Source organism: Sceloporus occidentalis, unplaced genomic scaffold (assembly GCF_023333645.1).
Source record: "Sceloporus occidentalis isolate IW3139 unplaced genomic scaffold, rSceOcc1.0.p SCAF_46, whole genome shotgun sequence".
NCBI lineage: Eukaryota > Metazoa > Chordata > Lepidosauria > Squamata > Phrynosomatidae > Sceloporus > Sceloporus occidentalis.
The window spans coordinates 6,030,001-6,091,086 of record NW_028317026.1 but is presented as its reverse complement, the minus strand read 5'-3'; the positions used below and the strand labels follow the sequence as shown (position 1 = coordinate 6,091,086).

Below are 61,086 nucleotides of genomic sequence, written 5' to 3'. Positions count from 1 at the left end.
CTTAATATTTCATACTTTTATTTTTAAATTATATTTAATTTTACTGCTTACTTAGTCATTAGTAAGCTGGGCTCCACTGACGTGCATGGTGGGTTACAGTACCCTGTAGTCAACCTGCAGGGGGAGTTCAGAGTTCTCAGGAGGTTCCGAACAGTCTTTTTTCCGCTAAGCTCTTTTTAAGCAGCTGGCTGTCGCCATATTGAATATGGGTAATGACTGCTTCTGAGAGCGACGATCACACGGGGCCTCTGCAACTTATTTTGATGTTGCTGAATGCCTCAATATCAAGGCATTGCAGCAACACCGTTGGGATTGGTGATTGCTTTCTAACCTCATTTAAGTCCATGACATGCTTGACACCTCATTGGTCGTTAAGGGGTTAAGATACTTTCAAATGTAACGCCTTAAGGACAAAAGCTATCTTTGTCTCTTTGTAAGCTTAAAGATGCAATCATTGTTCAGCCCTTTTGCTATGTCTTCGTTCAGCTGTAACATTTTTAACACATTTAGGTTACGTAAACAAACAATCCAGGACAAGGCGGTCCTTATACTTTTAATTAACTTATTTTCAGTTTGGAAGAATGTCATATGCCTGGGATTTTCTTCTGTCCTAGGCAGTTGTAGGCAAGTTATTATTATTTATTGATATATTTATATGGCACCATCTTAGTCCACAGTGCTGTACTATGGAATTTAGAAAACAAAAGTGTGCTTCACTTTTATGTTTCAGATTTGCTCATTATTGTAACCTTAACATCTCTAACAGATTTCAAAAGCATGTGTTTCAGAGAAGCAGGTAACCTAAGGTATTTGCACTGCTCTTTATTAGAGAGATGTCGTGTATGACTAGATGACTTGTTGAGGGTAGACCCCAGGGATTGCTCTTGTATCTAGAGGGAACCTTGATGATGTCTCAGGGATCCCTTTAAATTCTATTTTCTAATTATTTTCTTTTTTTAAGAAGGAGAATCTCTTGGCTTGATTTGATGACCTGTCTAAAATCTGCAATTTTTCAGAAGCTCTTGTGAGGAAATCATATACAAAACTAAGCAATTTAAATCCAAGGGCACAAATTCCAAAAAAGTGACCGATAATCACTCAATTATATATACACGTGTAGCAATCATATCTAGTAATCTAAACACTCTTTACACTGATCCCATGTCTAAAGCTCTGTGTTCATATGTGTGCTGTGGCCAGTAGTATGATTATTTCATGTTTGCTGATGTTTCATCGTATGTCTCTTTACTCTTTGTTAAATGAATAATGCTTGATTTCAATGAGAGAGCTGGCTATGAAACATCAGGCCAGGTATTAGGTATTGGGCTTCACCTGTGGAGCTGTAGCTCATTCTAAAGGTAATTATTTATGCTCCCAAATTGAAACCTGACATCATGGGCAGGGGAGGGCTGGCAGCCTAAGGCCTGGGGGGCAAGTCAAGTGAAGTGGCTCCGCCCCCTCGCACTCACCTTTCACCCCTCACGCTGCTCCCATCACTATGCGGCCATCAGACTGCTGGAAAACTTATCTAAACGGCCGCTGGGTGCTGATGCCACCGGCCGGAGATACTTTAATCCTTTTTTTTTATTTATTTAATATGCCGGATCGGCTTGCCATATTAAAAATAAATAAATAAAGTATTAAAGTAGCGCCGGCCGGCAGCATCAGCACCCAGCGGCCGTTTAGATTCGATTTCCAACAATCTGATGGCCGCATAGTGATGGGAGCAGCGTGAGGGGTGAAAGGTGAGTGCGAGGGGGCGGAGCTTTCCCCCCTCACGCTGCTCCCATCACTTGGCGGGCCATCCCGTACGGCCGCTGGGTGCTGATGCCGGCGGCCGGCGCTGCTTTAATACTATTTTTTTTTTCATTTAATAGCCGATCCGGCTTGCCATATTAAATTTTTTAAAAAAAGTATTAAAGTAGCGCCGGCCGGCGGCATCAGCACCCAGCGGCCGTTTAGATTCGATTTCGGGTGGCAATTGCCCCCCGGCCCAGCCCGCCCCTGATCATGGGCATGTGCAGATTTGGCACAGGGTATCCTAGTCCTATAGTTGTCTAACAAAAGGTTGTTACATCTCCTTTCAGCAGAAATAATTTACTCAATGCAACTCTATTTCAAATCTTCTAAAAGGACATCTCACTTCCAAGAGTCTCTGCAAATTCAGCCTAATTTTATAAAGAAACTCATCCATCCCAAGTGTCACTCTTTAGAAGGGACAGTCCCTTTTTGGTATCCGAATCCCTCTGTCCCTCAGTCCATCCAGTAGGTCCTTTTCTTGGAGCAGAGAATGGTGTCAGTAAGTCGGTGCAGTTAGTGTTCTGAAGGTACTGGCACTTTGTGATGTACATATATAGCATCAGAAATGTGTTTCCAAATTAAATTGTGTAATGCATTATTTATATTCTATATCCCTTACTCAGCTCTCAATAGGTCACAGTCACATAAAAGTAAAAGCCCAGCCCTCTAGCTATGCCTCAAACCACATTCAACACTTTCTAGATACACTACTAGTGCATTGCCATAGAAACTGAAACAGCGTCTTCAATGCTTTATGTGAGTATTTAGAGGAAAGCATACCATGACAGGTTTCCTAAAATTAATTTGCTGGAGCGCTTAAAACCAGAAACCTACAAAATTTAAACAAATGTGAGATCTTGCTATGTCAAATTGCGTTCACGTTTTTATATTACATTGTTTTTTTCAAATTGAAGTGTAAGCCATAGTATTTTGTGATGTACCTGCCACAGTATTTAATGCATATTTATCTATGTTATAATAATGTTCATTGCAAAACTGTTCTGAAAAGTAACATTCTGTTTGTCGTTCAAAATAGTACAAAGTTTATTTAACCCCTTCGCGACCTTTGCCGGTTCAGGACCGTCATAACAAGAAGGTCACTAAATGACCTTTGACGGTCCTGAACCGTCAAAAAATTAAATAAGCTTAGAAAGTGATCAAGGATCACTTTCTTCGCTTAAACGGCCTTGCTGCAATGCCTCGATGTCGAGGCATTCAGCAAGGCCGAGATCGGCATCGGGGGCCATGTCTGGCCCCTCCCCTGGGCGTCAACAGCCGCCATACATTGTATGGCGGCGGACGCCCGTTTTAAAAGCGTTTAGGAGGCGATCAACGATCGCCTCCTAAACTTAAATGGTGTCGCTGGAATGCCTCGATCAGGAGGCATCCAGCGACACCAAACACTTACCTCTGGGTGGGCTGTGACCGCTCCGGAGAGCGGTCACAGCCGCCGCTGCCGGTGATCTTCGCCATCAAGCAAGATGGCGGCGGCCCGGGAAATAAAACAATAAAGACGAAAAAGTTCGCTAGAGGGTCTCCAGACCCTCTAGAGAACTGGCTCCACTTGCTGGTTGAATACAGGTACTGCATTCAACCATGCAAGTCAATGGAGCCCAGCTTTCTAATCACTATGTGATTAGTAAAATATTCAAAAAAAAATTAAAATTAAAAAAAAAATGGAAAAAAAAATAAAAAAAAAATGTGCTAACATTTAAAAATAATTATGCAGTGATGTCACTAGATGAACCATCCAGTACCAGCAAAATGTGTAAAAAAAATATAAAAAAAGTATTAAAAAAATTAAATTAAATTAAAAAATAAAGTTTATTATTTTGAGCAAGTGCTAAAATTTCTCAAAAATCTCAACAAAGAGTTAAAATAAAAGCACTTCAAATACCCAAGGGGTGTCTAATACCGTATTTGCTCGATTATAAGACGAGGTTTTTTTCAGAGCAAATGCTCTGAAAAATACCCCTCGTCTTCTAATCGGGGTCGTCTTCTAATCAGACCTCAAATAGAGTCTGATTAGGAGACTAAGATCCAGATCCCCCGCACCGCTGCAGGGGACCTGGATCCTCCTGTCTCACCCCCCCCCCCCATCATACACACTTACCGGTGCTTCCTGCTGTATTGCCGGGGCAGCGGGTTGACGTCTACGCGATCCGCGTAGACAACGTCCGCTGCAGCCGGAAGGAGGTGTGGCTAGCAGCGGGGGTTGTCTGCGTCCGTCGCGTAGACCTTCCCCGACTGTCAGAGATCTCTGATCTCTGACAGCCGGGGAAAGTATACGCGACGGACGCATACAAACCCCCACTGCCAACTCCACCTCCTTCCGGCTGCAGCAGAAGGCGACGTCAACCCGCTGCCCCGGCTGGAAGCACCGGTAAGAGAGGGCTGAGAGGGGAGAGAGGAGAGAGGAGAGGGGAGGGGAGGGGGGGGAGAGAGTGTGTGTGTGTGTTAGTTAAATGGGGGCATAGGGCATTTCTGGAGTGGCGTTAAGGGGGCATTTAATAGAGCACTCTGCCTCCTGAAATGCCTTATACCTCCCTATATGCCACTCTGCCCCATAATATGCCTTTTAACCCCCTAAATGCCAGAGTGGCATATAGGGGTATAAGGCATTTCTGGAGGCAGAGTGCTCTATACAATGCCTTTTAACTCCCTTAATGCCACTCTGCCTCCTGAAATGCCTTATACCTCCCTATATGCCACTCTGCCCCATAATATGCATTTTAACCCCCTAAAGGGGTATAAGGCATTTCTGGAGGCAGAGTGGCATATAGGGGGTCAAAAGGCATACCATGGGGCACAGTGGCATATAGAGGGTTAAAAGGCATATCATGGGCCACAGTGCCATATTGGTGTGGCAAGCCTGGGGGCAGATGTGCGTAACTGGGGGACAGGCTGGAAAATACAAGAAATAAAAACAAAAAAAATATTTTTCTCAATCATAGCTTTTATTAAAAAAAATAGTTTACATGAATTAACATTTACTGGTAAAACTTTTTTCCTTTAGGGTCGTCTTATATTCAGGCTTTTTCTTTTTTCCTAAGTTAATATTCAGATTTTGGGGGGTCGTCTTATAATCAGGGTCGTCTTATAATCGAGCAAATACGGTATATAAAAAAAATGGCTGATGGGGTAAATTGGAGTGGCCTAGCTCAAAGATAGGGCATAGGTACAGACTGACCAAAATGGAGAAAAAAAGCGCACTTCCCAAATGTGGCATTTTAAATCTGAAACAACCCGACAAACCCATGCATGTCGGGTATCACTGCTCTCAGGAGATGTTCCTGAACACACATTGGCGTGTTGTTTGACAGTGGCATATACCAGGACCTGTATATCTATAACTAAAGTACAATTTGTGTGAAAAAAAAATAAAAAAAATTACTATTACAAAGTTTGACAAAGTGTAGTTGTATAATTGGTGCATGGAAAGGGTTAAAATAACAGCATTTGGAATACCCTGGGGTGTCTAGTTTTCAAAAATATATGGTTTGAATGGGTTAAATTGAGTTAACCGGCTTCAAAGATATTCCAAAGAGGAGAGGGAGGCACAATGACCAAATGACCACCTGAATTACGCATGCCCCAAAAGTAGCCTTTTACCAGCCAAACAATCTGACAAACCCATGCATGTGGGGTATCGCTGTACTCAGGAGATGTTGCTGAACACATATTGGGGTGTTGTTTGACAGTGACATATACCAGCACCTGTATATCTATAACTAAAGTACAATTTGTGTGGAAAAAAAAATTACTATTACAAAGTTTGACAAAGTGTAGTTGTATAATTGGTGCATGGAAAGGGTTAAAATAACAGCATTTGGAATACCCTGGGGTGTCTAATTTTCAAAAATATATGGTTTGAATGGGTTAAATTGAGTTAACCGGCTTCAAAGATGTTCCAAAGAGGAGATGGAGGCAGACTGACCAGATTTGTTAAAAAAGATTTGGAAATCATAAAACGCTGCTTGTACTTATTGCTTTTTTAGGTGAGTAAAATATTTTTCAAATAAAAGTCATAAAATGTGTTTTTTTTTCAATTTTTCACCATGTTATTTTTATTTTTTTTATAGTAAATAAGATGATACGATCAAAATAATGTATCTGAAGAAAGCCCATCTTGTCCTGAAAAAAACAATATATAACTTATGTGGGTACACTAAATGGGTGAGGAGAAAATTACAGCTGAACACGAGCACCACAAAAGTGTTAAAACAGCCTCGGTCCCACAGGGTACAAAACGAAAAATGAGCCCGGTCCTTAAGGGGTTAATGTCAATATATATATTTATATACATTATAAAGAAATTAGTATACTTAAAGTTAACCTTAAGGCATCAACCTTATTTGTTATCAATATATCCAGCTCGCAAACAAGCACCAGATCTGCCACTGAAGCTGCAGTAAAGCTAAGCACCAGATCTGCCACTGAAGCTGCAGTAAAGCTAAGCGGCTTGTGCCATCGGGCATTGACCCATTAGGCATTTTTATAGTCGCTACATTGCTCCTGATCAAAGTAAATCTAATATTAGGATTTTATTGTCCATTTAAAAGCGTAATGCCTTTAAAAAATGTAATTATCATTGCATTTTTGCAGTAGATACTTAGTTACTATATCTACTATACTATATCTAACTCAGCAACCCAGTCATTCACAAGATGGAAATATAATTTCATGACAAGGGATGTTTTTTTGTTTTAATTTAAAAAAGAAAAGTCATTTATTAGTATTCTAGTATTCTATTATTACATCATCATGTTAAGTTAGCAAGTGGAAAATATGTCACACTAGCAGAATACAATAGGCACTTCGCACTGTATGAACTATTAAAAATTACCTATAACACCATCATCTTAATTACCGTATTTGCTCGATTATAAGACGAGGTTTTTTTCAGAGCAAATGCTCTGAAAAATACCTCTCGTCTTATAATCGGGGTCGTCTTATAATCAGACCTCAAATAGGTCTGACTATGATACGACTAAGATCCAGATCCCCTGCAGCTGCAGGGGACCTGGATCCTCCTGTCCCCCCCGCCCCACTTACCGGTACTTCTGAGTCCCCTGTGTGTAGCTGGGGCAGCGTGTAGATGTCTACGTGATTGGCGTAGACAACTTACGCTGCAGCCGGAAGGAGGTGTGGCTAGCAGCGGGGGTTGTCTGCGTCCATCGCGCAGACCTTCCCCGGCTGTCAGAGATCAGAGTTCCCGGCACCGGTGCGGCACTGGCACGGCAACGGCGCGGGGAACTCTAATCTCTGACAGCCGGGGAAGGTCTGCGCGATGGACGCAGACAACCCCCGCTGCTAGCCACGCCTCCTTCCGGCTGCAGCGTAAGTTCTACACGCTGCCCCGGGCTACATGACAGGGGAGTCAGAAGCACCGGTAAGTTGGGAGGGGGCGCAGGAGTGTTAAATGGGGGGCGTAAGGCATTTCTGGAGGCAGAGTTCTCTAGGAAATGCCTTTTAACCCCCTTAATGCCACTTTGCCTCCAGAAATGCCTATTTAACTCTCTATATGCCACTCTGCCTCCTGAAATGCCTTAAACCTCCCTATATGCCACTCTGCCCCATAATATGCCCTTTAACCCCCCTAATGCCAGAGTGGCATATAGGGAGGTTTAAGGCATTTCAGGAGGCAGAGTGGCGTATAGAGAGTTAAAAAGGCATTTCTGGAGGCAGAGTGGCACATAGGGGGTCAAAAGGCATATCATGGAGCACAGTGGCATATAGGGTTAAAAGGCATATCATGGGGCACAGTGGCATTTAGAGGGTTAAAAGGCATATCATGGGGCACAGTGGCATATAGGGGGTATAAGGCATTTCTGGGGCAGATGTGCATAACTGGGGCGGCAGGTTGGAAAATAGAAGGAAATAAAACCAAAATATTTTTCTCAATCATAGCTTTTATTAAAAAAATAGTTTACATGAATTAACATTTACTGGTAAAACTTTTTTCCTATAGGGTCTTCTTATATTCAGGCTTTTTCTTTTTTTTCCTAAATTAATATTCAGATTTGGGGGGTTGTCTTATAATCAGGGTAGTCTTATAATCGAGCAAATACGGTATCTTTATTCCATTTTATAATTCCTATATATTATAATGTTGTTTCAATAAATCTTAAAATGAAAACATGTTCCATTATTTCAGTTATTTGTAGCAGCTTCACATTTCTAGAATACTAAAGACATCATTAAGTCTAATAGCTCTGCTCACAGCATGGTCACGCAGGCAGTTCATGTTTGTCTGAAATGTGGTTCAAGTCATGCAAGGATAACAGTTGCAGCAAATTATATCATGAAGTAGTACAGCAATCACGGGTTTAACTGTTTGTAGTAACATATTCTTTGCAATTACAAACTTACAGGTACACATTGTTTGATATATATGTGTTATTGTACTTTTTTGATGGTGCTGTCATAGTTTATCAACTTTACATTTCTGAGTAAACTATAATGAAGGAGAAAAAAGTAGCAGATAAAGTTCAATTTATATACCATATGTGCTCCATTATAAGATTACCCTGATTATAAGATGATCCTCCAAACTGTGGATCTCAATGAAAGAAAGAAAAAAAGGCCTGAATATAAGATGTCCCTATTGGAAAAAATCTAAACCACTGTTTTTGCTGCTCTTTCACTTACTCTCTCACACTGCATTCTCACATTTTTCTCATTCTTACTCTCACATACTTATTCACTCTCTTTCACACTCACTGTCAATGTCTCCCTACCTTCTCCGCCGACCACTTCCGTGTCCCTGTCTTTAAGTGAGAGCGTGAGGGTGAGTGGTAAGCCCCTAGGCTAAGTTGGCTGTGCCACAGATCTGAGGTCTGAATAAAAGACGACCTTGATTATAAAATGAGGTCGTTTTTTCTGATTTTTTTTTCTGGAGAAAAAACTTATAATCAAGAAATATGGTAATGTAGTGTATTTTAATGTGGCCATGTGTTGTTTACATCTACTTATACCTGTAAACAATATAAAAGTCTATACACCCCTGTTAACCCCTTAAGGACCGGGCATAATTTTTATATTTGTACTCTTTGGGACCTTTGCTCGTGTTCAGCTGTAATTTTCTCCTCACCCATTTAGTGTACCCACACACGTTATATATTGTTTTTTTTAGGGCTTTCTTCAGATACCATTATTTTGATCATATCATCTTATTTAGTATAAAAAAAATAATAAAACATGGTAAAAATTTGGAAAAAAACACCTTTTATGACTTTTCTTTGAACAAAAAAGTAGCGTTTTATGATTTCCAAACCTTTTTTTTTTCCAAATCTGGTCATTCTGCCTCCATCACCTCTTTGGAGCATCTTTGAAGCCGGCTCATTCAATGTATCCCCATCAAACCATATATTTTTGAAAACTAGACACCCCAGGGTATTTCAAATGCTGGTATTTTAACCCTTTCCATGCACTAATTATACAACCACACTTTGTCAAACTTTGTAATAGTATTTAAAAAAAAAATATCTCACAAATTGTAGTTATAAATATAAAGGTCCTGGTATATGTCACTGATAAACATCACCCCAATATGGGCTCAGCAACATCTCCTGAGTATGGTGATACCCGCCATGCATGGGTTTATCAGATTGTTTGGCTGGTAATGGACATGCGTAATTCAGGTGGTCATTTGGTCATTCTGCCTCTATCTCCTCTTTGGAACATCTTTGAAGCCGGCTACTTCAATTTACCCCATCAAACCATATATTTTTGAAAACTAGACACCCCAAAGTATTTCAAATACTGGTATTTTAACCATTTTATGCATGAGATTCTACCACCTGCCGTTGCCAAAGTTTGTGATATTATTATTATTTTTTTTCTTTCACAAAAATTGTGAATTCATAGCTCCTGGTATGTATCACTATCAAACAACACCCCAATATGTGTTCAGCAACATCTCCCGAGTGCAGTAAACCCCCACATTCATGGGTTTGTCGGGTTGTTTGGGAAGTTCGCTTTTTTTTCTCAATTTTGGTCAGTTTGTGCCTATGCCCTATCTTTGAGCCGGCCACTCCAATTTACCCCATCAAACCATTCATTTTTTATTAAATTAGACACCCCTTGGGGTGCTTTTATATTGCTCAAAATAGTAAACTTTATTTTTATTTTATTCTTTTTTGGACTTTTTTTTTTACATTTTGCTGGTACTGGATGGTTCCTCTGGTGACATCACTGCATAATTATTTTTAAATGTTAGCACTTTTTTTTCTTTTTTTAGCTTTTTTTTCCCATATTTTCTTTTATTATTTTTGGAATATTTTACTAATCACATTGTGATTAGAAAGCTGGGCTCCATTGACTTGCATGGTTGAATGCAGTACCTGTATTCAAACTGCAAGTGGAGCCAGATTCAGCCACATTTCAGCGACACCAAACACCCACCCCAGGATGCGTTGTGACTGCTCCGGAGAGCGGTCACAACCGCCACTACGAGTGATTTTGCCACTAGCAAGATGGCGGTGCCCTTGAAAAAAAACAATGAAGTTGAAAAGAATCCTCAGGAGAGTCTCTCCAGGCCCTGCTCAGCAGCAGCAAGGATACAAACATTGTTAACTCCTACAGTACTTTAAAATATTGCACTGGAATGCAGTGAAAATAATTTTTTTCAAGGACCTTGAAAGAGTCTGGCACAAAATATTATCTCAGTGTTTCAGTTCCTAGATAGAGACGTCCATTCTCTGAGTACCGATGACTGGGAAATTAATGAATAATATTAGGGGACACATTCTGTGATCAAAATGCTCAGAGTCTGTGGCTATGTGAGTGGCAGCAGCTGCTGCTGACAGATGTCTCATCATTCCATATAATAAGAAACGGCAAAGTGTCCTTGCAGAATCCTGCCTGTGGGTATTTTATAGTGTCTGCCAATGCATATCCTAATGAAAAATACAAATAAATAATTAAAACATATAGTACATCCAGCACTTTAATGTGTATAAGATTTTGATCTACAGCTTGTGACCCAACACTACCAATATGGAATGTGAGTGAAGCCGACATTATGAGCAGTACGGAATATCTGACCGACCACGTTTCTTATGAGATGAAGAAGATATTTATGTTTTAAAAACTTGCTCTTGTCTACTAGCTAATTAACCTCTGCAGTACCACCAAGGACAATCAGCCTTTAATGAGATATGGTAACCCCAGCCTGGGATATGAATCTTTTGCTCTACGTGGGCCTCTTTTTTCTCTTGCTCTTCCTCTTACTCTTGCTGGTATTTGCCTTGATCCGCCAGTTGAAGGGCTCATTGTTCAATGTGATGCTTCAACCTACACGTTCCACATGCCTCAAATACAACAGGACATCTGAGCTTGTTATTATACCCAGGCCAAGAGTACCAACCTAGCCTGTAAAATACACTAGGATTGCTTTGCAATTTCTTATTCATGCATGGATTGATTGGGAAACTTACATGTAATGACAGTCTGCAAATGTATACAATTACTGGATTGTTTAAAATTATTGGAATGGCATTTACTTAGTTAACAAATACAACTTATTTTTATGGGCCCATAATGAAAAGGTCCAAAAGGACTACAAAAATCTCATGGTGAATGAACAGTGTGATAGCAGTCCAGTATACCGTAAAGGTAAGCTTGTCCTGTTTAATAAACTTGTAGTGAATCTGTTATTGTAAAAATTTCATATTTTTTTAACCCCTTAAGGACAATGTGCGGTCCCTAAACCCATTGAAAACAATGCATTTTGAGCCCATATATGTACGGGTTTTGTCATTAAGGGTTTAAGGATCACATTGTGTTAAAAGGATACATTTGACAGCAAATCATGCTTACTGCTATTTCTGTTGGATTAATCTTTTTCTTCTTTTATCCACTGACTTCTAGAGTATCACCTCTATTTAAGCTCTGAATCTCTGACTCCCTACATGTTTTACTGTTCAATATAAACTTCTGGTTCGTTTGATCTTCATAACTATACCCCATTTCATACCTAATTACCAAATATATCCCAAGTTTGCATTTCTACTCCCCACTGCCTATCCCCACTCACATTATCACCTCATTCTACCTAATCAGCATGGTTCTTCGGGAATTAATAAGACTTTGTGAACTGCTTTGCCCTATAAAGTGCCACCCTAGCCTCCTGACCTTTCACACTATCTTCACGCTATTTGTTAAGCAGAGACAAGACTTAAAAGCTCACTTATCTAAATTGCTGTTCAGGGGTGTGCTGAAGTGGATGTGGCTGGTTCTCCCAGCCACCCCTGTAATTGAAGTACTCAGTAGGGTCACATAAAGGGACATTATGTTACCCTGTAGTTGTGTGAAGCACCTTGAAGTGTAAAGTAATAGCCTAAGAAAGTTGGTGGTGTTTGAGTGAGTGTGTGTCAATGTATAGTGTTAGAATGTATGTGTTAAAGTATGGTTTCAGAGTGGATGTGTTTGTGTGTGGGGGAGGGCAGGCCTGATGGACCAGTGGCCTTCATTGTGGGGCCACTGCCTGGATACACACTGCAAGAATACAAGAGTATAGTGTATTGGTATTCTGCAGGGGACAGAAGGTGCCAGCCCTATACTACCATGCTCAATATATAGCCTTGCCCAACTATGAGAAGCAGTAAAGGCAGTATTCTCGATTCTTTAATGCCTTGCCTTGGCTATCTAGCACCAACTACCTTCCATTGTACACTATATATTTATTTAAAAAAAGTGAGCCAAATATTATATATGTAAATATGTATAGCTAGTACTTAACACTGCCACTGCTCTTATGCATACTGTGGAACTTTCCTCCCACTTTGGATGGAGTGGCTTAATGGGGGTTAATCAAATATGTGAAGCTAGCCATGGAGATGGAGGGCCTTACCACCTATAAGAATGGGGCTAAACTATAATAACTTAAATTTGTATGGGAGCGGGAGGGGAATAGCATAAGGAGTGCACATTCCTAAACACTGCTCCTGCGCCCCAGAAACAGAAAACCATGACCTAGAGAACGGGAGAAGTGGCGCTTCACCATTACACTAGCATGTCATAGCTGCCGAGTGTCACTGTTTAGAACTCTTTTTTCTAGGGGCTCAGAATCCTTAGTAGCTGTGAGTGTAACATAATGATGTAGATGTAAACAGCAAGACATGTGTTTAGAAAATAAACTGGCAAACTAGATGGGCCGAATTGTTCTTATCTACCTTCAAATTCTATGTTTCTTAAATTGTGAAAATAATAATCCATTATTCTTCACATAGAAGGTGTTAGTAAACAGATAAATAGATGATATTTATAACAATTATCCACACTGCTCTGTGAGACATGGTGAAAAGAATGTGCAGTAAATAAGGTGTCTACTGGAAGAGATAAAAACAATCATAAAAAGTTAAACATAAAGATCATAAAAAATGGAGAGTGCGGGTACATAAATCTGCCCTCAGTAATAAAGTGAAAAAGTGTTGGTGCATACAAGTGTAAAATCAACACCTATCATTCAATCTTCTTGATTACCACATGGTACTTTAAATATAGAAAAAAAAAATATAGAAAAAAATCATCATAGTTTAGTATATAAAATATCTTGAAAATGGTAGACTATATAGCATCGCAAAAGTAGAGCTGATCACATCTAGGAGTGAGGGCGTTCCAACTACATATTTGTATCTTAGTAGGTACACACTGAATCACAGAAATCTGTCTTGCATGCTCTTCTCCGAAGGGCGCTTACTAACTAGCTCCAGTTGTACCAAAAATACTACAAATATTATATATATATAACATGCAAGCTGCTGTTTAGTATTTTACTTTAGTTAATGCTCTAACCATAATCCTAGTGACAAAAGCTTGTCATACTTTACATAAAGAGGAGCCTTTACAGAGTTTTTCTCAGTAACTCTACTTTTTTAGGTATGAGTAAACATGTTTTTTTTCCTCATACGATGGTTCACTAAACATTCTTTACATTTTTCTCATATATGAGATGACCCACCCAAGTAGTAGATCCTTTCATCCTCTTATCTGCATTCTTCCTGTAGTTCTGCTCACTTTACCATTATACCACAAATCTTTCGTAACAGGCGAGCACAACTGACGGAAAATAAAAACACTGTTTATTTTCCAGGCAACACAATTCAGAGATGACTTTGCTTTACTGCCTACTTACCTCTATCTACCCTTTTCCCATCTATCTGTGCCCTTTCCCTTTCATACTCCCACAGCTAACATGGTGGTGGGGTAGAATTTACATGGATACATGCATAGTAAAAAGACACTTCAGTTATACTTTTTTTTAATCTCTTTGTTTTTGCCCTACAATGCACCTGTGACAATCAATTTGTGTATTGTGTCTTTGGGGTGCAGAATATGCACTACAAAGCCACAGTAGCTGTGTCCAAGACTGGTGCTAGTACATGCATCCAGCGCACATGTCTGGGTTGCTTGAATCAGGGATGTACCAGGCAATGGTGTATTCCTCCAAGGAATGTTGGTCCAAAGTGGTGGCAACCATTGGCTTCTTAACTAGGGGCTGATCACCCAATTCAAAACTAAAACCCTATGCTCCTTTTGTCCTTCTCTGACACCTCTCCTTTCAAAGAGTTTTCAATCTTTGCTAGTTATGAGTGTATCTACATTGTCAACAGCCCTAAAATGTACAATAATGTTTGACTAAAACATAGAAAACATGTTTATAAATAAAACTCTGTAAAAGCACAATATTTGTGAGAAAATATAATGCTATCTTAAAATAGATCCAGCTTTGTAGTGGGTGAAGTAGGTACTGTCCTTCTGGCTGCCATCTCCCTCGATGTTGTTTATGCCTTTTATTCTTGGAGAAAACTAAGAAGATCTGACTCTTGTCCGGTTTTTAATCAGGGTGGAGAGGAGTAGGTGGCTTTCTGAAATGGAAGGAAGCAGAGAGCAATTTGGGATCTGTTGTCCACTAGGGTCTGTTTTTTTACTGAGTGTTTGGAACACTATTCTTTCACAGTTTTTCATTTATTAGAGTTACACATAACACCCTTAAATTTAACAAGTGTAGTTGTAGGTGCAAAGGTTTACCAGAGAAGAGAAAGTTGCCTGTTTTTTAGCATGAACTGAGTCAGACTTGCCAGCTACTATGCTCTGGACTGACCCCAGCATGAGCAGAAGGTGCAAAGGCCTCAGGTAAAATTCAGTGGCTAACAGCTGTTCTTAGGACTTTCCTTCTGTGCCCTTATATATTAAGCATCTATGTATTGCTCAACAGTAACTTTTAGCATGATTACAGCTTTTGGTCCCATTAAATCAATTTATTAAAAATACCATAGCTAGTGTTTTCCCTGTGTTTCAATAGAAACAGTAGTCCCGAAAAAAATCAGCTATAAAGAAAGGGTAGTAGATACCTGTATATGGTTTATAAGATAAGTTATTTAAATTTATACACTGTCTGTGCTAGATTAAGACCCTCTGGGTACCATATGTGCCTGCACATGCATGTAACATGAACCCACTGCTGGTTACAGTATCCTGTGTAGTGTAGCTACTGCTATGTGGCCAGTAGTAGTATAACACCAGATTATTTATTAGCACACAAAAATGAACCACTATTATATGTGGCCCCCAGAGCCTCTAAATTGTCTTAACACTGGTATGCATAATGAGTGAAAATAAAAAAAAAGTTAACTTCACTCATGTGAAGAAAATTTTGATAACATCAAACACACATACGCCAGGGCAGGCACTGCCACACCTACACCCAAACAGACACACCAGGACAGGCTCTGCCGCACCGAAAACCAAAACACACATACCAGGACAGGCTCTGTCACACCAACACCCAGACACACACACCAGGACAGGCTCTGGCAAACCGACACCCAAACACACACCAGGACAGGCTCTGCCACACGACACACAAACACACATACACCAGGGCAGGCACTACCACACTGACACCCAAACACACACACCAGGACAGGTACTGCACACACAGACACCCAAACACACACCAGGACAGGCCCTGCCATACTGACACCCAAACACACACACATCAGAACAGGCTCTGCCACACTGACACTAGGGATGCACAGAAATGAAAATTCTGGACCAAAACCGAAAATTCAGGATTCACAGGATTAGCTGAAACCAAAAATGACCCCCCCACACAAATAACCACACTTTTACTAAAAGTAAGTAACACACCAAAATTGTACAGAAAATTCAATATTAATACATATATATGATTGTTAAGAGCAATCACACTCCTATCATGCCTAGGCAACCAGTACATGCTGGAATCTGGGTATGCCTGGGCATGATAGGAGTGGATTGCTGTTAGCAATCATATATAAATATAGCAATCACACTCCTATCATGCCAAGTAAGCCAGTACATGCTGGGATCTGGGTATGTCTGGGCATGATAGGAGTGTGATTGTTGTATATATATTAAAATTGTTATTGCATTTTTTGTCCAATTTTGGTGTGTTAGCCACACTTATTAAAAGCAAGTAACACGCCAAAATTGGAAAAAAAAATTAAATAACAATATTAATATATATATATGATTGTTAACAGCAATCACACTCCTATCATGCCAAGTCAACCAGTACATGCTAGAACCTATGCATTGCTCTTGGCAATCACACTCCTATCATGCCAAGTCAGCCAGTACATGCTGGATTCTGGGCAATTATGTAATTGCTGTTAACAATCATATATCGTATTTGCCCGAATATAGGCCGCACTTTCCCCCCCCACTTTAAGTCTTTAAAGTCGGGGTGCAGCCTATATTCGGGGTTTAGCCCAGGAATGCGTTATTCGCATCACGAATGCGACCTATACTCGTGAGCGGCCTATAATCGAGCCAATATGGTATATTTAATACAGCAATCACAATCCTATCATGCACAAGCAGCCAATACATGCACATCACTTACAGCCTCCCTGCGCCATGCCCCCTGTGCCATGCCCCCCCACTTACACATCCATGCTATCATACACACACTCATTCATTCATTCATTCACAGACACTAATAATTCACAGATACTCATTCATTCTCTCAATCATGCATACTCGTTCATACACCCTCCCCCACCCTCTTACCTGAACTGCAGATCTGTGCGAACAACTTCTCTCGCTCTCCCAGAGAAAGCAGCAACGGAGCGAACAATCTGCCCTGCATCCGGGCATATGTCCGGGGACATAATTTGTCCGGGGGCAGTGTCCTCAATTCGTGGACTCTCCCGGGAAACTGGGGACGTCTGGTCACCCTACCCTTAGGGGACAGTGGATAACATAAACATCATCAGGGAACTTCCTATTGGTATAGAATTTGCATAATAAACTCCATATTTACATAAACAATGATTTTAAGCATACAATGATTCTGTACATTGATTATAAATAAACATTGCAAAATACACAGACAATTGTTTACATAAATCCTTATGTTGCCATGGTAACTCCTATGTAAAGTAATAATGCATTCTTTGTACAAAATAGGTAAAGATAATTCATAATTCAATTACCTAAATTAGTCAATCTCTAATTAGCATGAACAAAAGCATAAATCAAATGCCATGTATGTCCCAAATCTCCCCCAAATTATAAATATATACAATCAATAAAAATAAATGAAAATTCATATTTACAGAGGTAAATAAAGAGACAAAGTTAGATATAAATTAAATTCTTGATTCGGAACCTGTTTTTTTCTATAAATATTCTTGAGAAACCTGTCCTGAGGATGCTAGACAGAACTGAAAATATAAATTGAATAACCAAAGTATAATCTAAATTTGTAGTATAATATAGAAGTTTATATGAATGTCTCCTTAACCGCTAGCATGTTTGATTCCCATACTGAGCAGTTGTGCTCTGGCCTACTGACATCAGTTTGATTGTATGATATACCGCATATATGTTATTTCTCAAATTTTGTCATTGAGATAAAAAAAGACCTCTTAGAATATTTTGGGCAGTGCTTTTTTCATGGAAATAAACAAAATAGACAGAATATTGTGGGATGTATATCTGAGTTCCTTTCCATGAGTCCATACATCCCCATACTGCAGGGCACCACTGTAAAAAAAACATGACCCTAATGCCCCCACAGCCTTGTGCATTGCCCCCAGCTAGCCCCACATTGTATATTTATCCCACCACCCAGCCTCCTCCTTTAGAATTGATTTATGTGATGTCCCCAGCTGGCACCCCCTTGTGAATTAATGCCCCCACACCCTTGCATATTGCACCCCCCCCTTTAGTACCATGTCAGCCCTGGCCCCAGATTGCATCCACAGGACCTGCCCAACACCCAGATTGGAAGCATAGGACTTGCCATCTTTGCCCCCAAACAGCCTGCATGTGGCACCCTAGCCTCAAACAGCCTCCCTCTGCCATGCTCCCCCCTTACACATCCATGCTATCACACACATGTTTATTAATTTACTCATTCACAAACATTAATTCACTCATGCATATACTCGCTTACAGATACTCATTCATTCTCTCAATAAGGCATACTCGTTCATACACCCAACCCCACCCCCTTACCTGAACTGCAGATCTCTCTGTGCCGATCGCAGACTTCCCTCTGTGTGCGAGCAACTTCTCTTGTACCGCCCAAGGGAAGCAGGAACGGAGCATTGAAGACAGCTCTGGCGGTCGTGCGGCTGCATCGGCCACTTCAGTGAGTGGCTGGCCCACCAGGGAATTCCAGGTAGGGGCCTGGAGCTAAAGCTCCATCAGCCCTTACGTTAATCCAGCCCTGCATCCGGGGACATGTCCGGGGATATTATTTGTCCGGGGACAGTGTCCTCGATCCGGGGTCTGTCCCCGGAAACGTTTAGTCACCCTAGTTCAGTACAGTGAGGGTAGAATCATGGGTATCTTGTGATCCTTACCCCACGTTTCAAGAATCTTACACTACACACTCACAACACAACACACACAAGGTTCATGAAAAGAGGGACTTCAGGGGAGGAAAAAGAGAATAGGGGTTTGGGACTGTCGCCTCTAAATAGGGACACTTGGAAGTAGAATTGATGTTATGTAACATGTTTACTTTTGTAGTTTCAGTGCATGTAACGCATTTCATTATTTAATGTATGACTCAATAAATCTCCAATAAATTAAAAAGAAATATGACAAAGGCATGGTTTGTGAAACTCGTTAAATATAGCACACAGCAAAAATGCAGATTCAATCTTTTCTCATCTAAGTGACATGGTTGTTGCATAAATAAAATTAAAATAAAGATGCTTTGGTGTGTGGACAATTTTACTTCTTTTTCCCTTTTCGTTTCCTCCTTCAATCTGTCTTATTTTATTCTCATCTGCAAGCTGTTGTCGGCTGCAGCGTTGACTCATATTTCCTGTCCTATGTATTTTCACTCTTTCCATACCGTATTTACCCTGGCACTCTTGGGGACTGGTATGGAAAATACACTGTATAAATTCATCACCATGGCTACTCCATACCTAATAACCTTGTTTAACTTTATTATTATTACGGGTGGCTGGTGCTCCTGCCCTGGGTCAGACCTAGGGCAGTAACCAAGGTAAATACACCACTGCTTGGAATCACTCCAATTTAATATCTGGCATCTATCTACACTATATGATCAAATGTATGTGAAGACCTGTATGAGCTTGTTGGACTTTCCAAAACCATGGGCATTAACATAGAGTTGCCTAGCCTGCCCCTTTGTGGCTATAACCATACCTGGGATCTTTATGGCTACCCAGAGCCCTCCCTTGCGGTATGCAGTCAGGTGATCTCCCACTGATGTGATTGGACGGTTATGCTGATGTTGTGAGTGGCTCTGCTGATCTTGCAGGTGTTACCGCTGATGTCAGTGGGCGGTTCCACTTATGTAGCGGGACACGTTTAACTGGGAATAGGGCCGGGAGTGGGACCCAGAGTTCTCCAGTGCCAACCTGGAGAAATGGTGCTTCTCTCTGAGACTCCAGATATGGGCTGTAACAGCCTCCACTCGTCTGGAAGACTTTCTACAAGATTCTGGAGCGTGTCTGTGGGACTTGAGCATTTGTGAGTTGTGAGAAGGTTTGGCTCACAATCACATGCCACAAGGTTGAAAGCATATAATTGTCGAAAATGTATATGCTATATGCTCTAGAAATAAAGGGACCCAAACAGCCCAGACCATTATCCTTCCTTCCTCCACTAAGCTTTAAAGTAGGCACTGGGCATTCTAGTACGTAAACTTCTCCTGGCATCTGTCAAACCCAGATTGTTCCATCAGGTTGCTAGATCGTGAAGTGTGATTCAACTATCCAGAGGACACATTTCCACTTCTCCAGAGTACTTTACACCACTCCAGCCGACGCTTGGTATAGATGGGATCTGTCCTCCTCCAAAGTGGGACTTGTTTATACCCCTTACCCTATTAGGCATTGAGGGGGCAAGGATGACCCAAAAGGGTACTTTTGAATTTTAACCCCACCCACAGCAAAAAGAGGATAGAGGCTGACGGGGGAGGCATGGCTTAGAATCCTTGGCTCTCCTAGAGTTTTTAAAATTATATTTAACTCCCTGTTAGGTTGAGGTTGGTATATACATAAAATTACCCCTCTTGCTTTACTTAGTTATCTCCAGTGCCACTGTACATGGCACGGGGGAAGAGGGCAGCAATTGTTGCCCCATTAGTTAATACAGGGTCTGGGGACCCTCATTTCTTAAAAAAAAATATTTAACATATTTAAATGTTTATGGAGCTGGATTGCGAGGTGAATTTTGTGATTTGGAGCTAAGTGCGGCTCACAGGTAACTTGGAGGTTACCATAATTAATTTACAAGTTGCCTGCTTTTTTCAGTGTATGCAAGATTTTTTTTGATGGCAGAAATGTAGTAAGCATGCAAAGCACATGCAAATTATTACGATGACTTTCTAAACAATCGCTCTGATTTCACTATGCATAATTCAGGGGCAGCTCAGCTCTTGTTGCAGGAGAAGCTCAATGGACTGGTCTTTTATAAGCAATTATCATTACCATCAGGACTGAATTAGGGGAGAAAAAGCGGCGCAAGCTGGATACCTGCAGCCGCACATTCAACTACCTGAACGGCTGTGTGAGCGCCGATAAAAGAAGCCTGTGTCTGATATATACTTAACCTGAGCATGATGGATGGGGTTGTTTTTATCCACAGCACATAGGATGTTTAAGTTCCTAAACACTCTTTTTTGTAGCAGATGGATGGATGGATGGATGGATAGATAGATAGATGAAAGATATATAGATAGATAGGCAGACAGATAGATCAATCAATTGGCAGACAGATAGAAAATACATAGATGATAGATAGGCAGACTGATAAGTAGATAGATATAGATAAATAGATAGACAGACTGATTGATAGATAGATGATAGATAGATTTATAATATAAATGGATGTATAGACAGACAGCTATATGACTAGTATGGATACATGGAGTTGTGTACAGCCCCTGGCACTGAAACGGTTAGTTTTCACGAGTAAAGGAGGAGGAGGCGGGGAAACATCCGCTCGCTGAGTGGCAGGAGGTGGATGAGGGCAGTTCGGATCCAGGGTGTGTCAGGGCAGGGAGGGAGCCTCTCACTTTTTACCGTCTCTGCTATTTCTCCATTGCTTTCCACAGCCCGGGGACACAGGGAGCATCCGCCTACCTACTCTGAAGACTTTTCACTGTCTTTCATTTCAGAGTAAGTATTCTCACCAACTACAATACTTTTTGTGTGCAAAAGTCGGCCTTTATTTAAAGCTTTATTGAAATAAGTGTAAGCATAGCTGCATTGTGTAATATGAACAGGGAGGCTTGTCTAATTGTTAAATTAATGTACTGGATAAGATACTTTTATTTATAAGTGATAATTTGTCTCATAAAGTAGCCTCTTAAACTTGTAGGATTGATTGAACTAATCTAGGTCATTTACATGTCATTTTTACCTAAAGTAGGTTTGTAAATAATGAAAAAGGCCCCCGACAAAAAATAAAATAACATTTAGAATTTATACTTTTTAGCTTCTGAACATTTCTGGCAGTGAAGTATCCTTTGGCAGCAGCCATTGATACCCCATAAACCTATATTCTGGCTGGCGAACCCCCATAACTACACCTGCATTAATCACTTGGCCCTTGATGATGGACATCCTAAGCTTTTTTTTTTTTTTTTTTTAATACCATTTGATATAACTTTATTGTTTGCGCTTCTGCTTTTTGACTTTGTGACTGCCCATCCTGCATGGTTCAGGATGCATTACATATACAGGTTCATATTACCTGTAAACTGATTCTTTCCTGTGGAACTGTAGAAAGATCACCTGTGAGCCACAAACCCAGTTATCCGTTAAAAAGTAACATAGACCCCCTTTATCAGACCGCTGGCAAGCGATGATATTTCCTATTTATAGTTATAGAAGAACAAAAATAGTTATATTTTAGTGGAGAACTTGTAGCTGGAAAGTTAAAAACAATGTACGTGGCCTTTGTTGAGACCTGCGCGCTACTTCTTATTCAATCTCTGTGAACCGCTTGGCAGGGTGGCTAATGAATGATTCAATATCCTCTCTTATTAGCAGTTACTCAAAATACGGTATATCTTGCTCTGACTGTTTGCAATAAAACCAAACTTCGTTGCAACAAAGATCATATTTTAGACATGGTCTACAACATAATTATTTTATACGCATACGGAGACAACGACCAGAGCTTCATTTTTATCAGCATGTGTATATAAAACTTTATATACCTGACCCTTTACCTACAATAAACAAAAAATCAGCAGTAACATGCTCTGTATCAATACCCGGACTGACCATCTGGCACACAGGGCAAATGCCCGGTGGGCCACTGGCCAAACGACCCACATACTGCCTTATCCAGCTGTTGGCTGTGCTAAAGTGCCAGAGTTGCCTCCTTATCCCCCATCCTGCCCTGAACACTACGGTGCTATGGTGAGCGCTAGATGACAGTGTATGACATCATCTGTCTAGATCATACATGGATTATTACAACTTGTATATATTATTTTACAGACTCCAGAGCTACAATGGCATACAAAGGAAAGGTGAGTCAAAATACATTTAGCCCTCCTTCTGTTACAATGCAATGAATTCCTTTTTATAATTTTACATATAAATAAGACATAATTTCTCCATAATGGTAGACTTTTGCACCCAGGGAGGCTGATGTAGTCTGCAGATCTATGGTATATAGTTCACCTCCCGCTGTCATGGTTACATAAAAAAAAAAAAATCAGAACAAAAAAAACAGTGGATCACATGGATCTAGTACATACATGGTTAAATGCACATATTAAAAAAATCAGTGGATCACATGGATCTAGTACATACATGGTTAAATGCACATATTAAAAAAATCAGTGGATCACATGGATCTAGTACATGGTTAAATGCACATATTAAAAAAATCAGTGGATCACATGGATCTAGTACATATACGGTTAAATGCACATATTAAAAAAATCAGTGGATCACATGGATCTAGTACATACATGGTTAAATGCTTGAACATACATGACTTGTGTTTGTTTTGGTAGCCTGTGTTGTATGTGCTGAATATTTTAGCATACAGAGTGCAAGCTTTGTGTTTTGTAGAAGTATTATCAAAACCTCTCAACTTCCTTCTAAATGCTGGTTATCCCGCTGAGAACAAAATACACTATTGACGTGTACACTTTTTTTCCACGCTTTTTTTTTTTTTTTCTTTTTGTAATGAAACCACCCAAACCAACCAAAGGGAGGCTGAGCTGAGTCAAAGCACCGTCAGCGGTCATATGAGAAGGGAACAGCCTACAGCTTTCTAAGCTTCTTCCTAATTTTGGTACAATTTGTAACCCCTTCAGGGTCTGTCTGCAGAAATCATACTCGATCTAACCTTTTGTGACACGGTCATTGTTTTACAGAGCAAAAGCGCCTTATTAATAAATATGTTGTCTTTTAGAATTGTGAATAGAATTAGAGTGTACGTGCAAACTTGCAGAACGGGATTCTTGCCTCAGGAAGCACATGATTGGGGTGAACAATGTCAAACCTCAATAATAATAATAAGCTAATTTATCTAAATGTTTTCTAGCACTGTGTCCGCTTTTTACCATATTGCTGCATCGATGGGAAAAATGCTGTTTTTTGAGTATCGTGTTTTACCAGGCATTGGTGTTCAGAGTGTCTGACGTTAATTATTTCAGTCAAAATATGTCACCCGTGACAATAAATAAATCCAGGGCCCCGTTCTTCCATTTACAGCTGTTTCAGTTAATGCTCGGGGCCTGTTGGTCCCTATAGATACAAATGCACACGTATAGATTTCTCACTGGATCAACAAGTCTGTTCTTCTTTGGCTAAAAAAAAAATAATGCAGGCCATATTTAACAGGTCAGTGAGGCTAATGTAAAATTGATTCCGGCGCAATTTTGAGAAGAGTCTCATTACAATAGCAGCCGTTGGAATGGTCCAGTTGCCAAGAACATTCTGTTGGTTGCTATAGTGATAAAACCATTTATAAACATTGCACAATTATTTTCAAAAAATATACGTAAACCCCAGTGAAAAGGGGGATGATGAAAACAGGACAATGTGAAATTAGTTGAATTTATAGCAAGGAGATCGGTAAATCGCAGTAACAAAACATTGTCAAAGTACTGTTTCAGTTACATGTAGCACGTATGATCGTCACAATGCCAAGCAGCACAATCTTTGGTGACATTTTAGATTTTTTTTTTAATGCAGCTCAGTGATATGCCTTTTAACTGTGGGAGCAAATGTAAGTGTGGTAGATGTGTAAAAAAAAAAAAAAAAAAAGTCATGATAATTAATGCTTTACAAATATAGACTTGGAAATTTCCTTTAGACTGTGTCTGATTATAGTTTAGCAAAGTAAAAAGAAAACCACCGTCAACTATTTCTTTCAAGTTTTTTACCAGGGGGAAAAAGTGATTTCTTTACTGTAGGCCTCAATCTTGTTTTGCCTTCCTGGACCAATATGGACTTGGTGGCACCACCGAAGGGCCTCTGGTGTCTGTGGCCCTCTACAGATCTGTCGGTTTCATTCGGCTGACGGCACATTACATACAGTGTGCAGATTTTATGTTGTCCGGGTGTGTGAACGTACTGGCTGTCAGTGCCCGCCAGTGCTTTGTTACCAGACGGAGATTCTGCCTTTTCCCTTCAGCTGATCAACTCACATAATCTTTCACAAGCGCTTGAGTGAGACTTTCCATTGTCTCTGTCATCTACAAACCCAGTGTCTCCTAAATGAAAGTCCACGCGAAAATGACCACACGTAACACCGATCACAGAGCAGTCACTGTAGCATTCACATTTCCGCAGAATTTTAAACTGGTTTTGCAGAGTGACTCATTTGCAGGAAGTGCTTTTTCTGTACTTCAGGGCTAATTTCTCATGTCAAGTCTTAAAGGCTTTTAAAAGATCCAGTTTTCCAAGGTAAATTAATTTTTAGTACCCGTAAATGCTGTATTTGTTTGCCATTTGCACCATATGGTTTTTTTTTTTTCTCTTCAAGATCCCACATTTTCTGTGTTTGTACCCACACATATTTTAAAGCAGCACAGACACAAAAAATAGACTGCTGTGTTTGTTTTAGCACAGGTTTTTTTATACATAACTTTTTGCAATTTGGTTTACAATTTCTTCTGTACACAGTAGGTACCTCTGCCAAATAATGACCCAATTTAGGTTGCAACATTCCATAATAATGGGATACCCCACATACATATTTTATTATGGTCTAGAGCAGTGATGGCAAACCTTTTTGAGCCCAAGTGCCCAAACTGCAAACCACTGCAGTTAAACCTGAATAACGAGGTTTTAGTTTAGAAAAAACAATTCGTACAGTTTTTCAAACTAATTAACAGCTTTTGTTTAAAAAGAAAAACACAATAACAGAGCTTTCCATTAAACATTTTTTTTATTTAAAAAAACAAACAAAAAAAAACAACTGTACACGTGCATGTATTTTTTTAAATTGGTTATAAAACTTACTTGATTTGCTGGAATCGGTGTGGGGTCAGTCCCCAGTCGCTCCTGTGATGTCCGTGTGTCAGGTGATATCCCACGCAGGCAGTGGCGACTCGCTGTTAGAGAGAATTCCCCGGTGAGTGCCATCTTTGCCCTTCCACAATTACACATCTATGATACACACATACTCATTAACTCATGGTCTCCCTCATTCAGACTATTCATCCACATATTAACGCATGCTCTTCCTCATTCAGACAATTCATTCACATATTAACTCATGCTCTTCCTCATTCAGACAATTCATCCACATATTAACTCATGCTCTCCCTCATTCAGACAATTCATTCACACATTAATGCATACTCTCACGCATTCACACAATGCATCCACACATTAATTCATACTCACTCATTAACATGTACCCCCTCTCCCTCCCTTATCACTTTCTACCCCTTCTCCCTCCCTTATCACTTTCTACCCCTCCTCTTTCCCTACTCACCCCTTTTGTATTTCACTCACCTTTAAAGTCCTGCGGCGGGAGAACGAGGCTTCTGTCTTCACTCCCTTGCCCCCCTGTAGCGACGCCACTGCACGCAGGTGCGTCAGATGTTTGAGAGCGGGGGCGTGGCTTCAGTGTTCTCTGGGGAGGGTTCTCCCCAGAGAACTGTGGGAGATGTAGTCCGCGGGAGCCGACTCCGTGACTACAGTGTATGACTGTAGTCACGGCGTGCCCACAGAGACGGCTCGGCGTGCCAACAGCGGCACGCGTGCCACGCGTTCGCCATCACTGGTCTAGAGGACCACATCCACCCCTTACATATTACCCTATACTTCACTATTTTAATTCAACTGCCTGGTATATGTTTTACTTAAAATGGGATGTTGGGGTTTCCCTTCCTTTTCCTTTACACTGTTATCTGCAATCTAAGATTCCATCAGGGTAAGCATTTACACATATAGTATTAGTCTCAGATCTGCACTATAATACTTGGATGTTATAGAAGAACATGATGCAGTGGTTAGTATCACGCTCTAGAGCTTGCAACACGTTCATCACACAAATAAGCCACTTTCACTGTACTCCAGCTGTAGTTTACAGGAAAAGCAAGATGCCTCCCCCGGTAAAACATTCTTGCTTATTTTATGTTATACTTCAATCATTCTACATCTAACACAGGGGTTCATTAACATTGATTGCCACTTATATTTTACAGACATACAATACATAATCTTTATTCCTGTTTTAAATACATTTTTGTATGTTTTAACTATAAAACAGGAGAAGTTGAATTTCCAACACACCTTTTATCTATTTATGTTTTTTTTTCCATCTTCTTCTAGTCCACAAGAGGAACTGTGAAGGATTTTCCAGCTTTCAAGGCCAATGAAGATGCAGAAGCACTGCGCAAGGCAATGAAGGGATTGGGTATGGTATTATTTTTTCCTCCGTTATTACGCTGTATCTTTCTTATTTTCACATCATAATTTAAAAAAAAAATGTTCTTCAATAAAACATTTTATTCAGTTTTATGCTTCAATGCAATTTTCTGTTTGTACCTGTTGCTATATATAATTTCAGCTTTAATGGTCCCTTGGCCGGAAGGTAACAGCCCATCCCCTGATAAAGTGTATATAATGTGCAAACAAGAAAATTAAAACACCCATGGTCCTTAAGGGGTTAATGAAAAGGTTTAGCCATTACAGTCATGTGAAAAAGAAAGTACACCCTCTTTGAATTCTATAATTTTACATATCCGGACATAACAATGTAAAAATAGGTAAATACAACCTCAGAGGAAAAACACATGGCATATTACACGGTGTCATGATTTATTCAACAAAATAAAGCCAAAATGGAGAAGCATGTGTGAAAAACTAAGTGCACCCTTACTGCTTCCATAGGAATGCTTCAGAATGACTGAAAAAGAAAAGACTAGACACAAACGGAAATGCTGTAGCAGGCCTTAAGAAAGCTTTGTGCACAAACAAATGCTGTAAACCTGAATGAATAGAAACAATTGTTATAAAGAAGAGTGGGCCAAAACGATGTGAGTGACTGATAGTCATACAGAAAATGATTACTTTAGGTTATTGCAGCTAAAAGTGGTTCTGCACGCTATTGAATCATAAGGTGTACTTAGGTTTTTACACATGGCTTCTCCATTTTGGCATCGTGACATTGTGTATTATGTTGTTAAGGAACAGATGATTATGTCCTGATATGTAAAACCATGGAATGTACTTTCTTTTTCACATGACTATATACCGTATTTGCTCGATTATAAGACGAGGTTTTTTTTCCAGAGCAAATGTTCTGAAAAATACCCCTCGTCTTGTAATTGGGGTCGTATTCTAATCAGACCTCAAATGAGGTCTGACTATTAGACTAAGAGCCGGATCCCCCGCATCGCAGCAGGGGACCTGGTTCCTCCTGTATGGTAACCTCAGCTGCTGCCGGCGTCTATCACCGAATGCCGGCGAAAGTGCCAGCAGCCGAGGTTGCATACGCGCTTACCTTCCTACTCCCGGGGTAGCCTGCCCACTGCGGGGAAGCAGAGCCGGTTGGGGAGATTGCTCCAGAAGCAGGACCGGGACCCGGCGGCACTGTGCCGTCCCAAAGCGGATCCGGTAGACCTCTTCAATTTTCTGGAGGAGGCGGGCCTAGTGGGGTCACACAGAGTCATGCCGTAATCCCGTGGGAGCTGCAGCAAGCGCCTGCTGAGGCATCGCGGTGAGTGTCTGGGTAGGTAAGTGTCTTGGTGGGTAGGTAAGTGTCTCGGTGGGTAGGTGTCTGAGTGGGTAGGTAAGTGTCTGGGTATGTAAGTGGGTATATTAGTGTCTGGGTATGTAAGTGTCCCCCTATATGCCACTCTGTCCCATGATATGCCTTTTAACCCCCTATATGCAAGAGTGACATATAGGGGTATAAGGCATTTCTGGAGGCAGAGTAGCATATAGGGGGTTAAAAGGCATAACATGGGGCAGAGTGGCATATAGGAGGGTATAAGGCATGTCTGGTGGCGGATGAGCATAACTGGGGGCAGGTTGGTAAATAAAAGGAAATAAAAAACAAAAAAATAGTTTACATGAATGAATATTTACTAGTAAAACTTTTTTCCCATAGGGTCGTCTTATTTTCTGGCTTTTTCTTTTTTGTTTTCCTAAATTAATATTCAGATTTTAGGGAGTCGTCTTATAATCAAGCAAATACGGGGTGTGTGTGTATATATATATATATATATATATATAATAGATCTGAATCTCCTAAAAACTAACTCCTTTCTAAAATATTTTTATCTAAAAAGTATAACAATGTTCTCCTTCAGTGTAAAATATATAGTTGTATGGTTATGTAGCACTGACAAAAGCCTGTTTTTATATCTATAATTTTCTTCCAATAAACTTGCCATTGTTGTAATATTTTGGGTGACTTTACCTTCTCAAACACCACACAGAGCAGATTCTTTATGGCGATGCTATTAAGTCAGTGTGTCTGGCTGATAGGCAGGATGACAAAAAGTCAGGGTTGAGCTATGATGACAGCGCAGAACGAATGGCTAATATACAACTGTCTGAATATACTATAGTATACAAAAAATGTTGAAAAACCGAAAAGACTATAAATACTATATTTTAAAAACGGATACTAGCAAAAAAAAATGATGAGAGGGTGTGTTTTAAGTGGGTCATGAATCAGGATATAAAGGGGAAGTTGTGTTGGGCAGAAGTGCAATATTAATTTGGTGTCACCGGCAACTTTATTATCTGAAACAAAATGCTATGCCATGAAATTGTAGTTTTAGTCTTGCTTAATTTTCAAAATATATGTTCTCTTTTTTTTTAATCCAAATTCTGCTACTTTTCCTGTCTTCTCCAAAGTTTTATTTAAGGCTTTTACAATAATGTTTCCTGGTACCTTACATATCCATTTCCTTTAAATATTACTCTAATTAAAACCTGCAGGTAAGGATTGGTATTTTATAGACAGGCCAACGAATTGTGTGAAAGAACTATCTCTAGCCAGATTTTCTTTTTCTTCAATAAATTTATTACACAGTCACACAGTTCCTAGATCATCTGTGTGATTTAATGAGAAAAGCATAGTCCTCCTGTTATATCCATGCTAGTAAGTAGATTTATTTCTCAATTTCTACATAGATTTCTAAAAATATGTTTATACCTTCCCATGGGAGTTCATGGTATTCAGGGCTGGTCTTAGTACCGAGTGAAACAGGCAGCTGCCCAGGGTATCTGGAACAGGGAGGTGGCTACAGTCATAGTAGAAACTGCCCCAATGTGTAGAGGTTCGTCTGGTATCTGAAATGGGTGCAGTAGAAGCCTGCACAATATGTGGAGCGTACACACAAGATATCTATGCATACATTAGCATTCTAAAAGTATAAACAAAAAAACATAGAGGGACTTTTTGGACTATGACTGGTCCTGATGGTATCAACCTGTTAAATAGAATGCCTGTTAATTTCTTCTTATTCTTTTGTTTTATTTCCCAGGTACTGATGAAGAGGCCATCTTGAAAATCCTTACATCCAGAAGCAATGCCCAACGACAGGAAATTGCGGCTGCCTTCAAGACTTTGTTTGGCAGGGTAATAACCTTGCTACGTTCTGTGTAGAAAGAAAAAAAATAAGGTGTAGACTTGTGCGTCCACAGTTGTACGAATCTCCATAAACAAGGAAAAAAAAACACGAAACAAATGAAACCAAGGCAAAATGCTCAGAATTTTTGTTCAGATTTTGTTGGGTTGTTCACTCCTGTTCTCACTCTCATTCACTCTCGCGCTCTCTGAATGTCTCCCAGCCTTCATCTTCTTGTTCTTTTGTCTTATTTCTTTGTCTGGGTCTCTGCAGACATGGCCATGTGTTCTAGGCATTCCAGCCTGTTCTGTGATGTTTTCGGTTGGCTATAGGCTGGAAAGAAGGCAAAACGAAACATCATTGGGTACTGTCCAGTGTAAGGGCAAGGCCTAGTGACGTTGATACAATTCTACTGTAAATTCCATTAACCTTAAAGGTGTCATTGATTTACATATAACAGGTAAGGAATAAAAGATGGCTCGGGTGGTACAAGATTTGCTTAGCATTTTGTATGAAAACAAGACACCCAAATAAATTCACTTACTGTTTTGATGCAATCTATTCCACGGTTTATTGAAGCAGAATTCATGTTTTAAGATATCCTATATAACTCAGACTCTTATCTTCAGGATCTCGTCGATGACTTGAAATCAGAACTTACAGGCAAGTTTGAGAAACTGATTGTGGCGCTGATGACCCCAGCCTCTTTATATGATGCGTATGAACTGAGGCACGCCATCAAGGTACTTTAGCTATACATTTGTCCAAATCCATACTTCAGTCTTGTAGGCCAAAGATATCGGGGGTCTGTACACAAGCAATTAAGCCAACTTGTGTCAGTTTGCAGGCGAGTTGCTGAGGCATACTGCCTCAAATAATTTGGCTGAAGAAGAGCAGCCTAAGATGAGCTCAACTGCTAACTTTACTGCAGATAAAATTGGCTGCCAACTCGCTGCAAGCACAAATTAAAAAAGGGTATATTTAAATATTCAAGTACTATATGTTTGGATAGGCAAATCAGGAGGTGTCAAGTAGAACCACAACCCTTTTAAAGTCTGTAACCTTACTGGAAATTTAGGCTTGCGTTTAATTGTCTGTCTTTATCCCGTGGCCCTCACACCGTGTAGATGTTTTTTCTAGCACAGCTTAATAGCATGGGTTGCTGGTTTATGTGATTTAAGGCATTAACGCTGTTCTTTTTTTGTAGTAGATGAAGCAAATCCAAACATACTTTTTTTTTATTTATTTATTTATTTTTTCCTTCTCACGGCAAAAAATTTAATGCCATTGCATATCATGTTATAATAATTTAACAAACATTTTATGTTAAAGTTTAATATAGCTTTTTCTTTCTAAATACATGATGGTCTTGCATACCACAGTCTATCCTTTATAGAGAGAGAGAGTCAAGATGCACATTTTAATACATGTCTTATGTAAATAAGATGATACAAAAGAACTTAAATTTTATCCAATCGGACATCTGTATTGGTCTAGTGCTACATTACAACAGGACAGCTGAGTTAATTCAATAAGTGAATGTGATGCATATATTTTGTATGGGGGTGTTGACGCTCCACTGTAAAGTGTTAATAAAATGGAATTTCTGAATGTTTTCTAGAATTATAGTGGATGGAAAGACTTTATCTAATAATCATGTAGTAGTATGAATATAGCTCACTGGATATGGGTCCAATCATAGTCTTCTGTGAGAGTGCTGTTTTTATACAAGAAAAATAAGGTTTGAGGGTTTATTCACTAAAGAGGTTCATCTCCTTGAGTTTGCTTTACATCATGAAGGACCAAACCGGATGAGATTTTGCAACTCTCCTGCCAGTCCCCTCCCAAATCCTGATTAGTGAATAAGGCCCCTTGTGTCTACAAACATGTGAAATGCATGACTAATAATCACAGATTACTCAGTCATGTTAGTAGGGGTAGGGCATTGGTCAAATAGTGTAAAATAAATCTCTGAATAGTTCTTGCTTTATACATTTTCTTCGGCTGTGGGTAGAATACTATTATTATTATTTATTATATTCAGTGTGCTTACACCGGTTTCTCTAGGCTAGATCACTTACTGTTGCAAAAGAAGGGTACAAATATGTGTGAATCCCCTGGGCTATGAGATCCTTTTCTAATGGACTTTACAACCAGTGATAAACCTCCACCTTCCAGAAAATACTTAGATATATAAACACACACAGAACCATCTCTTGCATTCATCCGTATCTCTCACCACTCTGCATGTTACTGGAAGTTGAATAAGAGACCAAACCCTGCCTCTCCATCGCGTATAGTCACCTCTACTACATCTTGCCCCACGTGATATTTAACACCTGCACCTTAATACATTTTAGGATAGGGTGCTGATTGAAGCCTAAGGGTTATACTGTTAACAATATAACTGCATTCTTAGTGGAAAGGGGAAATGTCCATTACACTACAGTGTGAAATCATGAAGTGCCTTTGCTCTGAATTTAGTAAATGCATCTGGGGATTTTTCATATGTCTGCCTTGATACACACTGTTCTCACTCTTTATACCCAACACAGCATTTTAAATAAGGGTCTGTGCTTAGTCTGTAAGCGTTCATATCTATCTCTTTTAGCTAAAGCTCATCTTATCTACTGAACAAGTGTCACATATTTGTTTTCTAGGGAGCCGGTACTTGCGAGAATATATTGATTGAAATTCTTGCCTCTAGAAGTCAAGCAGAACTGAATCATATCAAACAGGTTTACAAAAAAGGTATGTGCTCAGGAGAGTGCAAAAAACATCACGTCTTCAAATTATGTTGCAGTATCTGTGATAAATGTTCTTGGTGTGATGCTTATTCCACATCTTTATCTACCGCTCACAGCTGGCTTTATATGTGGGCACAGCATGTTTTTTCTCTATTTTTTTGATAGGCATGATTGAGTCAGACTATTTGCATCTCTGCAGTTTGAGCCATTTGGTTCCTTACCGTTTTTAGACGATTATAACCCAAATATTGTGAATGGGCAGTATGCTTTAGCCTCTAGCTATGAACTCTTATCCTGGAAAGGTACATGTATCTACAGTACAATACATTGGTTTGTTTCAGAATTTGGATGTGAACTGGAAGACAGCATTACTGGAGATACATCTGGGTTCTTCCAGAGGATGCTGGTTGTCCTAGTCCAGGTAATTCTATTTATTTTACCCTTTGCACTGGCACTCACGCTCAGATATTGATTTATGGCTTAATACCAATCTACTTATAATTTTAACACAAAAAATCCTAAATCCTTCATAATGCATCATTTCAAGTATAGAAATCATTAAACTTTGAAAGAAAGAGAAAAAAAAAATCCCAATATTTTTTTTATTTTTTTTTTACTCATCACAGTGGCACTTTCTGTATTTACAATTCCAGAGCTATAGATTTTGTATTTATATTGTTTGGTGAACTGGGCATTTTACTGGCCCCCTTCCCTCAGTCCTGCCCCCCCCCCCTCAAATATGTAATTTCAAAAAGTTTCAAAGAAAAGGATGCTGTAATCTGATTGCTAAAAAGCAAATTCCATAATGTTTATATATACATTTGAATGAATGTTTTTTTCTGTATTTATTTACTTTTATTTCCACACTTCTAGAGCTATCTGAATGCAGACATATGGAAAGAAAGTCATGCATAATCATCATCATTCTATTTTATTCTATAATCAGCGTGTGCTTATATTGTGTTTAATTTGTCTTGTCAATCAAAGCATGTCTTGTGACTTCTTTTCAGGCTAACAGAGACCCCGACTCTAAAGTGAACGACTCGCTTGTTGAGCAAGATGCCCAGGTCAGTGACTAACGATGGTTTTCTAAATATTGAAACCACCCCAAAGTCTTTTAATTCTGTTTTGCATAATGATATGAGTGGCTGCTCATAGATGATTTTATTTTATGATCTCTGTGCTTGGATCCTGGCAGGATTTGTTTAAAGCTGGGGAGCTGAAGTGGGGAACAGATGAAGAAAAGTTCATCACAATCTTGGGGACTCGCAGCATTGCTCATTTAAGGAAAGGTAGAGATCTGTTACACCGTTACTCAAGTTAAACATTGTAGACCAGAATTTTCGGTACCTCTTTAAAACGATGAGGCTACATGCATTTTGCCACGTTGAATCGTTTTACTATGTTGTACGGAATTTGAGGAAATGCATCGTATCTACCTAAAGATATCGCCTCTTTCTGTGCCTTCTTCCTCGCAGCTGCTTAGCCCTCCTGTGCACACAGCAAATTGGGGTAGCAATTTAAAGGAGAAGCTTAGTTTACAGTTCCAAATGAAGTATGAAAACCTTTGAATGATGATAATTATAGTTCAAGAATTGGATGGGTAGATTCTGGTTACCCCTGATGGAAATACATATACTGATATTACACGCAGTGTATACAGAGAAAGTGAGCATAACGGCAAATAATTCTTTACTACCATTTTACCATCCAAACCACAATTAATAGTTTGTATAAGGATAGGGGACCCTCCTGTTGAGTCATCTAATGTTTGGAAGATGAATACTTCGTGTCTGACTCATACAAACAGACTGGGATTTATTTTCTGTGTGTAAGATCGTGGCTATTTTTTTACAATACAGTGCTCATATGCGTCCCCACCAATGAAAAATACATATTAAAGAATGTTGTAAGTACTAAAATAAGCATTCTTTATCTGTTAAAAGAATGCTTTGAGAGAGGAAACGCTTGGGGGTTATTTTGCTAAAATCTCACCATGCATTTGAAAGGCAGAAAAGTTTGTTAAAAGCAGGTATTTGGCTATCATATGTATTTTAGTGAAAATGATGGCTGGTGTGTCCAAAAAGACATTGATAGGACATGTTAATTGCTAGACATGAAACCAGGCTACTGTTCATATTTATATAAACCGTTTAATTAGCAGAGAACCCTTTTGAGCACAGATTTCCAGAGCAGGGAGCTCATCCTACTACTTCTGGAAAAAATTGGAAATCCTTCGTCATTTCACAGATGGAAAGGATTAAAATGTTTCAGACATGAGGTTTTCCGTTTGGTGCAATTAGACTGATGTATTATGTTTTCTTCTTCGTATGGTTTTGTCAGCTTTCCACCATCAGAGTTCTCGGTCTTAGATTTTGAAGCTTTAGGTTTTAGCAAATGTGTAGAATGTCCAGGGTGCAAGTTCTAAGAGTTCTTTAGGTACACGAAAGAACCTTTCTATTTTTTTTTTTTGTTACTCGTAAGGGGGAACTGAGTTAAAAAATATTTGTATTACAGTGAGAGGTTGGAGTGCATTAGTCATTCTCCCTCTGCATTCATCAACACGATAAGTCTATCTGCGTAAAATCTCATCCGGAGATTGATCAGACCTCTTTCTTTTATACGCAGTCTGCCAGCCACTTCAGACCAGGGAGCATCTCCACCGGGAACCTCAACAATTCCTCCCTTAGCAATGAAAGAAACTGGACAGGAGCTCACTTGGTCTCAGTAAAAGCAGGTATTTGTTATGCTTGGCGACTAAAGTAAGAAACTGGTAAATAGAACAAACTGGAGTTGATATGTACCAGTTGGTTACTTTAATTGCCAAGCATAAAAAATAAGTGTTTTTACTGAGACCAAGCAAGTTCCCTTCTAGTTTTTTGCTATTTCTTTTATTCAAAATGAAATTATTTTTTGTCAGACAGAATATATGTATATGTATATATATGAATATATATATATATATTTTTTTCTTTTCCTCCTCTTCTTCTTCTAGTGTTTGATAGGTACATGACCATCTCTGGGTACCAGATTGAAGAAAGCGTTGACCGCGAAACATCTGGGCACTTGGAGAAGCTACTGCTTGCTATTGGTAAAGCTCTGAGTGTCTTATATTTTCTGCTGGTGACAAAAACAATGCTAGCTAATAATAAACAGGGCATAATAAGCATACTCGTCATAAAACGTCAGTGTTTTTAATGATGGCTGATAAGTATACTTGATGTTTAGAAAACAAGCATTGCCAAGGACAGCGCTAGGCAAAGGCAAACCACTTGTTGAACATGCTGAACACAAACTGGCTTTGTTTTTTGCATTGCCACTTGTTCTGTTCAAAAGCAAAATAGCAAATATTGTTACAAATAAAAAAAAACTTTTTTTATTTTGGCTACATGCCCTATAAAAAGTTGACGGGAAAATTACTGCATGAAAAGGTGGTAGAATTACCTTTTTTTCTTTTGTTTAGCTGTGTACTATTTATAATGGGTGAAAGCTGTACAAAATGTACGGTATGAATCATCTATACACATATATATTATATATATATATAATCATTAGATTATGACATTCATAATAAGCTTAAACTTTGCATTATCTATGGAAAGTCTGTGATGTGTGTGTGTATATATATATTTTTAGGGCTTAGTTTTTTTGTAGGCTGCTGATGTCTGTTGTGACACACATTACATATACATACCCATTTGTGACGTTGGGGATTAGGTTTATCTGACTGAAAGTAGTGTATTTTTTTTCTTATTATTTACATGTAGCAAATATGAGACATTTTAGTATCTTCTCTTCAATAATACAATTTGCATACTTGAGTGTTAAGTGCCAACACTGACATTGGTCTGATTCAAAGAAAAAAACCAAAAAGTTCCATAAAATGAAAATGTCTGCTCTTTTTGCTTTATCAGTGAAATGTGTCCGAAGTGTTCCTGGATACTTTGCGGAAACACTATACAATGCTGTGAAGGTGAGTACATGTTTTTCATCGCTACAGTATAGTTAAGTCCTAACTGTTTGTTGCTGATGGAATCGGTACATGTTTACTGAGGGTGTTTAGACTTTTCTTTAAAAAAAAAAAAAAAAAAAAGGATAAAAATGGCTTTTTAATACACCAAAATACAGTGTAGGCTTACTAATCGTACTTGAAGAAAGCAGAACAGCCTTTTGAGTATGGGTAAAACTTCGATAGTGGGGGGTTTATTCACTAAGCCAGAAGGCTGTAGGAGTTTTTTTGCACGTTTACATTTTCATATTTGTACAGTTCATAATGAAGGGCAAACCACTGCAATAAAAGCTTTATTGGCCTTGTATAATACAAATATAATGTGGGGAGAATTACTTAAAGCCACAGCGCAGTTTGGCCTATACATTAAACAGTGACAGCTCCCAACCTCTTGAAGGGCTAATCTTGCTAACTTTCTCCAGCACTATGATTTATTTCTAGACATCAAGTAAACTGTACTACATATTATATAGGCCTTCTACATATAAATTAATATATAAATATTGTTGTATGTAATTACTGCCTGATTATTGTTATGTTGTTCTAAAAAATATATTATCAGTAGAGATAAACTTTACACACTACCAGAGTTTGGGGAATAACTGCATTGTCTGTTTCCTAAAGCAGAAGATTTATGTTTATCTGAATTTATTCTTGCACAGGGAGCTGGCACTGATGACTGCACTCTGGTCAGAGTCATGGTTTCCAGGAGTGAAGTAGATTTACTTGACGTAAGACAAGAGTTCCGTAAGAACTTTGGGAAGTCTCTCCACCAAGCCATTAAGGTAAAAAGAAAATCTTTCATTGCTCACATTTCATTTTGGTGAATGGGCTTGGAATGGACGCTGTTAAATGAATGATGAAACACAGCAAGAACTTATGGATGGTTCCTGAGGCACACAAAAAAACCCATTAACCTGGCTAAGTAATGTTTCCTTGAACATCTATAATACTTCTAGCAACCAATGAAGCTAAGTGTATGTTCAGATGAAACCCCACTTAGTTTACCAGAAACTCCTAGTTACGAGAAGCATCGTCAAATTTACTTTACGAGAATGGACACTGGTCGCCTGTCTTTGTGGGCTACCAGCTTCAGGCATCAGACTTCTACCCTCCTGTGTTCCATTACAGGCAGTGGCACAGTAGCATGCCATCTAGTTAAACTGGCAAAGCTAGGAAGCTCTGCAGAGTGTTTCCTATACTGATTCTATACAGCTTCCAATTCCTGATGTTTTTAATAACTGGTTAAACGTAAAGTTGTGTAAATGAGGAAACAAAGCCTCCAAACCTAATATGTAACTAGTTCAGTTTATATATCACAGAGCAAAGTACTACTGTGAAAACCAATATAAATGGATAGTATAACGTTCTGAGCTAAGCATCCCGGGATGGTATCTTTAACTTTTGAATTCACTTTTCATATGTTCTTCCCTTCTAGGGCGATACATCCGGTGACTACAGGAATACGCTCCTCTTACTCTGCTGTGGTGATGATGAGTAATGTTTCTGCTGATAAGGAGACCTACCTTTTGGCAATACCTGTACAACTGTACTAAAGTTAATACCAGTCCTCTATACTAATGCTTCATTACCCACAATACTTCACAGCATGTTATTTGCATAGACACAACATTATGATAAGCATACAATTTTAAGAAGTTTCTTAGGACCACATTGTTGGTGCTGTTTTTGTATTTGTTGTTTTTGTTTTATGCGTAACCAGTTATTTAATCCTGCCAAGTAATGTGAGTTAAAAGGACCAGTATGTTATGTTGGCACAACATGCGTTTCAGGGCATATGCTACAACTTGTGTAAAGATCTTCAGGAACATGTGCTTTCCACCCAAATGTGCATTTCAAGCTCCCTAATTCTAATGTTCACTGCCCAAACTCTGCATTTCCTCAGTATTTGACAACATGAGTAGAAATACACTTTTTTGCTATTTCATTAACTATTCTGGTAACTATAGTTTCTGAACAGTGATGCCTATATGAAGAGTAGCTAAAATGTCGTCATTCACTCACATGAAATAAACGTTGTCAAGCAATTATCCGTGTTCTGCAAGTGCTTATTTCTGCAAGAGGTTATTTATAAGGAGTAATTCCAAGGCAAATTTGATGGAAGTGCATATGCTACTGTAATGTACGAAGACTTTCCATTGAGGAGTCTGTACTCTGGCACCACCTGCTGGTCATAGGTAGTTGAGTACCTAAAGGTCCTGTGGTAATAGGGACCTCTAAAGAACATGCCTGTTTTTGTTGATCACATCTTAATCATTTCTGAAAATGTCAGTGCAGAAACTGTAATTGGGGGCACATGACTCCGCTAAGTTCCTGCTTTTCCTGCCCGGTACAAGAGACCCTGCTCGCACACTGTGCGACCAATGCACAAATGAGCAGCCCAGCCCCTGTGGACTATTATTTTCAGCCGTTTTTTTTTTGCTGTTGTTGTTTCGGCGTTTTGCCGATAATGCCCTTATCGGTGCATCCCTAAAGGAACGCATTGATATTTCTAAAATTTGGTTGGAAATATAAATGATGGTGTTTTGCTGTTTAGTGAACAAACCCTGATGTGATGGGTTGTTCTTATCTTGAATATATTCATAGTGCTAGTTGCTTCAACTTACCACTTTAATGAAGCTGGTAAAACTAAACCAGTAAAAAGTAATAATTTACCAAGCTAAATGATTACGTTTGATTGAAGCCCAAGCTTTACAATTTCATTAAAAGTTCAAGTTACATTTTACGATAAGATCCCAATATTAATAAGTCCTCTCACCAATTGGCCGATTACAACAAAAAAACAGTTTCCAGATGACCGAGAATTTGGCTTTACTGCTCCAGTGTTGTAAATTAGAAATGGCCACATGTACTAATTTACTGTAAATTTTGTTTAAATATGTAAAGTGGGGGGGGGCGTATGTGTTAGAGCCCTGCTCGGGACTGCTTTTTCAATCCCGCTCCCGCTGATTTTTTTTTTTTTGCCCAATCCCGCAATGTGGGTGTTCCAATACTGCCCGCTTCTGCCACAAATGTGGCCAATCACCTTACCTAAACTGTAGATTTCCTGCGCAGTCCTGCAAGGCTGCCCTCGAGTTGCTCCCTCACGGCGTCTCTTCTCTTGCTCTGCCCAGGAACAAGGCGGAGTCACGGGAAGTGACGTCACATCACGTGACTCAGTTTTGTTCCTGGGCGGAGCAAGACAGGAGACACTGTAAGGTAGCAGCGAGAAGGCAGCCTTGCGGGACTGCGCGCGGTTACCGGGACCCGCAGGTACAGTGTCTAACCACCCGCAACCCCAGCAAGTTTTTTGGCTGGGTCCCGCAGGACTCACGGGACCCGCCTTCCAATGCAGTCCTTGTGTGTGTGTGTGTGTGCATAATATATATAACTGTCTCAAGCACTTAATTGGCATTATAATTTGCATGTGCCAGAAAGCCAGGTGTAGCTGAAGGGTTCATAGTGCATATGCAGACCTTTATAGGTGAAGTGGTGTGCCCCTAACTATGGGCACCCAGTGGAGCATACCTAGTTGAATCTACTTAGGGCTTGAACAGCATCTTTAGGCTGCAAGTAGCCAAGTCCCCAGAGTGTTGCTCCTCCCATAGGCACTATACATGAGCTTCGTTAAAAGGAAATCCTGATCATACAACCTTAAAAAGGCTATTCTTGCTAACTTTTTTGAATATGGAAAGAAAGGTGGGGATTTATTCTACATTTAATAAACTACTCGCCAAACCATAGTGCTGTTTTAAAGTTAATCGTGTATATAATGACCTCTACTTTATGACCACCTGCCTAATATTATGTAGGTCCCCCTTTTGTTGCCAAAACAGCCCTGACTTATCGAGGCATGGACTCTACTAGACCTCTGAAGGTGCTCTGTGGTATCTGGCACCAAGCCATTAGCAGATCCTCTAAATCCTGTAAGTTGCAAAGGGGAGCCTCTATGGATCGGACTTCTTTGTCCAGCACATCCTACAAATGAGATCTGGGGAATCTGGAGGCCAAGGCAACACCTTGAACTTGTTGTTGTGTTCCTAAACCATTTTTTCTTTGTGGCAGGGTGCATTATCCTGCTGAAAGATACCAATGTCGGGGAATACAGTGTCCGTGAAAGGGTGTACGTGGTCTGCAACAATGCTTAGATAGATGGTATGTGTCAAAGTAACATTCATATGAATGGTTTTCCTGCAGATCATTGCCCAAAGCATCACACTGCCTCTGCCAGCTTCTCTTCTTCGCATAGTGCATCCTGGAGCCGTGTGTTCTCCAGGTAAGAGACGCCCACACACCTGGCCAGCCATGTGATGTAAAAGAAAACCTGATTCATCGGACTAGGCCATCTTCTTCCATTGCTCTGTGGTCAAGTTCTTATGTTTACGTGCCCATTGTAGGCACTTTCGGCAGTAGACATGCATCCGCATGGACACCCTGACTGGTCTGTAGCTACGCAGCCCCATACCTGACAAACTGTGATGTACTGTGTTTTCTGATACCTTTCTATCAGAACCAGCATTGGCTTTTTCAGCAATTTGAGCTACAGTAGCTCGTCTGATAGGTAGTGATGACTGCGGACCGGAAACACCCCACAAGAGCTGCAGTTTTGGAGATGCTTTGACCCAGTTGTCTAGCCATCACAATTTGGCCCTTGTCAAAGTCGCTTAGATCCTTATGCTTGCCATTTTTTCCTGCTTATAACACATCAACTTTGAGGACAAAATTGCTGCCTAATATATCCCATCCACTGACATCCACTGATGTCATAACAAGATTATCAATGTTATTTACTTCACCTGTCAGTGGTCTGATCGGTGTATTCAGCTACAAGCGTGGCTAAATATCCCTGTGCATATTATACATTGAAGCCTTGTTTCCAAAAGTCATGCAGCACCGCAAGCATTCCTCTTGCTGTCAAAGTTATGTTAATAAAAGCAAGCAAAAAAGACTAATAATATGTAATTTGAATAGTGCAAGGTTGAATTTCTTGTTTTGACTATTTTTTGTCTATTCCTAAGTAGCAAAGTCATCCAGAACCATCTATTTATGCATTTTGCAGTTTTGTGATTTTTCAGTTTAATGATATCGAGTCAACCCATGTCCTTTGTAGAATGTCCTCAGGAGAAGGTACCTTAAAGATGTACCTACCCATTTGATGGGTTCCTAGTCTTTGTGTAGTTTAGATGCCCTTAAACCACAGAGCGTGGTAAGGAACTTGTGTATGAAATGAGGTAGGATGCTGTATTGTGTTTCTTAAAATAACAAGTGTCTGGTCTTTTTTGTGTGGTGTCCTCCACACATTTACATACTACAACATCATGAACCGTTGAGGAACATAGATAAACAAACACATGCTGCAACAGAGAGGTCACCCTGTCTGCTGGCGGTCTGTAAACCACCAGCAGAACAAAGATATTCATAAGAAAAAGCAAATGCAAGCAACTGGGTGCTTGTTATGAAATTAATGCTGACCTGTAAATCTTTCTTTTGAAAAAGCTCCATATATAGTATAAAACTAAGCATTTGCCTTTGCTTTTACATGAGTAAAATCAGTTTGACTTTATCCTCTGCAAATAGTGATATACTCTTAAATCAAAATTGAGGACCACAGGTTAAAAAAATAAGCCAACATTTAACTTCAGCTTATTTTTCAAAATTCTCTTAAACAATTTTGTTTCTTTGGTTTCACAGATCCCTGAGTTTATAAATCCACCTCTGACATATACATAGCTGTAAATGCATTGCATAGTCTTCCAGACCTCCTCCTCAGTAGGTGAGGAATGAAGGTGGTGCATTACTGATAGGGAATAAGTAAGAATAAGTAGGCATATTTGTATTATAGAAAAGTTATGGTTGCCAAAAGCAACAATTAAGCAGCGTGTAGTGTATTTTCAAGTAGCTGTACTGTAGAGGGTGCTAATGTGACAGACGTCTACACCAGTAAACCATATCAAAAGTGTCAAAGCCCTTCCGGTTTGACAAGCTTTGGAGAATTACTCCGATAGTTTCCATTTTACAGTCTATTTCATCTTGCAGCTATTTTGCAGTAAAGGAAAAAAAGCATGCCAGGATGAGGAATTGCTTTTTGCTTTATACCATAAGGGTAGATAAAAAGATGATAGCAAGAATAAATGCACTGGGGTCTGTTCATATATGCAAACATTTGGCATTTTATGGTTTTGACATTTGGCGTATAAAGTATATGTCTTGTCAAAATGGTAATGTTAAAGTGAACAATTTTAAAGGCTATTATCATTCATACTTGTTTATTGAGGTAGTTACAATAATTTGTTTACAGAAATGTAGTAAGATATGAATGTAATTCCATGGAATTACCAAATCTAACCATATTGACATAATTTTGTTGTAAAGTTTCAGTTGGATATTTAAGTGTCCTTTTTGACAGACTCCATGTCCAGCTGTCTCATGGTCTGGTTCACTGTGTTGAATTATTTAGCCATGGACCTTACCATGGTTGGTATAGATAAATGTAAATTAGGCCTAAGCAACTTTACTCTTCTCCTAGATAATATATCAGGCTACCTGATTAATATGTGCCAACATATACCTATTTGTATATGCATGTGAGATCTTACGACCATTCATACACATATATACCTTTGCAAGACGACAGGTTCCGTTACAACTGGGTTTAACAAATCATCATAACACCTATTTGGTGGGTAAAGGAACACTTAATTTTTGTTTTTTGGTTAAATAAGTGTTAACATTTGGTTACATAGTTCATAAATTTCATTCTGAAACCCAAAATAAAGTGTGGGCAGATTAGTAATGGTGTGGTCATTTGGATCCTCAGCTGTGACTATATCCGTAACAATGCTTTTTCAGCACTGATCTGTTTCTACCAATAATCAGTGGTATATTATGTCCGTAGCTGACCTTTTGGGTGATCGGTCTCCCTGTGGCGCTACTGTTCAAAAGGCTGGTAAAACAGAGATCCCTGACATCCCTAACTCGCCCTTTAAACAGGGTCTGCATATAATCCATAGCTTACCTCCACCCGGCACCTTGCATTTTTAAAAGGCAGAGTGCTGGGATATGACATCATATCCCATCACAGATGACCACGTGGTAGCAGTGGCGTTGCCCTGGATTAGGCCGAATATAAATACAGTACTGCCAATAATTTCTGTTCATTTGCCAGCTGCATGCAGGCTCGTCATGAGTATAGCAAATCCTTTCATGCATAATTCACGCTTACATAGCTTCAGAGCTAAAGATGAAATGTGTTTTTGCTCTTGAGACTTTGCTTAAGTGTGAATATATACATAACGTGATTATTAAATTACGAAAAATACAGAATGTTCCATATTCCTGATATGCCCTTCTCATAGAGGATATGTCGCCTACATGACATGTAAAATTAAATTAATTAAATAAAACTATCTATAAATTGTGCTTTCTATATTACTTGAAAGTAAAGGACTTATTGTTACCTATGCAAAAGTGGCACATTGTGGCAAATCTTACACAACTGATTTTTTATCCTGATTTCTCTCCTTTATACCACTGTTTCTACCAAAAGAGGGAAGCAGGAGAACAAAAGGGGAGGAATAATGGTAGAAAGTATGAGTCACCATTATTGGTGATATGCGCATAAGATGGGCAGAGCCGGACTGAGACTGAAAAGCAGCCCTGGAAACATTTGGAGACCGGCCCCATATAGTTTATCTTGCGGTCAAGCTCTTACAGTGGGGCAAAAAAGTATTTAGTCAGCCACCAATTGTGCAAGTTCTCCCACTTAAAAAGATGAGAGAGGCCTGTAATTTTCAACATAGGTACACTTCAACTATGAGAAACAGAATGGGGGGAAAGAATACAGGAAATCACATTGTTGGATTTCTAATGAATTCATTGGTAAATTCCTCGGTAAAATAAGTATTTGGTCACCTACAAACAAGCAAGATATCTGGCTCTCACAGACCTATAACATCATCTTTAAGAGTCTCCTCTGTCCTCCACTCATTACCTATGGAACTTGTTATCACTATAAAGTCACACTCCAAACCCCACTATGGCCAAGACCAAAGACCTGTCGAAGGACACCAGAAACAAAATTGTAGACCTGCACCAGGCTGGGAAGACTGAATCTGTAATAGGCAAGCAGTTTGGTGTGAAGAAATCAACTGTGGGAGTAATTATTCGAAAATGGAAGACATATAGGACCACTGATAATCTCCCTCAATCTGGGTCTCCACGCAAGATCTCACTCCGTGGTGTCAAAATGATCACAAGAACGGTGAGCAAAAATCCCAGAACCACACGGGGGGACCTAGTGAATGACCTGCAGAGAGCTGGGACCAAAGTAAAAAAGGCTACCATCAGTAACACACTACGCCGCCAGGGACTCAAATCATGCAGTGCCAGACATGTCTCCCTGCTTAAGCCAGTACATGTCCAGGCCCGTCTGAAGTTTGCTAGAGAGCATTTGGATGATCCAGAAGAGGATTGGGCGAAAGCCATATGGTCAGATGAAACCAAGGTAGAACTTTTTGGTAGAAACTCAACTTGTCGTGTTTGGAGGAGAAAGAATGCTGAGTTGCATCCAAAGAACACCATACCTACGGTGAAGCATGGGGGTGGAAACATCATGCTTTGGGGCTGTTTTTCTGCAAAGGGACCAGGACGACTGATCCGTGTAAAGGAAAGAATGAATGGGGCCATGTATCGTGAGATTTTGAGTGAAAACCTCCTTCCATCAGCAAGGGCATTGAAGATGAAACGTGGCTGGGTCTTTCAGCATAGCCAGTCTCCAGATCTCAACCCCATAAAAAAACCTTTGGAGGGATTTGAAAGTCCGTGTTGCCCAGCGACAGCCCCAAAACATCACTGCTCTAGAGGAGATCTGCATGGAGGAAAATACCAGCAACAGTGTGTGAAAACCTTGTGAAGACGTACAGAAAACGTTTGACCTCTGTCATTGCCAACAAAGGGTATATAACAAAGAATTGATATGAACTTTTGTTATTGACCAAATACTTTTTTTCCACCATAATTTGCAAATAAATTCTTTAAAAATCAGACAATGTGATTTATGGACTTATGTTGTCTCATTCTGTCTCTCCTAGGTGAAGTGTACCTATGGTGAAAATTACAGGCCTCTCTCATCTTTGTAAGTGGGAGAACTTGCACAATTGGTGGCTGACTAAATACTTTTTTGCCCCACTGTATCCCCACACGCACCCCTTATACATGCCCGATTCACACTATTTGCCATACAAATAACTATAAAACATTCTTTTTATTTATAAAAGGCCCTAATAAATTAAATAATAAATTAAATAAATTACACATAATGGAATCAAAACATTTGCTACTGCAAAACGTTTTGGATGAAAAAGTTCAATTTTATTCAGTGGAACAAAACAGCGATCACATTATTCTGCACAATATTCTTGTAAGAAACTTTTATTTCTTTATTAATTCATGTAAACTATTTTTTCATATTTAATAAAAGCTATGATTGAGAAATATTTTTTTGTTTTTATTTCCTTTTATTTGCCAACCTGCACATGCACATCTGCCCCCAGGCTTGCCACTCTTCCCCCATAAATGCCTTATACCCCCCTATATGCCACTCTGCCTCCCTGATATGCATTATACCCCCCTATATGCAACTCTGCCCCATGATATGCCTTTTAACCCCCTATATGCAACTCTTCCTCCATAAATGCCTTATACCCCCTATATGCCACTCTGCCTCCAGAAATGCTTTATACCCTTATATGCCACTCTGGCATGTAGGGGGTTAAAAGGCATATCATGGGACAGAGTGGCATATAGGGGGTTAAAAGGCATTTCTAGAGGCAGAGTGGCATATAGGGATTAAAAGGCATATCATGGGGCACTCTGCCTCCAGAAAAGTCTTATGCCCCCCATATAACACTCCCCCCCAGTTTACCACTGCTTCTGACTCCCTGGTGTCTGGTGGGGGCAGCGGATGGAGGCCGGCGTTCATTAAATTAAAGTGCCCGGCGTGCACGCACCGCGCCGCCCAATGGCCATGCCTCAGCTCTTCGCCCCACCCCTTTTAAGATGTGGGACAAAGTGCTGAGGCACGGCCATTGGGCGGCGTGGGGCGTGCACGCCGGCCCCCTTTAATTTCATTAGGCGCCGGCGACTCAGCAACTGTTTTGAATGTTGGTCTGCCTGGCCGCCCGGCCCACGGACTGGCCGACCCACCGGGAAATTTCCCGGTATCCTGGTGGACCAGTCCGGCCCTAAATATGGGTTTGTAATTTTGTAATACTTTTTCACGACACTGTATTGTATATACAGTGTGGTGAAAAAGTATTTGCCCCTTTCCAATTTCTCCTATTTTTGCATATTTGTCAAATATGTTTTGGATCATCAAACAAATTTTTACATAAGACAAAGGTAACCAGAGTAAACACAAAATTATGATTTAATGTGTAGAAGGATAAAATCTATACAACCCCTTAGTTACTAAATCAACCAATTAAGCAAATTTAATTGATAATCGGGTTCAATAAGACACGCCAGCACTTTTGAATCTAAGCATCAATTATATAAACACTATATATATATATATATATATATATATATATATATATATAAACTCTTGCAAGGTGCATTAGGCTAAAAGGTCTCAAAAAGCAGAACATGATGCCACAATCTAAAGAAATTCAAGAATAGATGAGAAACATCTGACATCTATTAGTCTGGCAAGGGCTGCAAATCCATTTCTAAGGCTCTCGGGGTCCACTGAACCACAATGAGAGCAATTATTTACAAAACTTGTAATAGTGATGAACCTTCCCAGCAGTGTCCAGCTTACCAAATTTTCCCCAAGACTGCATCAACGACTCATCCAGTAGGTCACAAAAGAACCCAGACTAACGCGAAGAACTGCAGGCCTTACATGCCTCACGTAAGGTCACTGTTCATGAGTTCACAATAATAAGGAGCAAAAACATCTTGATGACCCCCAAGACTTTTGGGATAATATTCTGTGGATCGATAAGTCAAAAGCGGAACTTTTTGGAAAACATGGGTTCTGTAAACATCTGATGTAAAGCTACCACAGCATTCTACAATAAGAACATCATACCAACAGTGAAAGACGGTGGTGGTAGAGTGATGGTCTAAGGCTGCTTTGCTGCTTCAGGACCTGGGTGTCACCCCTGACTGTTACAGATGTTGGATCTCAGCGGATGTGAAAATTGCCAAATAACCAGATATACTCATCCCTCTTTCTCCACCATCTCCATCATCGGGGTTTTCTTGCTATAAAGTCTCCTTGCAGTTCCTCTGGGCTTTGCTGATTAATTCTCTGATTTTCTGTGTATTGACCCTTGGCATGATTGTCTGATTTTGGCTTTTCTGACTATGCTGAATTTTCTTGTCCTTGTGCTGGCTCTCCATTATTGCTTCCTGCTGATTGCGTGTTCCTAAGGCCCCAAACTGTGGATATTTGTTTGTGAAGGTTACACTGGACAGCGTGCTATAATTGATGGAACCATGAATTCTGCTCTCCACCTTAAGTAGTTGGGTAATGCAGCATAACAGCATAACTATTATCTGAAGTACACAAGAAAATCCACCTCTGAATGGGTCAAAGGAATGAAAATAACGGTTTTGTAGTGGCCTAGTCAGAGCTTTTACAGAATCTCTGGGGAAATACAAAATATTTGGAAGACTATCAGACCATCCGATAGGGAGTACACCCACTTCTCCCATGGGTATATAACATATGCTAGATTGGAAATGATCTTGACTAAGGCGTACTCTATTAAAGACTGCAAAAGTATTAAGATACGTACTGTAACCTGGTCAGACCATGACCCTGTTCTTCTTGAATTTAGCAATAACTATAAGGTTAGTGGTCGCTCATGGAGGCTAAATGATGCTTTATATAATCAGTACAATTTAGAACAGATTTAGCTAGCCTCAGAGCAGTTTTTTTCAACAGTTTGGTGCGCATATAAAAGTACTACAACTTATAAAAATATAGAGAAACGTGAACTAACCTAAAATCACGTGCTATATAGTAAAATAAACAAATAATACAAACAATACTTCCCGAATAGGACTGCAGCAGCCCAAAAACGAACACTCCTCCTCAGGGTGTAGAAATTCAAACCAACCAAAAAATTGTTGGCGCAGATACATATAAGGGAAAAAAATAAAACCAATATAGTGTAGAAAGTAAAACCAATTTTTATGTGTGAATTTAATGTTGCACTCACAAATAGAATAGATGATTCGGACCCATCTAAGTTGAATGCAAAAGTGTCTTTAATAATCTTCGTTGACTCTAGAAAATAAACTTAAAATGGTGCAGTATCCGAGAAAAAAATGATTGAAATCATCAGCAAAAGAAACACTCACATTTCGTCCATGCACCCAAAAAGGTGCTTGCAGAGTGTCAATGAAAAAGTCCACAGGTTTTTGCAGTATAGATCCTTCTAAACGCGTTTCGCCGACTTGGCTTCTTCAGTAGAAGTATAATCGATCAAATATGTAATCTTATCTTGTTGTTGTGCTTTTTAAATGGTTACTTCCGTATGTACGTCATCTCGCGCCATCTGTTCCTATTGTCCCGTCCTATATGCGTCATCGCGCATTTTTTGCGGGTCGTATACGTCATCCGTTTCATCTCTATTGCCGTGTGTCTTTCAATCTTCCCTGTCTGTTTCAATAAAGGTTGTTTAAAGACATGGGCGGTTCAATGCGTGCTTTGTTAGTGTTGTCGCATTCCGTATATCGATACAGATGAGTAGGCGGCTTGGTTTTTGCTTGAAGTGATGCGATCCTCCCGGGGGTGGAGTTAAAAAAACATTTGCTTAGGGGTAATGCGCAGGTAAGTAAAAACGCTTTTGGCTCCCGTATCAGAGGGGTTAAACGGAAAGAAGACGGAAAAAAGACGAATAGAGAGGCATATCCACCAAAAGAACACCGAACATTATATGTGTATAGATAAATGTCTTAAAGTGAGTAAGTAAGATCAATAAATAACTTATAATGTGTGTGATAATATATCTATTTATTCTAATAGATTGATATATATGTATATATATATCATTTAATTATGGTGTGTGTGATCAATTGTGATTTTACGAAAACAGATATATCTATTTATTTTAATAAATTAATATATGTATATGTATATACAGTACTTAGATATATTTGTTTATTTTAGTGAAAAATAAAATGAATGAATGACGTGTAAGAAATAAATGTGATAAAGTGTGATGGATAATGTATTAATTTTAATGTGAATGAAAATGAAAATAAAAATGAATTCATGATGTATTGGTTTAAATAAAAATAAAAATGAAAATAAATTTGGTGTCTGAAGTGTGTTTATGTGTCAAGTGGATGTGGTGATAAGATAAATAATCTACATGAAATAAAATAAGATAATAATGTTACTAATATAAAAATCAATATAAATATCAAGGGTTATATATATTAAGATCCATAAGGGAAATATCGCGGAGGAAACATCAAAGAAACGCTCGCCAAACGAGAAACCGAGTGGATTTATAAGTTCCAGACACATAAAAAAGGGGGACTAAATATGGAACTCGACATTTTAGCCTTTATGGATTAGCTCATCTCTCTTAATTTAATTTTTTTATAGATCATTTTATTTTTTTATATCCGATTACTGATTTTTTTAGTATTTCCATTTCATGGGTATATTGAATATATATTTTTTCCAATAAAACCATTTTATTTAGTTTAGTTATATCATGATATCTTAATAATAATTTTTTTATATATACATTTTAAATATATTAATTGATATGATTTCCATATTTATACTAAATATTCATATTAATTCAATTGATAATATTCCTGTAAACATTTAATTTTTAAATACCAATTTTATTTTTAATAATAAACACTATTTTAAATATTTAATACATAAATGTTATAAGTATTTATTTTTAATATACGTATATATTATAGTAATCACTGTACATCTTTATATTTTTACTGGTGGAGATATTTCCCTTCCCTTATGGATCTTAATATATATAACCCTTGATATTTATATTGATTTTTATATTAGTAACATTATTATCTTATTTTATTTCATGTAGATTATTTATCTTATCACCACATCCACTTGACACATAAACACACTTCAGACACCAAATTTATTTTCATTTTTATTTTTATTTTTATTTAAACCAATACATCATGAATTAATTTTTATTTTCATTTTCATTCACATTAAAATTAATACATTATCCATCACACTTTATCACATTTATTTCTTACACATGTCATTCATTCATTTTATTTTTCACTAAAATAAACAAATATATCTAAGTACTGTATATACATATACATATATTAATTTATTAAAATAAATAGATATATCTGTTTTCGTAAAATCACAATTGATCACACACACCATAATTAAATGATATATATATACATATATATCAATCTATTAGAATAAATAGATATATTATCACACACATTATAAGTTATTTATTGATCTTACTTACTCACTTTAAGACATTTATCTATACACATATAATGTTCGGTGTTCTTTTGGTGGATATGCCTCTCTATTCGTCTTTTTTCCGTCTTCTTTCCGTTTAACCCCTCTGATACGGGAGCCAAAAGCGTTTTTACTTACCTGCGCATTACCCCTAACCAAATGTTTTTTTTAACTCCACCCCCGGGAGGATCGCATCACTTCAAGCAAAAACCAAGCCGCCTACTCATCTGTATCGATATACGGAATGCGACAACACTAACAAAGCACGCATTGAACCGCCCATGTCTTTAAACAACCTTTATTGAAACAGACAGGGAAGATTGAAAGACACACGGCAATAGAGATGAAACGGATGACGTATACGACCCGCAAAAAATGCGCGATGACGCATATAGGACGGGACAATAGGAACAGATGGCGCGAGATGACGTACATACGGAAGTAACCATTTAAAAAGCACAACAACAAGATAAGATTACATATTTGATCGATTATACTTCTACTGAAGAAGCCAAGTCGGCGAAACGCGTTTAGAAGGATCTATACTGCAAAAACCTGTGGACTTTTTCATTGACACTCTGCAAGCACCTTTTTGGGTGCATGGACGAAATGTGAGTGTTTCTTTTGCTGATGATTTCAATCATTTTTTTCTCGGATACTGCACCATTTTAAGTTTATTTTCTAGAGTCAACGAAGATTATTAAAGACACTTTTGCATTCAACTTAGATGGGTCCGAATCATCTATTCTATTTGTGAGTGCAACATTAAATTCACACATAAAAATTGGTTTTACTTTCTACACTATATTGGTTTTATTTTTTTCCCTTATATGTATCTGCGCCCCATAATTTTTTGGTTAACTTAGAAAAATAGCCTCGCAAGCAAAGACAAATAGAGAAAAAACCTTCCTCAATTATATATCAAGCTCTCAAAGCTGGAGAGGGCAAATAACAGATCTCTGAACGCTGAGCTTGTAATAGAAATAGATAGGGTTATATCCCTGATTAGAGACCAATTGACAACAAGAGCTAATAATATACTCTTAAGAATGAAACAGAAATGCTACTACATGGGAAATCGGGCAGACAAATTAATGTCCTACTAGCGTCAGATAGTAACAAAAGATAAAGTCTGTATTAGCCCAGATCATATTGGTACTGCCTTTAAGGAGTTTTATGCAAACTTGTATAAAATAGATACTCAAGATAAAGATAGGGAATCAATTAAAGAATAACTAGAAAAATCTAATCTAAAGATTTCAACAGAAACCAAGGACCTACTGGATACTCCAATTCAAATAATTTTTAAATTAAAATCACCAGGGCAGGATGACTATGCAAATTTTTTTCACAAAAAAAGGTGGGCATAATTACTGCTTATTTGACTGAAATGTTTAACCCCTTCGTGACAAAGGCTGATTTTACTTTTTGTACCCTTCGTGACAATGGCCGTTTTAACATTTCTGCGCTGCTCGTGTTTAGTTGTAATTTTCTTCTTTCCCGTTTACTGAACCCACACACATTAGATATTTTTTTTTTCAGGACAAGAAGGGCTTTCTTTAGATGACATTGTTTTGATTGTATCATATTATTTACTACTAAAAAAAGTATAAAATATGGTGAAAAATTTTGAAAAAAATGACTTTCTAACTTTTAGTTGAAAAATCTTTTACTCATCTATAAAAGGTAATGAAAAAACCTGCTAAATGGATTCTACTATTTGTCCTGAGTTTAGAAATACCCAATGTTTTTATGTTTTTTTGCTTTTTTCTACCCATTATGGGGCAATAAGTACAGGTAGCGTTTTGCTATTTCAAAGCCATTTTTTCCAAATCTGGTAATTCTTCCCCTCATGTGCCATTTCGGGTATCTTTGAACCTGGCCAATGCAATTTACCCCATCAAATCATATATTTTTGAAAACTAGACAGCCCAGGGTATTCCAAATGCTAGTATTTTAACTCTTTCCATGCACCATATCTACCACCAGTTTTTGTCAAACTTTGTGGTAGTCATTTTTTTGCATTTGTTTTGCCACACACATTTTACTTCAGGTATGAATTAAAAGGTTCTCGTTTATGTCACTATCACAAAACACCCCAATATGTGTTCAGCAACATCTCCTGAGTACAGTGATACCTCACATGAATGATTTTGCCTGGCTGTTTGGGGGCAAAAGGGCCACATTTGGGGCATGCGCATTTTTCAATGTTGAACTTTGGCATTTGGGGATCCACTGCCCATGCCCTATTTGGTACATCTTTGAGCCGGGCCATTTCAGTGTGCCCAACAAAACCATATATTTTTCAAAACTAGACACCACAGGGTATTTTAAATGCTGGTATTTTAACTCTTTGCATGCACACATTTTACCACCAGCATTTTTTCAAAGTTTGCAGTAGTATTCTTTTGTGTGTATTTTTCCCACACACACCTACTTTATGTATGAATTTACAGCTCCTGGTATATGCCGCTGTCACACGACACCCCATAATGTGTTCAGCAACATCTCCTGAGTGCAGTGATATCCCACATGCATGCGTGTGTCATTTTTGTGGGAACTAAAAGGCCACATTTGGTACGTGTGCATTTTTCGAATTGGAAATTAGGTGTGTGGCCATCCTTCCCCCGGTGTTAATTGGGACGTTGTTGAACCCGGCCAATTCAATTTACCCCATCAAATCATACCTTTTTTAAAAGTAGACACCCCACGGGCATTTAATATGCCAGTATTTTAACTCTTTCCATGCGAGAATTGTTTTAAGCTAATATGCTAATTTTAGGACTTGCTCACAAAAATATATTTTTTATATATATATATATTTTTTTTGTCTTTTTAAAAAAAAATTTTTAACATTTTTTTTCAACTTGGAGGTTCCCCTGATAGTGACATCAGTGGGAAATGATTTTTACATTTTACTAGTTTTTTACTATTTTTTTTCTAATTATTATAAATTTTATTTTATTTTTTAATTTATTTTTACTAATCACACTGTGATTAGAAAGCTGGCTTCCATTGACTTGCATGGTGAATGCAGTACCTGTATTCAACCTGCAAGTGGAGCCAAAGTTCTCTAGATGGTCTGGACCGTCTAGCGAACTTTTAAAATTTGTTTGTTCCTGTTACAGGGCAGCGGCCATCTTGCTTGATGGCGAAGATCATCGGCAGCTGCGGCTGTGACCGCTCTCCGGAGCGGTCACAGCCCATCGAAAGGTAAGTGTTTGGTGTCGCTGGATGCCTCCTGATCGAGGCATTCCAGCGACACCATTTAAGTTTAGGAGGCGATCGTCGATCGCCTCCTAAACGCTTTTAATACGGGCGTCCGCCGCCATACAAAGTATGGCGGATGTTGACGCCCCGTGGAGGGGCCAGAGATGGCCCCTTCGTTCCGATAGCGGCGTTGCTGAATGCCTCGAGGTCGAGGCATTCAGCAACGTTTTTTGGGTGCAGAAAGCGAAAACAGATCGCTTTCTGCACCCGTTTAAAGACGTGCCGGTCCTGGCACGTCAATTGTCGTAAAGCACATGCTTTTCCGTGTCGTGCCAGGACCGGCAATTGTCGTTAAGGGGTTAATGAAATAGGGGCTTCTAAATGCTTACCATCAGGAATGTTTCGGGCCGATGTTAAACCAATACCCAAGCAGGGAAAGGACAAGTGTAATGTCCGTAATTATAGACCTGTTTCTCTCATAAATACAGATAAAAAGATCTATTCAGTGGTCATTTCCAAAAGACTGAAAGCTATAATACCACAGATAATACATACTGATCAAACCGGTTTTGTGAGAGGAAGACAAGCAAGCTCTAATACTCGAAAAATTATAGATATAACAGACTATGTCAAATATCATGCAATCCCAACGGTTGTTCTCTCTTGACACTGAGAAGGCGTTTGACAGAGTCGATTGGCTAAACCGGAGCAGTTTCATATTTATAATGGCACGCATCAGGGATGTTAACTGGCGCCCCTATTATATATCATGACCTTGGAGTCATTGGCAGCAAGAATCTGAAACCAACATAATATAGAAGGTATTTTTGTAAGGAGATTAGAATGTAAACATTGCATGTATGCAGATGATGTTTTACTTATAGTTTCCGATCCTGAGGCCTCTCTGAGGGCGGTAATAGATGAAATAAATGCATACTCTGATTTGTCCAATTACAAACTGAATTTAGGCAAATCGGAAGCCACGTGTATTGGATTAGATAATGCATTAAAGAGAAACTACAAAATGAATTTCAATTGGCAGAAATAAGTATTAAGCACCTGGGAATAATGATTCCTTTCAAACTAGAGAACATAATTGACATAAACTATTCCCCGCTAGCAAAATAATAAAGTAATCAAGTAACAGAGTGGAGAGGCCTGAATATATCATGACTTGGTAGAATTAACAAAATCAAAGCATACATTCTCCCAACAATACTTTACCTTCTCAGGATAATACCGATTCAGCTCCCCATGACGATTATTAAAATCTTCCAGGAAGCAATAGAGAAGTTTGTATAGTTGGATAAAAAGCCTAGGATATCTTGGGTGATGCTATAAAAGAATAAAAACAAAGGGGGGTAGACTTACCCAGTGTTTTTAACTATTCGCAGGCTAGTCAACTTACCCAGCTTCATCAGATTCAAATGATTACTGTTATACCTACCTGTCCCGCTGGGGTCCCGCGGCGTCCCTCTCGCACGTCCTCTTTGTGTACTGTCGTGCACTTGGCACGTACACGAGGGGACGTGCGTACTGATCGGTCACGCCTCCCGGCCAGTGACAGCTCTGTTCGAGCCACCGCAGCGTATCAGCAGTGATCGGGTAAACGATCCGCCCCTACACGCTCACGGCAGGTAGCACAGACAGAGAGTACTTAGTGTTGTTGCCATCGCGACGACGCTATTCTTGCGTCGGTCGCGATGACGTCATCCTACCTGTGATTGGTCTGCTCCCTGTTCTCCTGCCATTGGCTCTATTTAAACTTCCTTGTCCTGTGTTCCTGTGTCCGTTCAATGAGTTCATATTACAGTACTCAGGGTGTTTCTATATCGCTTTCTGCTTGATTTCACGTGTACCAGAGCACGGCTTTCGTTCTTCTGACATTGATCTTGCATTGCCTGCCCCAACCTCAGCTGTTGTTTCCTGACATTGATCCTGCGCTGCCTGCCCCGACCTCAGCTGTTGTTTCCTGACATTGATCCTGCGCTGCCTGTCCCGACCTTGGCTGTTGTTTCCTGACATTGCTCCTGTGCTGCCTGCCCCGATCCTGGCTTGTTTGTGGTCCTCTACCTCTGGCCCTGATTTGTCCTTTCGCTCAGCTGGCTCATACTGTTCCTTGGCGAGCTCACGCCATTCCTGCATAGTGGGTCATTTACCTGTGGTGCCTCAGCCGACGTAACAATTACATTCAGAAATGATGACTGGTATGCGATAATATCTGATTCGTTGAGTCTTGATAACTTAGAGTATGCATTGTGGTTAAATCAAAAGGTGATACATAAAATAAAAACCTCATACTCATCAATTCTGAAAAATATCATTCCTGTGTGTCTAACAGTTAAAAAGAATCTGTCAGTGAAGGACAAGATAATAGGGTCCTCACCTTTATTTGTATTAGAACACAATGTTCAAGACCTTAGACTTCAAAGGTGGGGTGTTGTTTTGAGGTGGCATATACCAAGAGATGTAAATTTATACCTAAAGTACATTGTGTGTGAAAAAACCACAAAAAAATACTACACAAATTTTGACAAAGGCTGGTGGTAGAATTAGAGTTAAAATACTAGCATTTAAAATACCTTGGGGTGGCTACTTTCCAAAAATATATGGTTTGATGGGGTAAATTGAATTGGCCAGCTTTAAAGATGTCCCAAATAGGACATGGGACAGAACTGACCAGATGTCAAAATTCCAAGTTGACTATTCCTTGAGGAGACATTAAGAGCTTTTAACTTCAGAAACAGACTGTCATGGCCCTCTATACTATGCCTTCTGCTAGGGTAGTTGGACAGGGGATTTGCTCGGAGTGGTTTCATATTTATAATGAGCCTGTGAGCCCCTAAACACCTGGCAATGGTATTAATGTACTTGAGAGATGCTACGATACATTATGTATATATATATATAGTATCTCCCAAAAGTGAGAACACCCCTCACATTTTTGTAAATATTTTATTGTATCTTTTCATGTGACAATACTGAAGAAGTGACACTATGCTACAATGTAGTAGTGAGTGTACAGCCTTATAACAGTGTAAACAGTGTAAATTTGCTGTTCAAATGTCCAAATTGGGCCCAATTAGCCATTTTCCCTCCCCAGTGTCATGTGACTCATTAGTATTACAAGGTCTCAGGTGTGAATGTGGAGCAGGTGTGTTAAATTTGGTGTTATTGCTCTCACACTCTCTCATACTGGTCACTGGAAGTTTAACATGGCACCTCATGGCAGACAACTCTCTGAGGATCTGAAAAAAAGAATTGTTGCTCTACATAAAGATGGCCTAGGCTATAAGAAGTTGAGTGCACATGCACTCTTTGTTGTCTTTGGGAAATAGACGTATGAGTTCTGTCAACATTGCTGCAGAGGTTGAAGGGTTGGGAGGGAGAGCCTGTCAGTGCCGCACACTGCATCAAATTGGTCGTCCCAGATGGAAGCCTCTTCTAAAGAGACATCATCACAAGAAGGCCCGCAGACAGTTTGCTGAAGACAAGCAAACTAATGACATGGATTACTGGAACCATGTCCTGTGGTCCGATGAGACCAAGATAACCTTATCAGATGGTGTCAAACTTGTGTGATGGCAACCAGGTGTGTCTTGCCTACAGTCAAGCATGGTGGTGGGAGTGTCATGGTCTGGGCCTGCATAAGTGCTGCTGGCACTGGGGAGCTACAGTTCATTGAGGAAACCATGAATGCCAACATGTAATGTGACATACTGAAGTAGAGCATGATCCTTCCCTTCGGAGACTGGGCCGCAGGGCAGTATTCCAACATGATAACGACCCCAAACACACCTCCAAGACGACCACTGCCTTGCTAAAGAAGCTGCGGGTAAAGGTGATGGACTGGCCAAGCATGTCTCCAGACCCAAACCCTGTTAAGCATCTGTGGGGCATCCTCAAATGGAAGGTGGGGGAGCTCAAGGTCTCTTGCATCCACCAGCTCCGTGATGTTGTCATGGAGGAGTGGAAGAGGACTCCAGTAGCAACCTGTGAAGCTCTGGTGAACTCCATGCCCAAGAGGGTTAAGGCAGTGCTGGAAAATAATGGTGGCCACACAAAATACTTTTGTTGCCAAGGTTTAGACATTAATGTTTGTGTGTTGAGTTATTTTTAAGGGAACAGCAAATTTACACAGTTATACAGGCTGTATTCTGCCCGAAGATATATTAGCCATATATGGTAGTGTGCTCATTTGCATTTATTAATTATTCAAATAAAATATATTCCCATGATCCTTTCGCCTAACAGTTTAATACAAAACCCCCCAAAATAAATAGAAAAAGAAAGTTTGCAAGTTCGACAGTAATGTCCACGATGTTAGTTAAATGTCCGTACCAGCGACTTTGTTGCTGGTACGGACATTTAACTGTTGCAGCAGGGTCCCAGGTTGTTTTATTTATTTCTGCAACCAGTGGTAAGGGGCAGTGCGAGTGAGCCTATTGGTTGATGCCAGAGGAGGTCCCTGCAGGCGACCAATACGCTCACTCGCACTGCCTTGCAACCCCTGACAGCGAACCTGTGGATTTCCGCTTCCGTCAACTCCGCGATGCTGCATAGATAAGGTAGGCTAGATGGGGAAGGGACCAGGGAGATTAGTAGATGAAGACGATCACGAAGATTCTTTGTGTGTGTGTCTTTGTCTTCGCCTACGTTTTACCGCCGCTCTCTTCTCTTCTTCGTGTCTTCGGAACGAACACGAAAACGTACTCTTCGTGTTTGTTTTCATGTTCGCCCAAAGACGAATGCACAAGTCTTACTGTTAGTGATATGATAAAAATGATATAAAATAGGCAAGCCAACATTCTATAACATACACAAAATTCTAGCTCTATTACTTATTGTAGGACCACATCCACAATATGAATTTAAAGAGATATCCTAAATTTTCTCTGATCCTACTTTCTTTCAGCTCACACCAAAATGTATAATTCAAAATGAGATTATATCATCACAATAGTTATTAAAGATATTATTTATTGTGAAAACTCAATCTACATAATATCTATATATTCTGTGCAGTACAAAAGATAATACAGAAACATTTTCTTCCAGCATATTATTGATAGGTTATCAGGTATGAATCACTGGCTTATGGATCCAACACATACAAGAATGCAATGGGTGAAACATCACATTGCATAGACATCTCAGATTTATTATATTGATATCACCCTATATGTACAGCATGAGTTAATATCAAACAAGTTAATTTCCAGCCCACTCAGCAACTGCAAATAAAAGAAAAGGGCAATAATTAGAGTGGTAACAAAAAGATCTATATATCTCACTATATTAGTCTGTAGCAATGATACTACTAATACAACAATTTAAAAAGACAGATACTCGGATATATATGTACTTATAACGTCTATTACGATGATTACGCTTATTAGTGATATTTTTAATAGATGCAAATAATGTCAAATTTCAGAAAAATAAACTTAATTACAGGTAAAAATACCTTTTACATCATTGTCATTATTACGGGTTATAAGCTGCAGTCTCATGAGCCATCATATACAATAATGAAATATATAATTTCCCCAAACTCTTCTATATTGAAACAGACAAAATTCACCTCTATTCAGAATAATAAATAAAAATAATAAAATTTATATGAATTCAATATTTATTAGGTAAATACTGTAAAAATCCAATGAGTAGATAAAATAATTCCTACATTAATTAAACTTACTCAAATTTTAATTCAAGAACCAACATACCAGCATTAATCAGCATATGAAATCCATATAGAACATATCCTGGCAAGGGAGCCTGGGAGAAAAGCTTATTTTTCAATTCTTTTGTAGGTATATACATAAGGATACATGGTGTATCCATCCATCTTTTGAGGTTTTTGTGCGATCTGTTTAATAAATAAAGAGAGAGCCCCATTTTGTGAGGGTCCCCAAAATCTTCCATATACCACATAATGTGATATTTTGTATAACTAGAATGGACATTTACATTTATAACTTAATATTATTTTTCTTTGGTTTGTGTTTAAGTTTGTGGATTGTCCAAAGCAGTTGTGAAAAAAGGATTATTGACCACAGGAGAAGCTTTATCCAGGCAATACTGTAGTTACTTTTTATGTATTTAGTCTTTGTTTATTGTATGCCACACGTTGGTCTCCTACTTCAAATGCAGCTTTGTTTGTGGCAAACAATAAAAACCCCAAAGGAATTAAGTCTGATGTTGTGTATAGACATGAATTATGACTCAGAATTTTAATCGTGTATATAGTCGGCATGTGTTT

General features: G+C 39.1%; 1 protein-coding gene across 1 annotated transcript; it reads left to right on the top strand.

Annotated features, from left to right (window-relative positions):
• The first annotated feature begins 22,807 nt into the window (after positions 1–22,807).
• Positions 22,808–38,609, top strand: LOC149289373 (annexin A5-like). Its single transcript, XM_089490778.1, has 12 exons — positions 22,808–22,825; positions 27,099–27,183; positions 30,269–30,363; positions 30,982–31,095; positions 33,013–33,103; positions 33,441–33,520; positions 34,110–34,166; positions 34,298–34,391; positions 36,095–36,190; positions 37,014–37,072; positions 37,771–37,893; positions 38,547–38,609. Exons 1-12 carry the CDS (start codon positions 22,808–22,810, stop codon positions 38,607–38,609), a joined length of 975 nt encoding a protein of 324 aa, XP_089346904.1.
• Positions 38,610–61,086: the final 22,477 nt, after the last annotated feature.

Bases quoted from the DNA above. Each gene is read 5' to 3' on its own strand.
- LOC149289373 (XM_089490778.1), top strand. The intron at 33,104-33,440 runs GTATGTGCTCAG...GGTTTGTTTCAG, and splicing joins CAAACAGGTTTACAAAAAAG to AATTTGGATGTGAACTGGAA. The intron at 37,073-37,770 runs GTGAGTACATGT...ATTCTTGCACAG, and splicing joins CACTATACAATGCTGTGAAG to GGAGCTGGCACTGATGACTG.